The following is a 72,089-nucleotide window of genomic DNA, read 5'->3' as shown; positions in this document are numbered from 1 at the left end:
CTGTTTAGCTGGGTGAAGCACTATTAAACTATGGGCAACTATGTTTAACTGGATAAAGCGCTAGTAAACTATGGGCACCTCTGTTTAGATGGGTATAGCGCTATTAAACTATGGGCACCTCTGTTTAGCTGTGTAAAATGTTGCTTAATGTTAGGCTATTATATATCTGGGTCTTTTAAAAATATATATTTTGTTCGCTGATACATTGGCCATGTCACTGCTTTTAATAACATTTTAATCATATTTGTCTGGTATTATTTCAAATACTGATTTAAAACATAAATAAGAAAGGGTGTGCTGGGACTCGAACTGTGAATGCCTTCTCTTTGTGCATACACTCTACCATTACACTATTGCTATTTGGATTAATTTGCATAAGTAGTTCTTATATGCTCTTCAATGTCACAATTGCTAACTGTGGTTAAGCAATGGGCACACCCACGCAAACAAGTGCAAATACGGGCAGCTATATCATGGATTTAAAAAAAATAATAATTGTTTCCATTTTATAACTCTGATGGGGGTTTACAATGTCAGGGAGTGTGGTGTTGGGTGCATGTACATTTGAGCGGACTCGCTCTTGTCTGTTGACATTATGCTTTTTAAAACCTTGCAGGGGCGTGGACTTTTAGACTGCTCAGCAGTCGGACATGCCCCCTGCTTGCCTACTCAGTCCATGTAAGAGTTACGGATGAGTCAGCGTGCCCTCATGAATATTCATGGCACGGTGACGTCATACCGTTCAACTGCAGCCTCCGAGTAAGACATATTACGTCTTACATGGAGGTTTCATGAATCCAGCCCACTAATGCAATGAATGACCTGATTCTCAATTAAGAAACTTTTAAACTACTTGATGAGAGAAATATAAATAGTATTATTAGTAGAATCAATATGTGTATCTATGACTTACAGCTTATGAATGATATTGATATTGTAAAATTCAATTATTTTACTGTCCTATGTCCTATTTATTCCTGTGCTATATTGTCTTCCCAAAATTCATAAGTCAATACACAAACCACCTATGAGACAGATAGTTTCTGGAAGGGGTTGGGCTTCTCAGCCCATATCTGTATACCTACAAGATATTTTGAATGTTTTTTTAATTTTATTCCCCGTTATATAAAGGATACTGGTGATTTTCTCAGGAAACTCTTTTAATGGTCTAGTTCTAACAATATGAAGGACTTTTTATTAGTCACACTTGATATAAAATCTCTATTCACTGTGATCCCTAACACTTATGGTGTTGAAAAAGTGCGGGAAGTTATACGTGAATATGGGCATTATAATGCAAGACAAATTGAGATGTTTTGTGAGCTTTTAGAACACGTTAGAAAATAATATATTTTTCTTTAATAAGCAAGTTTACCATCAATTATCTGGCGCTGCTATGGGCACTGCAATTGCAAGTACATATGCAAATTTGACATTGGGAAAGTGGGAAGAAATTAATGTGTTTGGTACTAACAACCTTTTTTCATCCAAGATTCTTTTCTACAAACATTTTGTAGATAATGGTTTTTTGATTTTGGCATGGTGACCATACTGAATTGGATGAATTTCTTGTGTATTTAAATCAGACTACACATTTTTTTGAAATTTGAAATGTGTACTTCTCCTAATGAAATACAATTCTTGGACATTAGGTTACAATATGATGGGGAAGGGTTTAGCACTAGTTTATTTTTAAGAAGGATGTCCATGTTAATAAGCATTTACATAAGAGAAGTATGCATGCGAGACGTACATTTAAGAATATTACTAAAGGTCAGTACCTCTGAGTTAATAGATTGAATACGGATCATATGTGCATTAATCAAATGGCACAAATGACAGAGGATTTCTTAGCAAGGGGATACAATGTGAATGAATTACAGGAAGTTAGAAGTAATGTATTGGATTTAAGGCATGATCAGGCTAAACCGTAGTTTTCATATTGGGATGATAGAAATTCATGTAATGGATCTGAACATGAATCAAAACCTCTAAGATATCTAATAGCCCATAGTAGGGCAAGTAACCCAATAGAAAATATTATTAGACAGAACTGGGATATATTAAAAGCTATGAGAGGTGGCTAGGTGATAGACCCTCTTTTACATATAAAAATTGTAGCAATTTGAAGCAGCATTTGTGCTATAAGGATTTCACTTTAAATCAAAGGAAGCGTCTTACTTTTAATAAGAAAGGAACTTTGCCATGTCACAATTGTTCATGTTATGGTGATATATGTACATCTAATGTATGTAGACATCCGGTTAGTAACAAGGAATATAGTTTTAAAGTTGATGCAACTTGTAATACTGCTTCAATTGTTTATTTAGCCACTTGTTGTCAATGTTCAGGGTTCTATATAGGCAAGTCAAGTAGAAGGATGAGCGATAAAATCATAGGACATAAATTGGATATATGTAGGAAAGTGGAAACAAACTCCTTGGCACAGCACATACAGGAGTATGATAATACACATACGTTTTTATTTAGAGTTATAGAATTGGTATATCCAAGTACCAGATGTGGTGATATAAATAATAGGTTGGGTACCAAAGAATATTAATGGATAATACGTCCTCAGGCAGACATGTATCCTGGTCTAAATAAACAGGTTACTTTGAAACCCATTTTAAAACAGAAAGAACAATATGTTAAATAAGATTATAAAGTTTAGTAGTAATATATCTATATATGAAAAAAAAATACTCCCAATGTACACAGGACTTAGCTTTAATAAAAAATAAAAGAAAAAGGTTTTTTTTTATTAAAGCTAAGTCCTGTGTTCATTGAGAGTATTTTGTTTTTTCAATTTTTCTCTTCTGCTCCCAATCTTACCCTCAAGTTATTTTTATCTGTTACCATATATCTATATATATCTATATATATACATATATATATTATATCTATATATATCTATATATATATATATATACATATATATATATATATATATATATATATATATATATATATATATATATATATATATATATATATATATATATATATATATATATTTATTTATGCAATCCTTTGCACATATTCTTTGCATATATATGTTATGTGCTTTATATATATATGATGAAAGTGTTCTATCTTTTTAAACGTTGAGCAGTGCTGATTAATCTTAATTGCATTGTAGTTCTGATAGGTTTGGTTGTGTCATGTGCTTTATTTTGAATTTAATTAAATTGTATATATGGAATGTGTTGTGTTTTAAACTTGTATCACACTGATGAAGGATTTTTGAATCCGAAAACTTTGTTTTATTATATGTCACCTAGATACCTCAGATCAAAGAGCTTTTCTTCCAAAGGAAAAATAAATTTTTATCTAGATCTAATTCTAAGGTTTTTCCACTCAGACTTAGGTCACTGTAAGGGAATACCTCAGAATTTTGGGTCTTATGGCATCTGTGATTCTCATGACACCCCTGGCAAGACTCCACAAAAAAAAACATACAGTGGTATCTGAAATCTCTTTGGTCCTAGCATCAGCACTCTCTCCCCGGGATTCATGAAGCTTGCGCCAGGCGTAGGCGTAGCGTCGGTGATCTAACACCAAATATGGCCGCCAAGTGATTCAGGTATGATCTGTGTCCACATGCACTACCTGCGTATGCCACACCCGCATAGCTCCTGGTGCATGTATGCTAATTACCCCATGCACAGCAGCATAGCATGCAAATGAAGGTATATAGAGATTCAAGAAGTGGTGCAGGCGTAGTGTAAGCATGCAGAAATGTAAACTGATAAAAACGGTTTACATTTTTCAAACATAAAATTGGAGCTATGACAGTGGACCAAACTCACGTATTATACTGTTAATATATGCCAATGGCTAAATATATAGCCATTGGCATAAAAAAACATACATAACATATAAAAAAGAACATTTAATGTCATGCCCACACTAAAGCAAAGTTAAATCGCAGGGCATCAGTGCGCAAACGGGATCACAATGAAAATATAATTATATGGAATAAAACTGCAATGTAACACATTTCATGAATTCCCCATAATAGTCAATGGCACGAATGCTACACCACACCATGGCGCAAGGGTTGCTAAGGGGCTGTGACAGTGTTCTGCGCAGTAACTAGGAATTAGTAGGCAATGCCATGCAAATGAGAGGAGTAATACTGAATCACAAAATCCCCGCTGGCATAAGGATGTACCTCACAGCGTAGCAGTACAACACCAAGGTGTGGCCTGGAGATAAAGATGACATCAAGAGAGGGGTGTACCACCTTAGCTGTAAGCACATTGGAGCATTGCTAATCTGGTTTGCCTGTTGCTAAGCAAAGCTGCAGGATAGGGGTGTGTTAAAGTAGCCATAGCTTTGCTTAGCTGAGAGCACAGAAGGTAACTGAATGTGCATGTGAACGTAGATGAAAACACGCTCGAAACCCGATAAACGGCTGTGCGAGGCGCGCACCAGAGCTGAAACAGGCAGGATACAGGAAAAAAATAAGGAAATGCTGTAGCATGGTAATTGGAGTACAAATGAGTAATTAACACCTAGGAACCCAGAGTGGGCCATTGACAACAGCTAACAAGGCTGCTAGCAGCTACCTGCAGAACAGGAAAGGGGAGGTGCCGTACTGCAAAGAAAAGAGAACTGTCACAGCAGAACAAAGCAAACTTGCAGTAGATCAGATACATAACACATTTTGCAACACAATCCTGGGTTTGGAAAGTACAAAACAAGAAAGCCGGCAGCTGGATGCATGCCTGACAATGGGAGGGGAATCAGGTTGAAAAGTGTAGTAAAGGGCAATAGATGAATCACAGCAGCCAAGCATAATTCAACACCAAAGGCCCCACAATGGCAATACCTGCTGTAAAACCCATAATTAAGATACCCTGCAGCTGGAATTGCACATACACACCCAATTACACCAGCAGCATCCATAGCACAATAGTATAAAGTGTGAAAGCACCTCACACACACTTGTGTATTCCCAGACACTCTGCACCATTGGTGTATACAGACGGGGAACTTTTAATATGTACATATTAGGGGCTGCCATAGCTTTGATTCACCAGCATGTATTGGAGACTGAAGGTGGTGTGGAGGATGATGCTGACAACCATCTCAGGCACCGGAGGAGAAGAGTGTTCAGACCCAGGGTAACCTGCCAGGCGCTACAGGATCTGGAGATAGTAGAGCTTTACAGTGTGGACAGGGACACCATACAGCAACTTGTTGAGCTGTGCCGGCCACACCTCAGAGCCAGAAATAACAGAGGGGAACCCATCCCAGTGGACATGAAAGTATGTGTAAGCTTGAGAATACTAGCCACAGGTACCTTTCAAAGACCATCTGGGGATATCATGGGGATCTCACAGGCATCAGCCTCCAGGGTACTCCACCAGTTCCTGGATGCCATGTTACCACATGCCAATGAGAACATATACTTCCGACAAATGCAGGAGGAGTTGGCCAGCAATATGTGTCTCTTCCACCATGTGGCAGACTACCCCGAGGTACTGGGTGCAATAGACTGCATGCACATACACATCAAGTCACCACCCGGTGAGCAGGGTAGGCGATGCACAAACCGCAAGGGATACCCCTCCATCAACTGTCAGGTCATGTGCCATGCCCAGGGCATTATCATGGAAGCTATCATGACTCCCACATCTGGCATGCCTCACAGCTGTATCAGGTATTTGCCAGGGAGGACATCCCATATGTCCACCTGGTGGGGGATGCTGGCTATGCACTGGAACCGTGGATGATGATTCCCATCAGAAATGCACACACACCCATGCAAGAACGCCATAATGAGGCACACACACAAACCAGTATCATCATAGAGTGTGTGTTTGGGATGCTGAAATCATGGTTCTGTTGCTTGGACATATCTGGTGGAGCCTTGCAGTACTCTCCAAGCATGTGTGCCCACATCTTCATAGTATGTGCCATGCTACACAATATGATCCTGCAGAAACAGCTGCAGCAGGGACAGATTGGTGAAGGCCCTCACAGCCCACCACCACTGCCAAGGGCCCAACAGGCACAGAGGGACACAGACCATGAACACCCAGTGCCAGCCCCAGTAGGCAGACAGAGGCTTGGCCATTATGCCCATGCCTTGACAAAGAGGGAACGTATAGCACACACACTGACAGTGTAGGGACCTACGGACTGACACCCTTCTCCACCTGCACACACAGTAAACATGGATGGCACACACACAACCACCTGTAAATTGTCATGTATAGGCGGTCTACTGTGTGCATCCTACATAGGCAGACCTCAACTATTGTACACTGCCATTGGCACAAGGTAAGTCAATACCTGAACAGTAAATTAAGCTATCATCACACGTCGATACTGTATGTATAGGTTCATAGGTACATAGGTAGGTACTTGGCTAACTGCCTGAAGCCATTCATAAGTCTAGCCAGAATATGCCTGCTGTTGCCACCCCATTGATTAACTACCTGTCCCTCTGTGGAGCAGAGCCAATTGCGGGATCCCTGGGGTGTATCCACTGTTCCCCACCCACTCTGCAAGGATTTCCTAGAGTGTTAGTGAGGGGCTCCATATCATATAATCAGGGATGTAGTTCCAAAGCATGGGGAGTACCTGTGACAGGAATCTGTCACTCCAGCATCTTCCAGTTATGGTTGTGGCAAGGTGTAGCTCATTACAGTGTGTGGCTCACTGTGACATGGATTCCCATAGGTGGAGCATATCCATTAAGCCTGACTTGGACACGGCTTTGTTGGCCAGCAAATATCATCTCTGAGTAAATGAGATGCCACTGAGTAATGCAAGAGTTCATGCAGTTTGGCAGCATAGGACACGTCTAAGGCCATTAATCCTCTTGGCGAGGTACGTTCATGGCCCTTCCAGCTGTTGGATGTGTCTTCTGAGGTACATCCAGAATGGGTTATCATACTCGATGATGGGATTGATGAGTGATGAGTAAAGGGGCACAATAACCTCAGTCTGTCTAGATGCAAACCCTTAAGTAATCAGATGGCCTACATAGACGGATGTCTTAACTACTTCGCAAATATGATTGCCAAAGGAAAGATCACTATCTAATGTAGTCCCCACATACCCATTACGTCATCTGAATTATAATGTCTGCCACTCATGTGTTAATATGTGTGTGTGTAGTTTCCCAAAATGGAATAACCATGCAGTATGTGGCCTTTAGCTGGAGGTCATGACTCTGACACCCTGTGTTGATCTATGTGAGGCCCCTTGAAGGACGTCTTTGACTGCTGGACTGTCAGTTATGTCTCCCAGTTTGCAGTAATCGCCAACCACTGTCTGCTGTAGTCCACCTGTGTTAGCCCATACCTCTGAGAAGTATATGGCAAACAGTAGGGGTCCCAGGACTGAGTCTTGTGGGACACCAGTTGTGACTGGTCAAGAGTTGGACCTGGAGGCTGCTAGGCTTACCATGTGGGTTCTGTGTGTAAGCCTGTTTGCAAAACAACCTGTGATGTATGGGTGTATGTACTGGCTGGTGAGTTTAGAAATAATACCTGAGTGGGGAATGGTGTCAAAACCCTTGGCGAGGTCCAGGTAGTATGTATGAACTACCACACCCCACACCTAAAGTCTAGGTGACTGTAAGATGTCAAACAGGTTCAGTAGGCATGATCTGCACTCAATCAAGCTGATCTGGGTTGGGTCAAGTGTCTGGAGGTTACCATTGTCTATGTTAATGAGTGCCATGAGGATGCGCTCAATAGCCGTGCAGATCAAGCTACTCAGGCTTATGGGGTGGTAGTTACCATGGTCAGTTGGTGGAGTGGAATAGCTGTTGCCATGTGCCATTGAATGGGCATGTAGCCTGTGTAGAGGCTGATGTTGAATTGCTATATTAGGTGGGAGGCACTTTGTCTTGTAGTGTCTGCAGGATGCAGTCTGGGACACCATCTGCCTCCATTGACACTCTGTCATGCCGTTTGAAAGGGCCATTACCACCTGTATGTCTCTGATGTCTGGTATACTGTACATTTTAGGTATTGCTGTGGGCCCTGTAGGGGGTGAAGCTTGCACCGAATGTATCAAGTGTGTTGGTAATATCAGTAGGGTCAGTATATTCAGTGCAATATTGCACCAGCACAGTGCAAATCTGTGTATTACTGCTTAGATCCTTGACATAGCCAAAAAAGCCTTTGTGGTCATCTCCCGAATCCATGCCTATTTACCTGTGGATGTCAGCCTTGGATGATTTCATGAGTAACATAAGTGTCTTACTAATACTGGTTACGGATGTCTGCATGTCTTGGGATTTGCTGTTGTTCTGGACTACTGTCCTACTTCTGTTGCATAGCCTGTATATTGCAGGGGTCCAGTAGACTGGTGTCCTTGTGTAGGAGTAGCGAGTCCTGGTTTACCATTGATGGCATGACCCATACATCTTTGTAGGTGCTTATAGAGTGCATTTGTAATTCTGTCTGTATCTTGAGCAGTGTCATCCCTGAGCGTGGGGGCTGTGAACCCTCCCACCTCTGTCATTAGTACTGCGAATTTAGCTGTAGGAAAGGTATTCACTGTGTGTTCCTTGGGTGGGAGTGATGGTTGGGAGTGGAAAACATCAGTGAATAGTTCATGATCAGATCTAAACAGTGACCAGTTTACCTCCGCTGTAGTGCACCTGTTGCACATGTCGGTGATTACCACTTCTAGTATGTTTTCACCTCTCGTTAGTCCGTCTACCAACTGATACAGGCCATATGAGGTGATAAATCCCAGGAAGTGCTGGGCCTGGAAGTGAATACTCAAGTAGGTTATCCAGTTAAGTGTAGGGTAGCCGACATTGACCAATAACAGGGTGTCTGGTAGGACTGTCATGTTTACCACTGTCTCCAGATAGTTGTAATGGTGCACCTGGGTCATGGAGGGTTATCTGTAGCAGCCCACAGTTTGCATTGCAGTCGTGGCTGATATTAGCTGCACATGGATGATCACAGAGGTATCATGCTGCCCCACTAACTTGGAGGTGTAGGTATCCCCGATGAAAATGGATACACCCCCTCCACATCTGTGCCAGTCCATGTTCAGTGGTTGAAATGTGTGTTATGGGTTGTACAGGTTCCAGTCACAAACAGATGTTGATGTTGTCCATACTGAGGGGTGCTGTGAGTGCGTGCATGTTGTGAGTACTATCCCTGGTGTTGAGTAGCCTAACCCTCATTGATTCCGCTATTGTGCAGTTCATGGAGTTGAAATTCACCTCCGAGACTTGCGTAAAAATGGCACCATGGGGGCATCAATAGCCTTGCCCAGCATTCCAAAGCCTTAGGCTGACACATGCAAGTTGGTATGGCATTGTTGCAGGCATGTTTCCCATCTGTGCTTGTGTCCCATCTTTCCTGTAGGTAACCTATTGGTAAGCAATACAAAGCCTGAAACCTATACAAGTCTACTAGCTTCCAAGATAGGCTTTTGGAGTGATTAAGTATTAGTAGTCTGTATGCTCTTGCTGTACTTAATTGTTGTCTGACTACATGGTGATTTTACACTGTATATTGTGATCAGAAAACTCTGTATAATCACATATGATGTTGGAGATGGCCTGCACTATAGAGGTTCACAGATAGGTAGTAGGCTATCTGCCCAAGGGCATTTAGAAGCATAGCTACAGTGTGGTGGCTTTATCTGCACCATTGATGAAGTAACTGAGCCTCTGTCAAGCATAGCCAATGAAGTGATTCCAGGCAGAGTTGCTGGAAGCTGTTGAAGACTGCTGTGCTGTAGGGTGATAGGGGCACATAGTGATCTCAAAAGGATATGTTAACATGACAAACCAACAGCATTCAATTTCCCCAACAGGTCTTGCAGCTATAAAACTGGAGTGGCTCCCCCACACCCTGGCTGTATGTGTCTGGGACACATGATCCCAGGGGTGTATATACTGTTGGTCAGTCACACATCAAGGTTTCCCCTGAAGTGTGTCAGTGAGTGGCTATGCCAAATGTAGTTAGGATGTTAATGTATAGTCTCTCAATTCATGTGTCATGTCAGTATTTCAAGAAGCTCACTGGGTCTGGGTGGCTCCGCCTGTTGTGTAGCCAATCTTACACATAGGATTCATGGACATAGGAAATAGGCAGAAGGAACATTAATGTCAATAGTGCAATGGCAACAGCATTTGCATAATATCTGTGCATTTGTGGTTCAAATCCCAATAAAGTCAGAGATGTTTTACATGTTACATATTATACCTTAACCACAACTTTCATATATAGGTAGTATTCCTCAGAATAATAAACATTTGGAACACACATAAACCCATGTGTGCTGGAGAGTACAGTTAACAGACAACATAATGTTATATAAGCACATAGTGAGATGTTACGTCACTGAAATGTATACATCCTGAGTAGTTAGCAGAAGTGGCCATATTTGCGTGCACAGGTTGTAGGATGTAAAGTTTGTTTAACTGTGTACAACCGCTGGTATAATGTCTCACAAACACCTTTAAACCTGCTTACAACTGCTTAAATTAGCCTTATTCTGTAGTAAAACATGTATAATACATCGCAGGTGTTGAATCCTGGACCATGCACACCATTGTTGGGACCTACCACTAAGCCATCTAATCTGTATACATGTTTAGTGGTCGTTAGACTACACCTTATACTACAGGCATTTCACAGTACTGACCATAAATGGGACAGTCACTTTGTGTACATATGTACAGTACATTGTAATGTACTGTAATGTGTGAATCAACATATACAAGTCTACATATGTATAAGTGTTACAAATTAATACTAAATATATCTATCTATCTATCTATCTATATATATATATATATATATATATATATATATATATATATATATTTATCCATATATATATATCTATATATATACACATGTCACTGATGTGTGCACATAGATAGAAATATGTATACATATATATATATATAAACATCTATGAACACACTTTGTGACACAGAAGCATCCCAAATGGATAGAAGTGTACACAAAACACATGAGCTCTGGTATTATAACTATTAATATTAACCTAATTCCTCATAGAAGCAATGGTTGCTGTGTATGTGGAGATTGGTGTGGGGGAGGACCGCTGGCTAACGTAATATGCATCAAGGAGGGCCTGTGTCAGATGTTCAATACGTAAACTGGAGGGGTACACATGGAGTATGAGGAGAATGTAAAAAGGACACAAAACAAGAACCATTCTCATCCATAATACACCCTGTCAGGTCACATTGCAACACTGACTTCAACAAACATATGAACATTATTAACAGGTATCATACATATGTACACCAACTGACTTACACATTTGTTTGCAGTAGTGAGGAATGGCTGTAGTACACTGTATATACTAAACACCATAAAGTTGTACATATCTCAGATGCCTCAGTGGTAAAGCCAGTGACTGTGGTGTTCATGGTCCTGGTTTCAAGGGCTGTTACGTAATTTTGAGGTCCCAAATAAGGGATTTTGGAGGCAGGGTGATTAAAGCACTTTTAAGCAGTCGTTAGTGGGTTATTGTGCCGGTAAGTGGCGCTTAAACATGACTACGAGGATAAGCGCCACACGGGTTTAACCTTTGCTGAACATCACACAGATCACGGGCAAAGTCACTCACAACCACTGAAATGTGCATTAATCACCCTTGCGCTACCAGTGCCTGCTCTGAGAGGTAAAATGACCACTGCCAGGATTAGAACACACAACCATGTACACAATCTTCACAGTAACCTACCACTAAGCTACCTGAGATGTAGCAACGGCAGTTGTGTATTCAGACAGGTTAAAACACAAAAGGGAGGATTGTGTGGAAATAGGACAAAATATTGATCGCCCCTTGCCGACACCACTAACGCGAACTCCGAACTGCAATTGTTGATAATGACGAACACCAATATTCCAAAATGCATAATCTCGCCCCCCTTTTGACCCATGGAAGCACTTGTTTTGTGGTGTAGCGGTCGGAAATGTCGATGTTCAGTGTTTTATGTCGATATCTTGAGGAATTTGCATTCTGGCTTTCGCATAAAGGAGTCGACAGTATGTACATTCGACGATGGGCGATCGACATTTTGATAGTAAAATATATATATATATATATATATATATATATATATATATATATATATATATATAAATCAACATATATATAGAGAGAGAGGGATATATGCCGATATATAGAGATATACATATATATGTAGATGTATAGATAGGTTAACAACATCTACACAACCATGGAGGTACATATAAATGGGATACCTACCAAATACCGAATGCTTGACATACAGATGCGTGTAATCCTGAGACTTAAAGACCGAAAAACCACAGTACTGAAACACCAGAAACGCGAGTTTTAAAATCCCAATGTTAAGGGACTTTGAGTTAGTGCTTCTGGTGTTGCAGTTCAGGTAGGTTACTGTGTGTAAGTGTGTTTCTGAGGGCTTTAGTGTGTGTAAGCGTGTGTTCTGAGTGTGTTGTGTGTTTGTGTGGGACTGTAATGTGTGGGTGTGGGTTTGCCTCGTGTGTCTGTGCGATCTCGGAGGTAGAATAGTAAAGTAGGGGGTGTGGGGGGCACAGCCACCCACATGAGGGGTGTAGGGGGGCTTGCCCCCCCTGCTCATGCGTAGTGTAGGATGGTTTGTTTGGATGTGGTGGTTAGCAGTGTGCCTGTGTGTGCGTGTTCTGTGTTTGTGTTACTTTCATGAGTTTGACTGTCGCGAGTTTGAGTGTTCGGTAATGTGGGGTTTGGGAGTCTGGGCCTGGTACTGTGGCCGTCAGGATTGTGTGCATTCGGGATTCTGTAGGTATCCCGTATACAGTGGCTGAAGTGTTCATATATAAGTATAACATGGACCATAGCGATCACACATTCCGCCATGACCAAACTATATGAACAAAGGATATGGAGAGTATATGCCTATACACTATTACAAATATGTGCTATGGACATGAGTCAAAGAGGGTCAGTCACCAACACATCTCCAATGATTGCAAATACCTATTCGAGGACTAACATCACCTGCATGCTATACAGGAACCATTTAACAGTGCCTTAAGGAATCAGCCTGCAAATACCATAGTATTAGTCCACTAAAGGATAGGTGTTCAAATAGGGAAGGAACCCTCACACACATACCGAATATGTATAAAAGCAGTTCCTACACACCTGCATCTGCTATGTACACCCACCATCTCCCCCACACCCAAACCAATTGCAATACATACTGTAATAACATTACAAATTATTCGCTCACTGTACGACATCTGCTGAAGCCTTAACATACCTTGTTAGAAACACACTAACATGGCCCTATGTTAAAGTGTTGCTGTAATACAATGGAACAGCTGCTGATGTTACAGGGTTTGTTTGCACTAATCCTGTTTCAGAGGGTTGTATATACACCAGGAAGTGTTACCAATTACTGATTATCAGCTACATAGATATCTATATATATCCATAGATATCCATATATGTCTGTATATATCCATATATATCTCTATATATGTATATATCTCTATATATGTATATATCTATATATCTACATATCTATATATCTATATATATCTTTTTTTTTTTCAAAAATAATTTTTATTTTTTGTAATAAAACCATGCATACTTATGATGGTACACGCATGAGAAATACACAAATATTACACACATAGTGGTTTGCAACAACATTAGTACAAAAAAGAAAAAAAAAAAAAGGGGGACAAAGGGCATGTTTAAAATGAACGTAGAAAAAGTACAATATCTTGCAGTATGCATAGTACACAAACTAACAGCCAAAACCAAACTAAACAATATTTACAAAGCTACCAATACTGAACAAGGGTGAAAGCAACAGTGCAACTATTTGTACAATTGGATAATAACAGCCCTACTTATGGCTTGTCTTAGGAGGGAGAAACCCTCAGAACAAGGGGTGCAGTATGTAGGGAGAGAAAAAAGAACAGGGATAAAGGGATATTTGTAGGTTAGCCATAGCTTAGTCACATAGGATTACTTCAAACAGGCTTTTCCAAAGTTTACTGAAGTAGGCTCTCTTCTTAGGTCCATTTATGATAAACTTCTGGGCCGAGATATATTTAATGGCCATATTTTTAAATCCCCGCCAACATAATTTGGTGCGATCCAACCAGTTATGGGTGATGTAGAGTTTTATGAGGAAACAAAACGTTATTAGGATATGGATATGAAATTTAGGCAGGCCATGAGGGGGGATATTTAGAATAGCCGTTTCCCATGAAAGAGTGGAGCTATAATAACCCATTTTTTTGAGACGCACTTTGAGAGAACACCAAAGTTTATGGGAGTTATTGCAGTGCCACATAATATGTAAAAGGTCAGCTCTCGCACCTGAACAGCATGTACATAACGGAGAGCTATTAGAGTTAAATTTGTTAATTCTTGCAGGGGTAAGGTAGGCGTTGTTATTCAACATCAGTTGAGTGTATAAGAATTTCTTGAAGGGGGATAATTCAATGCTAGTTTTTATGGCTAGTATTTTTTGATCCTCTGTAATAAGGGGATTTTGATTGTCCCAGTATTTGGAAAATAGACAGTTTCCTTTGTAAAGTAATGGGTGTAGTAATTTGTATGACGAAGAGATTGTTTTATTATTACTAGCAATTGTATTAATAATTAGGTTTAGTTTATCCATTAGCTGTATATCAGGGACTGTATTATTGGTTTGTGAAGAAATAAGTTCCCTGAGTTGACGTAGGATAACTGAATACTTGTTATTAACCTTGAGGGTTAATCGTAGTTCGGCAAGAGACAGAGATTTATGTTTAAGAATATCCCATACTTTAAGGTCTTTGATGAGAGGGAAATCAGCAAGATCTATCATCTTGTTGTTGATTTTAAGATTTGGGTTGAGGTGTATTGGTTGAAAAAAGGGTAAAATAAGTTGAAGATTAATGTCCTTAATCAGTTTTTGGAAACGTTTTATTTGGTGTTTCAGTAGAGAGGATAGTTTTAGGCTGTTCAAGGAAGTAGGTGATAAGAAGGGAGTGGCCTTAGGATTAATTTTGTTAGATAGAATATGTCTGTGCCATATCTTTAGCCACATATCTATATATATCTATATATGTATATATGCATATATCTATATATATATACATATATATATATATATATATATATATATATATATATATATATATATATATATATCACATATATATATATATATATATATATATATATATATATATATATATATATATATATATATATATATATATATATATATATATATATATATATATATATATATATATAGATATAGATATATATATATATATATATATATATATATATATATATATATATATATATATATATACACACACATACTTGTAAACAGCCACTGCTGTACATATACATGCACATATATGCAGATATACTGGCCACCTTTCATGGTGGGAATATCAATTATGGAACAGTTGTGAGACATACGATTATGTAATAATATTGCATAGTGTTGTGCAGAATGCGTTTCGCTGTCCTCAGGCTGTATAGCCGTAGCAGACCTCACTGGCTGTAACTCAGTCCCACAGCATTTAACCACCACATGACATATACCTGCACTGCTTTCTGTTTTCAATGCCAAACACTACAACCTACATAGATATGTGCACATAGCAACCTTCAAATACATATACATGTCCAGCCTTCACTAACAGTTGCAGTATGTCCCTTGCCCTATGCACATCTGCATATACATATAGATACGGACTGCTACCACATAAGGAGTGTTCACAGAATGTAGAGTACTTTTCAGACACATCATTCGGATGCCAGCAAATACATCTGTGTTACATACCTTACCTTTGTATTTCTCACCTCAGTCTGTTGTACCTGTTGATGTTTTTTTTATTTTTATTTGTTTAGGTTGGTGTCCTCCACTGCCTCTGTATGTTTTATTTTTTGTTTTGGTTGGTCGGTGTCTCCAACTGCCTCTGTTTTTTTGTTTGTTTGTTTGGTCTCTCCAACTGTTTGTCTGTCTGTCTGTCTCTCTCACTCTCTCTCTCACTCTCCAGTTGCTGCAGTGATATTATTGCATGTGTGGACAGCAAGTACAGGCTGCTTTTTTAGGTATCTGCACATGTGCATGTGATGGCCTCTGCACCAATTGGTGCCCACCATTTAGTAATTGCATGCAGCCTGCTGTGTGGTAACTGCAGTTCTCACTGTGATTTCAGGACACTGCTATAAAATGATAGGTTAGGTAGGCATAGGCCTTTCAGTTTTGCAAGGTGGGAACCATGCTTGTTTGCTGTGGACACTGTTGTGTCAGTCAGAAGGTTGGTATATGTCTCATATCTGAAGCTGGGTTGTAGCCAGTGAAATGCATGTTGTACTAAAACTGACTGTTTCTTCAAGTACACTCTTCTCAGTGTGTAAGCTAACACTGGATACATGGGAGTATGTACTTTCTTTTGGAATTAGGGAATTAACTGGCATACAACAGTAGTTATTGCAATGTATTCCTATGGCTTTCCTATTTTCCCTTTACATTCAGTCCTTGTAATGCATGTTATATTTCTTTATTGCAATGTATTCCTATGGCTTTCCTATTTTCCCTTTACATGCACTCCTTGTAATGCATGTTATATTTCTTTCAGCACCAAGTTATTGTATATATGCTGCGGCTTAGTGGTACATCATGCAGACTGGTGAGTCCAAGGTGTGGGGTTTGAGACTGACAAGGATGCTTTATTTTGCTGCTGAGCAATACAAGGGCCTTGTCATACCGAGTGACAAAGGCACTTTTAAGCAGTTGTAAGCGAGTTGGCGTGGGTTTGCGGACGCTTAGCAATGCTAAGCAATGCTTAGCTTAGCTTATTGTATTTTAGCAATACTAAGCTAAGCTTAGCTCATTTTATGTTAGCAATAGTAAGCTAAGCTTGGCGGAGCTTATCATATCTTAGCAATGCTAAGCTAGGCACACACATGCGCACACTGGTGCAAACCCGCTTACTACTGTTTACAAGTGCTCACTCCCGCTAACCCCAGCGCTCATGTCTTTGACAGAAAAGTAAATGGGGAGATAGGAATGTGGTGATAAAGGGTGCTCAAAGAGGGGAAGACAGTAGAGAAACTAGCTTGGGATGTACACGATGGGTGTGGAGAAGGTCCGTAGCTGCCCATTTGTTTACCAGCAACAGCTGTGCATATGCAATACATTAGGTGGGATATTTGAAACCTTCCACCCCTGAGAGAGTGGTGAGGACATCTAAGTATGTTGCACTACCAATTATGAATATCAGGCACATGCACTGTTTGTGAACAGCTATACTGTCATTAGTACGTTACTCACATCTGAACAGTTTGGGGTTTGTGTTGGCATTAGCACAGTCTGCTCAGGATGACTGGACATATTTCTGTACTGTGTATGCCTACCTACACCCTTAGTTGTGCCTGACTACGCAGGTTTATAGTACCTTTGGGTAGGGGTGCAGAACTGCAGTGTGCATTATTTATTATCGTGTGATGTTTATCTTGCTGAACATGCAGAGTTGCTGTGTACCTGTAAGTCTATGAAGGCTTGTAGTCTGTCTGAGTAGCTCCCACCTGTGGACATATCCATATGGTAGACAGAGGTCAGCCTAGTATTCTTTGACTGTGCGCCACAGCAGTCTTTTCAGCACCTGAACAATGTCATTGTCACAGGTGGTTGCTAGCAGTACATGGCTACATCTTTTGCTATTTCTGTGTTGTACTTCTACATAAGGGCATGCTTGTGGAATTCATTCTACAGCTATTTGCAGAGTGTGTAACAGCAGACAAGCTGATATGTCTGTGTGTTTCTGACTCTTTCAGGCCTCAGATACTCTCACGTATATATTTGAACAGCCTCAGGGAAAGGTACATATAACTGGGATACACCTGTGATATAGTTGTGACATTTTTCAGTTCAGACTTTGGGTGATTCAGAGCATTTCTATTACTACACCTTTTCTGATGTGCAAGCGGTGTCTACTCTCACTTATTGACATTTGTTATGAAGTGAGATTCAACACCTTTCTGTCTACTGTTAGTACATTTCACAGGGAGTCAGAGGGGCACAGCTAACGTTTGTTTACTAATCAGGGTCATCACTGTAGAGCAGTCACTGTTGGGAGGTCTAGCCTGTGACCTATGCTAATATGCCAGTGTGTATCCTGCTCTGATGCTGTGTGAGGTTTGTAAGCTGCTACTGTAACCTTATTCCCTACTAGCATGGCTGATTCTCTTTTCATAGTCATGTCATGCAATTCAACAACACCTGCTGGTTAAGGCCCACAGTACAAGATTTGTGTTATGGCATTCCTATTTTCCCTTTACATTCCCTCATAGTAATGCATGATATATTTATTACAGCACCAAGTTATTGTATATCTGCTGTGGCTCAGTGGTAATTCATGCAGTCGAGTGTTTCCGGGTTTCGAGACTGACAGGGGTATTTTATTTTGCTGATGAGCAGACTGCAGGCCTTTTCATACAGAGTGACTAAGGCACTTTTAAGCAGTTGTAAACAGGTTTGCGTGAGTTTGCGGGACGTTTAGCTATGCTTAGCTAAGGGCACACAAGCGCATACCCGCTGACTACTGCTTAAAAGTGCTTACTCCCGCTAACACCCGCGCTAATTTCTTTTAAAGTAAAGAAAATGGGGAAATAGGAAAGTGGTAAAAAAGGGGGCACAAAGAGGGTAGGACAGTAGGAAAACAAGCTCGGGATGTGCAGGAAGGATGTAGGGAAGGCCCATAGCTGCCCAATTCTTTACCAGCAACAGCTGTGCATATGTTAGAAATTTAGAGTGAGATTTGAAACCTTCCACCCCTGAGAGAGGAGTGAGGACAACAAAGTATGTTGTACAGCCAATTGTAATTATCAGTTTACATGTCCAGCAGACATGTGTGCGAAATGGGCAGCTATGTATGGGGCGTAATTTTTTTGCGGGTACAGATTGCCCTTTTTATTTTTTTTTTCAGGTAAGAGTGGAATGTGAGGTAAAGGAAGTAGGAATATTGAGGGAGGTGGGTTGGGGAGGTTAAAAGACAAGACAAACAAGACGCATACAGGGGCAGAGTATGACACATGTGGTGGGTACACACAATTGACGGGGACGGATATTTGGATATCGCAAGCCCATGAGCCCACAGATGCAACAGTGGAACTGAGATCCTCACCCATGGGCAGTTACCACTGTGCCTTCACAGCCCAGGCTGAGGCTGTGCTGGGGGTTGGATAGGAGGGGCAGACACACCCGTGAGTTGTGCCACTCTCACCTCAAGCTGGCATAGGGGATCAGTCATGGAATGCCTGATCTCACTACGCACCACAGACCGGACCCTTTGGAGGGTAAGTGGAGGCTCTCCTCTGGCCACGCTTGCAGAGGGGGGGCAAGCCCCATCCCCTGCAGTGCTTCCACCTGAAGGTGGCACAGGGCCACCGGAGGAGGAGGTCCCGGGCTGGGCACTGGTGCCAGGTGCAATCGCCAGCTGAGGTGGGAGAGGTGGGTCCGCTGGGACCCGCCTTCCCAGTTGTCCTATGTTTAGCAGTATTTAATGGCATTTTGAGTTAGTAACAAACAACACCATTCCAAATTAGTTGTAACAGCATGCATTAGTATTCCCATTAACCAAACACACATGAATTCCAAACGTTGATCAGCAAGCATAACACATGCATATTTAGAACAACAGTGGACATTCCAACAGCATGCAGGGTTGATTGGTGGCAACAGGCCATCAGGTTTGGATATGTGAAGAGGGCACATGCATCAACATACATGCAGATATGTATAAACTAACAGGACAAATGTCCATAGGAATTAATTGTGAATACACATACCCAGTTTGGTGTGGAATGGCATCATTTGTGAACATAACATAGGGTGGTAAAATATTACATTAACAACTTAAAATACCTATACGTATACTGTACATCCCTACTAGATGCAGATATATATCCCCTACATGTATTAGTACAGTTCCCTGTATGTAACCTTAGAAATGTTGCTGATGGAGATGTTACTGCTACATTAATATACATTCCATTTGTATTCCTATATGTTCATATCTGGCTGTGTTCAGGTAAAGTATCCTGCTACATTTGAGCAGTTATGTACAGTTCTAGCAACACACTGACATTTGTGGGATCACAAGCACAAGCTGCTCATGTACCGGATTAACATGTACATACTATACATGAAACAGTTGAGGACTATAAATATTCTTCTGAGATACTGGCATTCCCATCAGCCAGTTTATATGGGTCTAGACAACTGTGGATGTTCAGCATTTCATACAACCATACTATCTCCATAATGCAAGGGTACAACAACATATCCAAAATGTGGGATAGACACAGTCCAGGTATTGTACTTTATTAAAACATTTCACTCTTTGGTTGTGGCTGTCTCATTCATTTCATTATGTAGTGCATGCAGTATACCTTTATTCTAGACTTCTTACACCTTTATTGGTAGCTTCAAACTATTTCTCACACTCTCACTTATTTTATATTTACATTTCAGGATGGTACTTAATTCCAGGCTTTATTAACATTTATTACTGGGTTACAACAATCCTTTCCAGCTGACTCACTTATTTCATATGACAGTATATACAAGGATGTATTCAAGACTTGTCTGTCCTTTATTGATGGATTAGAACACTCATTTCAGGCTGAAGCAGTTATCTGATATCACAATACAGGTGGAAACTCTATTTGAGACTTGTTTACTCTTTATTAATGGATTACAATACTGTTTTTCAGGCTGCATCACTTATCTGATCTTAGAATACTAACAGAAGCTTTATTCTAGGCTTATTTGACCTTTATTACTGGGTTACAACACTGAACTCTTTTACAGGCTGTCTCACTTATATTCTATAATAATACCAGCTGAATAATTACTAACCTGCCTGGTGGCACAGCCTTAACAGTCTATCAGCATAGGCTTGCCGATTCGCGGAATGAACACCTGCAGCTGTAATATAAATGAAGGGATATTGGAACATACCTATCCATACTATAGGCTAGGATAGCATTTCTTACATACTTAATTACATGGATACTTACTCAGTAGTGGGGCATTGGGCATATGACGGGCCTCCTGGATCCATCGGTTCAGTTGGTCCTCCTTTCGATGCTTCAGGTCCGCATGGTGGTGACGGACCTGCTCACCAGTCCTGGGAATGCCTGTGGCACTGGTAAGATCATGTGCCAACTGGTTCCACGCCTCTGCCTTGTATGCTCCCCATTGAACCTGGCCCTGCATGAGTCGGCCTTCATGTTGGTGGACTAGGAGCCAACCATATATTTAGACTCCTCAATGCCCACCTTTGCGCTCTAAAGTGATTACCCTCTCCGATGCCTGCCATCCTGACTGCAAGTGGGTACCACAATCAGTTATGGTGAGTATTCCCACCTATGGGGCTTAAATATGTCACATTTCCCGCACTTTTTTGTGATTGGCCATTTTTGAGAATTCTAAGCTGACTGCAGACCTGCTTAGTAATGGTTAATCTACCATTTCTATGTATATGTATGCTAATAGTGGCTGTTTCTCCTAAGCTGCCATGGCTTAGTGGTTCTGTGGTTTGATTATGATGCACAGGGTCCTGGGCTCGAACCTCGTCACTCTTTTATTTTAATACTGTCTAGACAGGCTAGGGGGTGTGGCTGCGTTTAAGCAACCTAGCTCTATGTTGCTCCCCGATGCCCTACGGTGCCCTGGTTGGCGCGGTGCGCACGTCCTCACAAACACATTGCACTGGGTAAAGTGCTTTTAACCTTTGGGGAACTCTATTGCACTGGGTAAAGTGCTATTACACTATAAGCAACTCTGTTTAGCTGGGTGAAGCACTATTAAACTATGGGCAACTCTGTTTAACTGGATAAAGCACTAGTAAACTATGGGCACCTCTGTTTAGATGGGTATAGCGCTATTAAACTATGGGCACCTCTGTTTAGCTGTGTAAAATGTTGCTTAATGTTAGGCTATTATATATCTGGGTCTTTTAAAAATATATATTTTGTTCGCTGATACATTGGCCATGTCACTGCTTTTAATAACATTTTAATCATATTTGTCTGGTATTATTTCAAATACTGATTTAAAACATAAATAAGAAGGGGAGTGCTGGGACTCAAACTGTGAATGCCTTCTCTTTGTGCATACACTCTACCATTACACTATTGCTATTTGGATTAATTTGCATAAGTAGTTCTTATATGCTCTTCAATGTCACAATTGCTAACTGTGGTTAAGCAATGGGCACACCCGCGCAAACAAGTGCAAATACGGGCAGCTATATCGTGGATTTAAAAAAAATAATAATTGTTTCCATTTTATAACTCTGATGGGGGTTTACAATGTCAGGGAGTGTGGTGTTGGGTGCATGTACATTTGAGCGGACTCGCTCTTGTCTGTTGACATTATGCTTTTTAAAACCTTGCAGGGGCGTGGACTTTTAGACTGCTCAGCAGTCGGACATGCCCCCTGCTTGCCTACTCAGTCCATGTAAGAGTTACGGATGAGTCAGCGTGCCCTCATGAATATTCATGGCATGGTGACGTCATACCGTTCAACTGCAGCCGCCGAGTAAGACATATTACGTCTTACATGGAGGTTTCATGAATCCAGCCCACTAATGCAATGAATGACCTGATTCTCAATTAAGAAACTTTTAAACTACTTGATGAGAGAAATATAAATAGTATTATTAGTAGAATCAATATGTGTATCTATGACTTACAGCTTATGAATGATATTGATATTGTAAAATTCAATTATTTTACTGTCCTATGTCCTATTTATTCCTGTGCTATATTGTCTTCCCAAAATTCATAAGTCAATACACAAACCACCTATGAGACAGATAGTTTCTGGAAGGGGTTGGGCTACTGAGCCCATATCTGTATACCTACAAGATATTTTGAAAGGTTTTTTAAATTTTATTCCCCGTTATATAAAGGATACTGGTGATTTTCTCAGGAAACTCTTTTAATGGTCTAGTTCTAACAATATGAAGGACTTTTTATTAGTCACACTTGATATAAAATCTCTATTCACTGTGATCCCTAACACTTATGGTGTTGAAAAAGTGAGGGAAGTTATACGTGAATATGGGCATTATAATGCAAGACAAATTGAGATGTTTTGTGAGCTTTTAGAACACGTTAGAAAATAATATATTTTTCTTTAATAAGCAAGTTTACCATCAATTATCTGGCGCTGCTATGGGCACTGCAATTGCAAGTACATATGCAAATTTGACATTGGGAAAGTGGGAAGAAATGAATGTGTTTGGTACTAACAACCTTTTTTCATCCAAGATTCTTTTCTACAAACATTTTGTAGATAATGGTTTTTTGATGTGGCATGGTGACCATACTGAATTGGATGAATTTCTTGTGTATTTAAATCAGACTACACATTTTTTTGAAATTTGAAATGTGTACTTCTCCTAATGAAATACAATTCTTGGACATTAGGTTACAATATGATGGGGAAGGGTTTAGCACTAGCTTATTTTTAAGAAGGATGTCCATGTTAATAAGCATTTACATAAGAGAAGTATGCATGCGAGACGTACATTTAAGAATATTACTAAAGGTCAGTACCTCTGAGTTAATAGATTGAATACGGATCATATGTGCATTAATCAAATGGCACAAATGACAGAGGATTTCCTAGCAAGGGGATACAATGCGAATGAATTACAGGAAGTTAGAAGTAATGTATTGGATTTAAGGCATGATCAGGCTAAACCGTATTTTTCATATTGGGATGATAGAAATTCATGTAATGGATCTGAACATGAATCACAACCTCTAAGATATCTAATAGCCCATAGTAGGGCAAGTAACCCAATAGAAAATATTATTAGACAGAACTGGGATATATTAAAAGCTATGAGAGGTGGCTAGGTGATAGACCCTCTTTTACATATAAAAATTGTAGCAATTTGAAGCAGCATTTGTGCTATAAGGATTTCACTTTAAATCAAAGGAAGCGTCTTACTTTTAATAAGAAAGGAACTTTGCCATGTCACAATTGTTCATGTTATGGTGATATATGTACATCTAATGTATGTAGACATCCGGTTAGTAACAAGGAATATAGTTTTAAAGTTGATGCAACTTGTAATACTGCTTCAATTGTTTATTTAGCCACTTGTTGTCAATGTTCAGGGTTCTATATAGGCAAGTCAAGTAGAAGGATGAGCAATAAAATCATAGGACATAAATTGGATATATGTAGGAAAGTGGAAACAAACTCCTTGGCACAACACATACAGGAGTATGATAATACACATACGTTTTTATTTAGAGTTATAGAATTGGTATATCCAAGTACCAGATGTGGTGATATAAATAATAGGTTGGGTACCAAAGAATATTAATGGATAATACGTCCTCAGGCAGACATGTATCCTGGACTAAATAAACAGGTTACTTTGAAACCCATTTTAAAACAGAAAGAACAATATGTTAAATAAGATTATAAAGTTTAGTAGTAATATATCTATATATGAAAAAAAAATACTCCCAATGTACACAGGACTTAGCTTTAATAAAAAAAATAAAAGAAAAAGTTTTTTTTTTTATTAAAGCTAAGTCCTGTGTTCATTGAGAGTATTTTGTTTTTTCAATTTTTCTCTTCTGCTCCCAATCTTACCCTCGAGTTATTTTTATCTGTTACCATATATCTATATATATCTATATATATACATATATATATTATATCTATATATATCTATATATATATATATATATATATATATATATATATATATATATATATGTATATATTTTTATTCAATCCTTTGCACATATTCTTTGCATATATATGTTATGTGCTTTATATATATGATGAAAGTGTTCTATCTTTTTAAATGTTGAGCAGTGCTGATTAATCTTAATTGCATTGTAGTTCTGATAGGTTTGGTTGTGTTATGTGCTTTATTTTGAATTTAATTAAACTGTGTATATGGAATGTGTTGTGTTTTAAACTTGTATCACACTGATGAAGGATTTTTGAATCCGAAAACTTTGTTTTATTATATGTCACCTAGATACCTCAGATCAAAGAGCTTTTCTTCCAAAGGAAAAATACATTTTTATCTAGATCTAATTCTAAGGTTTTTCCACTCAGACTTAGGTCACTGCAAGGGAATACCTCAGAATTTTGGGTCTTATGGCATCTGTGATTCTCATGACACCCCTGGCAAGACTCCACAAAAAAAAACATACAGTGGTATCTGAAATCTCTTTGGTCCTAGCATCAGCACTCTCTCCCCGGGATTCATGAAGCTTGCGCCAGGAGTAGGCGTAGCGTCGGTGATCTAACACCAAATATGGCCGCCAAGTGATTCAGGTATGATCTGTGTCCACATGCACTACCTGCGTATGCCACACCCACACAGCTCCTGGCGCATGTATGCTAATTACCCCATGCACAGCAGCGTAGCATGCAAATGAAGGTATATAGAGATTCAAGAAGTGGTGCAGGCGTAGTGTAAGCATGCAGAAATGTAAACTGAAAAAAACGGTTTACATTTTTCAAACATAAAATCGGAGCTATGACAGTGGACCAAACTCACGTATTATACTGTTAATATATGCCAATGGCTAAATATATAGCCATTGGCATAAAAAAAACATACATAACATATAAAAAAGAACATTTAATGTCATGCCCACACTAAAGCGAAGTTAAATCGCAGGGCATCAGTGCGCAAACAGGATCACAATGAAAATATAATTATATGGAATAAAACTGCAATGTAACACATTTCATGAATTCCCCATAATAGTCAATGGCACGAATGCTACACCACACCATGGCGCAAGGGTTGCTAAGGGGCTGTGACAGTGTTCTGCGCGGTAACTAGGAATTAGTAGGCAATGCCATGCAAATGAGAGGAGTAATACTGAATCACAAAATCCCCGCTGGCATAAGGATGTACCTCACAGCATAGCAGTACAACACCAAGGTGTGGCCTGGAGATAAAGATGACATCAAGAGAGGGGTGTACCACCTTAGCTGTAAGCACATTGGAGCATTGCTAATCTGGTTTGCCTGTTGCTAAGCAAAGCTGCAGGATAGGGGCGTGTTAAAGTAGCCATAGCTTTACTTAGCTGAGAGCACAGAAGGTAACTGAATGTGCATGTGAACGTAGATGAAAACACGCTCGAAACCCGGTAAACGGCTGTGCGAGGCGCGCACCAGAGCTGAAACAGGCAGGATACAGGAAAAAAATAAGGAAATGCTGTAGCATGGTAATTGGAGTACAAATGAGTAATTAACACCTAGGAACCCAGAGTGGGCCATTGACAACAGCTAACAAGGCTGCTAGCAGCTACCTGCAGAACAGGAAAGGGGAGGTGCCGTACTGCAAAGAAAAGAGAACTGTCACAGCAGAACAAAGCAAACTTGCAGTAGATCAGATACATAACACATTTTGCAACACAATCCTGGGTTTGGAAAGTACAAAACAAGAAAGCCGGCAGCTGGATGCATGCCTGACAATGGGAGGGGAATCGGGTTGAAAAGTGTAGTAAAGGGCAATAGATGAATCACAGCAGCCAAGCATAATTCAACACCAAAGGCCCCACAATGGCAGTACCTGCTGTAAAACCCATAATTAAGATACCCTGCAGCTGGAATTGCACATACACACCCAATTACACCAGCAGCATCCATAGCACAATAGTATAAAGTGTGAAAGCACCTCACACACACTTGTGTATTCCCAGACACTCTACACCATTGGTGTATACAGACGGGGAACTTTTAATATGTACATATTAGGGGCTGCCATAGCTTTGATTCACCAGCATGTATTGGAGACTGAAGGTGGTGTGGAGGATGATGCTGACAACCATCTCAGGCACCGGAGGAGAAGAGTGTTCAGACCCAGGGTAACCTGCCAGGCGCTACAGGATCTGGAGATAGTAGAGCTTTACAGTGTGGACAGGGACACCATACAGCAACTTGTTGAGCTGTGCCGGCCACAGCTCAGAGCCAGAAATAACAGAGGGGAACCCATCCCAGTAGACATGAAAGTATGTGTAAGCTTGAGAATACTAGCCACAGGTACCTTTCAAAGACCATCTGGGGATATCATGGGGATCTCACAGGCATCAGCCACCAGGGTACTCCACCAGTTCCTGGATGCCATGTTACCACATGCCAATGAGAACATATACTTCCGACAAATGCAGGAGGAGTTGGCCAGCAATATGTGTCTCTTCCACCATGTGGCAGACTACCCCGAGGTACTTGGTGCAATAGACTGCATGCACATACACATCAAGTCACCACCCGGTGAGCAGGGTAGGCGATGCGCAAACCGCAAGGGATACCCCTCCATCAACTGCCAGGTCATGTGCCATGCCCAGGGCATTATCATGGAAGCTATCATGACTCCCACATCTGGCATGCCTCACAGCTGTATCAGGTATTTGCCAGGGGGGACATCCCATATGTCCACCTGTTGGGGGATGCTGGCTATGCACTGGAACCATGGATGATGATTCCCATCAGAAATGCACACACACCCATGCAAGAATGCCATAATGAGGCACACGTACAAACCAGTATCATCATAGAGTGTGTGTTTGGGATGCTGAAATCATGGTTCTGTTGCTTGGACATATCTGGTGGAGCCTTGCAGTACTCTCCAAGCACGTGTGCCCACATCTTCATAGTATGTGCCATGCTACACAATATGATCCTGCAGAAACAGCTGCAGCAGGGACAGATTGGTGAAGGCCCTCATAGCCCACCACCACTGCCAAGGGCCCAACAGGCACAGAGGGACACAGACCATGAACACCCAGTGCCAGCCCCAGTAGGCAGACAGAGGCTTGGCCATTATGCCCATGCCTTGACAAAGAGGGAACGTATAGCACACACACTGACAGTGTAGGGACCTACGGACTGACACCCTTCTCCACCTGCACACACAGTAAACATGGATGGCACACACACAACCACCTGTAAATTGTCATGTATAGGCGGTCTACTGTGTGCATCCTACATAGGCAGACCTCAACTATTGTACACTGCCATTGGCACAAGGTAAGTCAATACCTGAACAGTAAATTAAGCTATCATCATGCGTTGATACTGTATGTATAGGTTCATAGGTACATAGGTAGGTACTTGGCTAACTGCCTGAAGCCATTCATAAGCCTAGCCAAAATGTGTCTGCTGTTGCCACCCCATTGATTAACTACCTGTCCCTCTGTGGAGCAGAGCCAATTGCGGAATCCCTGGGGTGTATCCACTGTTCCCCACCCACTCTGCAAGGATTCCCTAGAGTGTTAGTGAGGGGCTCCATATCATATAATCAGGGATGTAGTTCCAAAGCATGGGGAGTACCTGTGACAGGAATCTGTCACTCCAGCATCTTTCAGTTATGGTTGTGGCAAGGTGTAGCTCATTACAGTGTGTGGCTCACTGTGACATGGATTCCCATAGGTGGAGCATATCCATTAAGCCTGACTTGGACACGGCTTTGTTGGCCAGCAAATATCATCTCTGAGTAAACGAGATGCCACTGAGTAATGCAAGAGTTCATGCAGTTTGGCAGCATAGGACACGTCTGAGGCCATTAATCCTCTTGGCGAGGTATGTTCATGGCCCTTCCAGCTGTTGGATGTGTCTTCTGAGGTACATCCAGAATGGGTTATCATACTCGATGATGGGACTTGATGAGTGATGAGTAAAGGGGCACAATAACCTCAGTCTGTCTAGATGCAAACCCTTAAGTAATCAGATGGCCTACATAGACGGATGTCTTAACTACTTCGCAGATATGATTGCCAAAGGAAAGATCACTATCTAATGTAGTCCCCACATACCCATTACGTCATCTGAATTATAGTGTCTGCCACTCATGTGTTAATATGTGTGTGTGTAGTTTCCCAAAATGGAATAACCATGCAGTATGTGGCCTTTAGCTGGAGGTCATGACTCTGACACCCTGTGTTGGTCTATGTGAGGCCCCTTGAAGGACGTCTTTGACTGCTGGACTGTCAGTTATGTCTCCCAGTTTGCAGTAATCGCCAAACACTGTCTGCTGTAGTCCACCTGTGTTAGCCCATACCTCTGAGAAGTATATGGCAAACAGTAGGGGTCCCAGGACTGAGTCCTGTGGGACACCAGTTGTGACTGGTCAAGAGTTGGACCTGGAGGCTGCTAGGCTTACCATGTGGGTTCTGTGTGTAAGCCTGTTTGCAAAACAACCTGTGATGTATGGGTGTATGTACTGGCTGGTGAGTTTAGAAATAATACCTGAGTGGGGAATGGTGTCAAAACCCTTGGCGAGGTCCAGGTAGTATGTATGAACTACCACACCCCACACCTAAAGTCTAGGTGACTGTAAGATGTTAAACAGGTTCAGTAGGCATGATCTGCACTCAATCAAGCTGATCTGGGTTGGGTCAAGTGTCTGGAGGTTACCATTGTCTATGTTAATGAGTGCCATGAGGATGCTCTCAATAGCCGTGCAGATCAAGCTACTCAGGCTTATGGGGTGGTAGTTACCATGGTCAGTTGTGTCACCACCTTGGTGGAATGGAATAGCTGTTGCCATGTGCCATTGAATGGGCATGTAGCCTGTGTAGAGGCTGATGTTGAATTGCTATATTAGGTGGGAGGCACTTTGTCTTGTAGTGTCTGCAGGATGCAGTCTGGGACACCATCTGCCTCCATTGACACTCTGTCATGCCATTTGAAAGGGCCATTACCACCTGTATGTCTCTGATGTCTGGTATACTGTACATTTTGGGTATTGCTGTGGGCCCTGTAGGGGGTGAAGCTTGCACCGAATGTATCAAGTGTGCTGGTGATATCAGTAGGGTCAGTATATTCAGTGCAATATTGCACCAGCACAGTGCAAATCTGTGTATTACTGCTTAGATCCTTGACATAGCCAAAAAAGCCTTTGTGGTCATCTCCCGAATCCATGCCTATTTACCTGTGGATGTCAGCCTTGGATGATTTCATGAGTAACATAAGTGTCTTACTAATACTGGGTACGGATGTCTGCATGTTTTGGGATTTGCTGTTGTTCTGGACTACTGTCCAACTTCTGTTGCATAGCCTGTATATTGCAGGGGTCCAGTAGACTGGTGTCCTTGTGTAGGAGTAGCGAGTCCTGGTTTACCATTGATAGCATGACCCATACATCTTTGTAGGTGCTTATAGAGTGCATTTGTAATTCTGTCTGTATCTTGAGCAGTGTCATCCCTGAGCGTGGGGGCTGTGAACCCTCCCACCTCTGTCATTAGTACTGCGAATTTAGCTGTAGGATAGGTATTCACTGTGTGTTCCTTGGGTGGGGGTGATGGTTGGGAGTGGAAAACATCAGTGAATAGTTCATGTTCAGATCTAAACAGTGACCAGTTTACCTCCGCTGTAGTGCACCTGTTGCACATGTCGGTGATTACCACTTCTAGTATGTTTTCACCTCTCGTTAGTCCGTCTACCAACTGATACAGGCCATATGAGGAGATAAATCCCAGGAAGTGCTGGGCCTGGAAGTGAATACTTGAGTAGGTTATCCAGTTAAGTGTAGGGTAGCCGACATTGACCAATATCAGGGTGTCTGGTAGGACTGTCATGTTTACCACTGACTCCAGATAGTTGTAGTGGTGCACCTGGGTCATGGAGGGTTATCTGTAGCAGCCCACAGTTTGCATTGCAGTCGTGGCTGATGTTAGCTGCACATGGATGATCACAGAGGTATCATGCTGCCCCACTAACTTGGAGGTGTAGGTATCCCCGATGAAAATGGATACACCCCCTCCACATCTGTGCCAGTCCATGTTCAGTGGTTGAAATGTGTGTTATGGGTTGTACAGGTCCCAGTCACAAACAGATGTTGATGTTGTCCATACTGAGGGGTGCTGTGAGTGCGTGCATGTTGTGAGTACTATCCCTGGTGTTGAGTAGCCTAACCCTCATTGATTCCGGTATTGTGCAGTTCATGGAGTTGAGATTCACCTCTGAGACTTGCGTAAAAACGGCACTATGGGGGCATCAGTAGCCTTGCCCAGCATTCCAAAGCCTTAGGCTGACACATGCAAGTTGGTATGGCATTGTTGCAGGCATGTTTCCCATATGTGCTTGTGTCCCATCTTTCCTGTAGGTAACCTATTGGTAAGCAATACAAAGCCTGAAACCTATACAAGTCTACTAGCTTCCAAGATAGGCTTTTGGAGTGATTAATTATCAGTAGTCTGTATGCTCTTGCTGTACTTAACTGTTGTCTGACTACATGGTGATTTTACACTGTATATTGTGATCAGAAAACTCTGTATAATCACATATGATGTTGGAGATGGCCTGCACTATAGAGGTTCACAGATAGGTAGTAGGTTATCTGCCCAAGGGCATTTAGAAGCATAGCTACAGTGTGATGGCTTTATCTGCACCATTGATGAAGTAACTGAGCCTCTGTCAAACATAGCCAATGAAGAGATTCCAAGCAGAGTTGCTGGAAGCTGTTGAAGACTGGGGTGGTGTAGGGTGATAGGGGCACATAGTGATCTCAAAAGGGCATGTTAACATGACAACCCAATAGCATTCAATTTCCCCAACAGGTCTTGCAGCTATAAAACTGGAGTGGCTCCCCCTCACCCTGGCTGTATGTTTCTGGGACACATGATCCCAGGGGTGTATATAATGTTGCCCAGTCACACATCGAGGTTTCCCCTGAAGTGTGTCAGTGAGGGGCTATGCCAAATGTAGTTAGGATGTTAATGTATAGTCTCTCAATTCATGTGTCATGTCAGTATTTCGGGAAGCTCACTGGGTGTGGGTGGCTCCGCCTGTTGTGTTGCCAAGCTTACATTCATGGACATAGGAAATAGGCAGAATGAACGTTAATGTCAATAGTGTAATGGCAACAGCGTTTGCATAATATCTGTGCATTCGTGGTTCAAATCCCAATAAAGTCAGAGATGTTTTACATGTTACATATTATACCTTAACCACAGCTTTCATATATAGGTAGTATTCCTCAGAATAATAAACATTTGGAACACACATAAACCCATGTGTGCTGGAGAGTACAGTTAACAGACAACATAATGTTATATAAGCACATAGTGAGATGTTACGTCACTGAAATGTATACATCCTGAGTAGTTAGCAGAAGTGGCCATATTTGCATGCACAGGTTGTAGGATGTAAAGTTTGTTTAACTGTGTACAACCGCTGGTATAATGTCTCACAAACACCTTTAAACCTGCTTACAACTGCTTAAATTAGCCTTATTATGTAGTAAAACATGTCTAATACATCGCAGGTGTTGAATCCTGGACCTTGCACACCATAGTTGGGACCTACCACTAAGCCATCTAATCTGTATACATGTTTAGTGGTCGTTAGACTACACCTTATACTACAGGCATTTCACAGTACTGACCATAAATGGAACAGTCACTTTGTGTACATATGTACAGTACATTGTAATGTACTGTAATGTGTGAATCAACATATACAAGTCTACATATGTATAAGTGTTACAAATTAATACTAAATATATCTATATATATATATATATATATATATATATATATATATATATATATCCATATATATATATATATATATATATATATATATATATATATATACACATGTCACTGATGTGTGCACATAGATAGAAATATGTATACATATATATATATATATATATATATATATATATATATATATAAACATCTATGAACACACTTTGTGACACAGAAGCATTCCAAATGGATAGAAGTGTACACAAAACACATGAGCTCTGGTATTATAACTATTAATATTAACCTAATTCCTCATAGAAGCAATGGTTTCTGTGTATGTGGAGATTGGTGTGGGGGAGGACCGCTGGCTAACGTAATATGCATCAAGAAGGGCCTGTGTCGGATGTTCAATACGTAAACTGGAGGGGTACACATGGAGTATGAGGAGAATGTAAAAAGGACACAAAACAAGAACCATTCTCATCTATAATACACCCTGTCAGGTCACATTGCAACACTGACTTCAACAAACATATGAACAATATTAACAGGTATCATACATATGTACACCAACTGACTTACACATTTGTTTGCAGTAGTGAGGAACGGCTGTAGTACACTGTATATACTAAACACCATAAAGTTGTACATATCTCAGATGCCTCAGTGGTAAAGCCAGTGACTGTGGTGTTCATGGTCCTGGTTTCAAGGGCTGTTACGTAATTTTGAGGTCCCAAATAAGGAATGTTGGAGGCAGGGTGATTAAAGCACTTTTAAGCAGTCGTTAGTGGGTTATTGTGCCGGTAAGTGGCGCTTAAACATGACTATATGGATAAGCGCCAGACAGGTTTAACCTTTGCTGAACATCACGCAGATCACGGGCAAAGCCGCTCACAACCACTGAAATGTGCATTAATCACCCTTGCGCTACCAGTGCCTGCTCTGAGAGGTAAAATGACCACTGCCAGGATTAGAGCACACAACCATGTACACAATCTTCACAGTAACCTACCACTAAGCTACCTGAGATGTAGCAACGGCAGTTGTGTATTCAGACAGGTTAAAACACAAAAGGGAGGATTGTGTGGAAATAGGACAAAATATTGATCGCCCCTTGCCGACACCACTAACGCGAACTCCGAACTGCAATTGTTGATAATGACGAACACCAATATTCCGAAATGCATAATCTCGCCCCCCTTTTGACCCATGGTGGCACTTGTTTTGTGGTGTAGTAGTCGGAAATGTCGATGTTCGGTGTTTTATGTCGATATCTTGAGGAATCTGCATTACGGCTTTAAGCCAAAGGAGACAGTATGTACATTCGACGATGGGCGATCGACATTTTGATAGTAAACCATATATATATATATATATATATATATATATATATATATATATGTATATATAAATCAACATATATATAGAGAGAGAGGGATATATGCCGATATATAGAGATATACATATATATGTAGATGTATAGATAGGTTAACAACATCTACACAACCATGGAGGTACATATAAATGGGATACCTACCAAATACCGAATGCTTGACATACAGATGCGTGTAATCCTGAGGCTTAAAGACCGAAAAACCACAGTATTGAAACACCAGAAACGTGAGTTTTAAAATCCCAATGTTAAGGGACTGTGAGTTAGTGCTTCTGGTGTTGCAGTTCAGGTAGGTTACTGTGTGTAAGTGTGTTTCTGAGGGCTTTAGTGTGTGTAAGCATGTGTTCTGAGTGTGTTGTGTGTTTGTGTGGGACTGTAATGTGTGGGTGTGGCTTTGCCTCGTGTGTCTGTGCGATCTCGGAGGTAGAATAGTAAAGTAGGAGGGTGTGGGGGGCACAGCCACCCACATGAGGGGTGTAGGGGGGCTTGCCCCCCCTGCTCATGCGTAGTGTAGGATGGTTTGTTTGGATGTGGTGGGTAGCAGTGTGTCTGTGTGTGCGTGTTCTGTGTTTGTGTTACTTTCATGAGTTTGACTGTCGCGAGTTTGAGTGTTCGGTAATGTGGGGTTTGGGAGTCTGGGCCTGGTACTGTGGCCGTCAGGATTGTGTGCATTCGGGATTCTGTAGGTATCCCATATACAGTGGTTGAAGTGTTCATATATAAGTATAACATGGACCATAGCAATCACACATTCCGCCATGACCAAACTATATGAACAAAGGATATGGAGAGTATATGCCTATACACTATTACAAATATGTGCTATGGACATGAGTCAAAGAGGGTCAGTCACCAACACATCTCCAATGATTGCAAATACCTATGAGAGAAATACACAGACAACTTTAATGTAGCCACACTTTATTACATTCTGATGTATTGCCGAAAGGATTCGAGGACTAACATCACCTGCATGCTATACAGGAACCATTTAACAGTGCCTTAAGGAATCAGCCTGCAACTACCACAGTATTAGTCCACTAAAGGATAGGTGTTCAAATAGGGAAGGAACCATCACACATACCGAATATGTATAAAAGCAGTTCCTACACACCTGCATCTGCTATGTACACCCACCATCTCCCCCACACCCAAACCAATTACAATACATACTGTAATAACATTACAAATTATTCGCTCACTGTACGACATCTGCTGAAGCCTTAACATACCTTGTTAGAGACACACTAACATGGCCCTATGTGAAATTGTTGCTGTAATACAATGGAACAGCTGCTGATGTTACAGGGTTTGTTTGCACTAATCCCATTTCAGAGGGTTGTATGTACACCAGGAAGTGTTACCAATTACTGATTATCAGCGCAGTATGATACTCATTTACACCAAACCAAAGATGTCTGGTAATCACACTGTAAACCTCCTAACATTATATGCATAGCCATACAGCCTTACACTGCTCAAACATCCTTGCCAGACTGAAACATCTGCAGAAGTATCAGGTACAAACAAACCCTGCATAAGTAGCAATGTTCAGAAAAATAACAGCTGTACTCACATGTAGAACAACATCTTCTAGGCATTACACACAATCCACGAGAGTCATGAAGCTAATATATCTCTGTTTGTCTCCATATAGCTGTTGCAATGCATCACAAAAAACACATCCAGGCCATCTTCCTCACAAGTACGGCAAAGGGACAACGCCCAAGTGGAGTACTCAATTATTCACCACTGTTGCCATGGTATTGGCTAATGGAGTAGCTGTACAGCTGATGTGCATGTAATTAACTACTTTGGGACACCAATTGGTGATCAGGATAGCACATGTTACTGATCTCTAACTATAAAAGGACGGCTTGTCACACATTCAAGCCATCTGTATATACCAGCAGAACATTACAAAGAAGATTGAAACACAAACTGAAAAAGATTGAAATAACAGTCAACAACACCTCGAGTTAATAATAAGGTATGTAGAACACTCAGTATGTCTGTGTATGTAGTACCTGTTCTGTAATAATTAAAGTGTACGCAATGCATATAGTGGAAACAGTTATCTTGTAGTGATGTATTGTTGAGCATAGTAATGCTTGTAGTATTTATGTGCGTTACTGCTGTAGGTCACAAGGCAAACTCCTCATACACCACAAAAGATGCTATATAAGGGCTTTGAACCCAACAATTCCTCTCCAGCCGCTGTCAGTGGCAGGGTTGGTCCAACAGGTATGTGCTATATGTTGATATATTGTAACAGTAGGCATATGTATGGGTTATTACTGAGAATAACATGTCGAAGGTGGGCCTACTGTGCAATTATGATTTGCATTGTGGGATATTGTGCCAATAACTGTGTAATGTACAGTATTATAGGCAGATATGTATTACATTTTACATAGCATTACTGTTATGTTAGGCAAACTTTAGTTATGTCTATTGGCATTTACAATACACAATAACAGGATACATATGACTTGTAGTCATCCGACAGTTTATCAGCATGATAGCAAAGTAAAATGGAAGGGCTAGTTAACTATCCATGCACATAAGACATGTAATAGGTGCATAGGTTCATAGGTAGGTATTAGGCTGTCTACCCAAGGGCATTTATAAGCCTAGCTAGAGTGTGTTGGCTTCCACCACCTCCTTAGGTTAGTTTCCTGTGCTTCTGAACAGCAGAGCCATTAGTTCCCTGTGCCTCTGTCCAGCAGAGCCACTGCAGTGATCCCCGGGATACATTTCTGTCTGCCATCCACCCGTCAATGTTTCTCTTGAAGAGTGCTAGTGATGGGCCCTGCCTGATGTACATTGGAATCATGTTCCAAAGCATGGGGAGTCTCTGGTTCAGGAATCTATCCCTCCAGCATGTCCTAGTTATCATTTTGGTAAGGTTTATACCCCTAGAGCAAGTGGCTCTCAGGGGTTTTTGTTTAGGTGGAGCATATCCATCAATACTGGGTTGGACATGGGCCTTGTATGTCAAGCAGAGATCACCTCTGAGTACGCGGTATGCAACTGAGTACAGCTGGAGTTTCTTTAGTCGGTTTGCATAGGTCATCTGTTTGAGGTCAGTAATCCTCTTGGTGAGGTACTATTGTGGTCTTTCAAGCTGTTGCAGTTGTCTTTTAAGGTACATCACAAATGGGGTGTTGTATTCTTTAATGGGTCTAATAAGTGATGAGTAAAGAGTCACAATGACCTCCTTTGTTCTGGATGCAAACCCATTTGAGATTAGGGGGGCCACATAGAAGGATATTCTGACCACCTTGGCAATATGGTTATCAAAGGAGAGATTGCTATCTACTTGGATTCCCAGATCCCTTATTACTTTTTCTGTATGTAGGGGACGTCCCCGAGTAATTTGTTTTTTCCAAAGGGGATGACTATGCACTTTTTGGCATTCAGCTTGAGGCCATGATATTGACACCAGGTATCCGTCTCAGTGAGACTGTTCTGGAGGGTGTCTGTATCAGCTGGGGATTCATTTATGGTCCCTAGTTTGCAGTTGTCTGCAAACGTTTTCAGCCAAAATCCTCCTGTGCTTGCCTGTACCTCAGAGAAGTATATACCGAACATGAGGGGTCCTAGGACTGAGCCCTGGGGGACACCACTTGTAACTGGTTTACAATCGGACCTAGGGTCTGCAACTCTCACTGTGTGGGTTCTGTCCATGAGCCAATTTGCAAACCATCTCGTGACGTAGGGGTTAATGTTCAGGTTGATGGGTATGTCTATAATACCAGAATGGGGAATGGTGTTGAAAGCCTTTGCGAGGTCAAGGTAGGATGTGTGGACCTCCTTACCCTCATCTGATGCCTTGGTAACTGTCTCAAAGAAGTTCACCAGGTTTAGGAGGCATGATCTGCCCTTAACAAAGCCAAACTGGGTGGGGTCAAAGGTTTGGAGGTTCCCAATGTCTCTGTGAATGAGATCCATGATGATGTGCTCCATAGCCTTGCAGACAAGGCTAGTCAGGCTTATAGGGCAATAGTTCCCGAGGTCCATTGTTGCGCCACCTTTGTGGAGTGTGATAACTGTTGCGGTGCACCACTCTGTGGGTACGTAGTCTGTAGAGAGGCTGTGTTTAAACAGTGTGTTTAGATGAGGGGTTAGTTCATTTTGGAGCTCTTGTAAGACACAGCCTGGGACACTGTCTGGTCCCATTGAGGCTGTGTTCTTGGCTTTGGATAGGGCTGTTTTAACCTGTGTGTCGGTGACTGCTGGGGTCATACATTCTTCTGGTATGGTTATGGGCCTTTTGGGGGGTGAGAGGGGTGTAAAGTTTGCACTGAACCTGTCTGCCAAAATGTTGGCAATATCAGTCAGTTCAGTGTATTGTCTGCCAGTCTGCACCAACTCAGAGCAGATCTGAGAGTTTCCACTTAGGTGCTTGACATAGCTAAAGAATGCTTTGTGGTCATCTTTAGCGTCCTTGGAATTATCTCTTTCAAGCTAGCCTTGAAAGAATTTATGAGGGACCATAGTGTCTTGCTGATACTGATCAGGGATGTCTTTCCTTCTAGGGATTTCGCTCTCATCTGTACTAGTTTCCTCCTTCTATTGTAGAGCCTGTTTATGGTAGGGGTCCACCAGACTGGTTTCTTTTTCTTGGAGATGTGAGTCTTAGTTTGCTTTGGGATAGCAATTTCCATGCATTCCTGCAGATGATAATAGAGTGCCTTTGTATAAGTTTCAGCATCCTGGTCAGCATTTTCCATTGTCGTGGGGGCTGTGAACCTTTTAACCTCGGTCTTAAACAATGTGAAGTTTGCTTTGGAAAAGTATTTCACATTGGTTTTCTTGTTTGGGGTTGTGGGTGGAATATGAATATCCAGAGTGATTAGTCCATGGTCTGATCTATCCAGCAAGGGGTTGATGTCAGGTGTGGAACACTGGTTGCCCATGTTGCTGATGACCAGGTCCAATATGTTGTTCCCTCTGGTGGGGGTGTTGACCAGTTGATCCAGGATGTTTGAGTGTATACATTCGTGGAAGCGCTGGGCAAGTGAGTTAGTACTTGAGTAGTTCTCCCAGTTAATGTTTGGGTAGTTGAAATCACCCAGTATTAGGGTGTTTGGTAGGACCTTCATATGTCCCAGTGTCTCCGGAAATGCAGATTGTGGGTCCTGGGTCTTGGTGGGCGATCTGTAGCAAGCTACAATTTGGAATGCACTATTGGCCATTGTTAGTTGCATTTGGATGATCTGTGATGCATCATGCTGCACCACTAACCTAGAGGTGTGAGTATCCTTGATGAATATGGATACACCCCTGCCATTTGTGTTTCGGTCTGGGTTCTGTGGCCGAAAGGTGTGGTATGAGTTATAGCCCGGTAGTGCTGTGATGTTCTCTGGAGTCTTAAACCAGGTTCCTGTTACTGCACAGATATCAATGTTCTCCATACAGAGGAATGCCTCGAGTGAATGCAATGTGAGGTCCAGACTTCTGGCATTGAGTAGCATTACCCTCAGTTTATGGTTACTTGTGCTATATACGGTGGTGGGTTTGTCTTTTGAGCCTTGCATAAAGGTCCACATTGCCTAATATCCACCTCTCTAGTATTGTTTGCAAGCAATGACAGCTGTACATGTGTACATGTTCTGCAAATGTGTACTGACCCCTGTTACAGGGCTGTGCCAAATGGCTATGTGCACACCTACATAGAGTGGATATTGACAGTAGAGACACACTGGTTGAATGTTTAGGTTTGTGTAGCCTAACCTCTCATTGGCAGACTAACAGCTGCTTGGAAATATGTGAACAGTACTGGTAATGAAATAGGGTGCATATCATCTTTAACTCTAGTGTGACATCTGCTGTAGGAGTGTAAGATGTAGGAAACTGCTGCCCATGTGTAATAGCTGCTTCATAGGTGATGGCTTACATTATCTGATCATATCCTGATCATGTCGATATTGGCAGCAGAGTCTATTGATATTTGACTCTGTGTGGGGAGTGGGTGTCTGTGGCCAACAGAGCTCATGGTTCTGGTGGGTATGTGGGCATATACCCAGACAAGGATACAGCCCTGTTGACACACATCTGTACTCAACTATCAGGATGTGATGTGGCCCTCAGAGGGGGACTGCTACTAAAGGTAGCTACCATGTTCCTGTAATAGCTAGTGTTGCCACGTCCATAACACAGATATGTACCTGTGAGCATCACTGTCTAAAACATCTGCATAAGCAGTAAGTAAACTGAATACAGTACATGGTACTTGTAGTACTGAATACTCATACAGGCATATCCACTAGTCAGCTACTGGTGTTTACTAATGTTAGCTTTGTGTATGTGGTCATCCTGGGGGAATTCAATCTCTAAGACATGTACACTGCCAAACCTGCCTAACACAACACCCCATACATTGTTTGGGATGCAGCTACAGGGGTGAGCTTGGAGGCAGTCCAATCTATATCCATGACTGGACTAGACAGTCAAGAGGTGTAGGTTAACACATGCATCCCATCACCACAACCAACACATACCCTTACCAGAACACAGTAAGGACACACACACATGCCACCAGAATTCACACACATCCACAGAGGCCTCTAAGTTTCTGGCCAAGCAAGAGGCCTCCCAAGTTGGAATAGACAGACAACAGGATACAAAGACTGTATGACATAGCTTGCATAATTGTGTCATTCCTCAGAACACGTGGCCAGAAACATGGCCAACAGTATGCATTTGTGAATGCAAACTCTAGCACTATGTTACACACCAAGTTATATGAGGGCAAACATACTGTCAGCTACCTGTCTGCCATGATTAGCCACATACCCATACACTCAGACCAACTTTTGAACTATACACATGTCTCTGGTATACTCTATGTTGTTGTGCAGGACCTGTGATGCAGTAGCCTTGACTGCATGGAAACACATGTAGGAACTGTCAGGTCTTGTAGCCCATGCAGGTATGTCCCAAGTCCTGGGTAGCATTTTGCCATTGGCCAGAATGATGCAGCAGTACAGGGACAAGGATTGTATTCCACAATCGTGTAATGTACTGGTGTAATTCAAAGAGTATCCAGCATCTCTCTGCCTGGGATAAAATGGTTGACAGATCATGATGATTTGCCAGAAAGGGCCTGCACCTGTCACCCCTGAGAATCTGGATACTAGCAATGGCCTGTGCTTCCCCTATAGTGCCCTCATCATGCCAAGTTCAAGTGAAAGTCCACTGGTGCAACAGGGACAGCCAAGAAATAAATTGTGGGTCTTGATACTCAATGATACAAATCAGGTACTCAATATGGACTCACTTACGGCAATCTGAAACATGGGGAACATATCTGTGCAGTGATAGTTATGGTTCCATGCTCTGGAGAGCACCCCTGCATGACCATGTTATAACATACACCTCACCTCATGGCCATCACCCTTTACTGGAACACATGGCCCACAGGTGTGTCCAACTTCCTGAGGGATATGTACACTCCCACACTAGTTGCACTTGCACAACATAAGATGCATTATGCTGAGCAACTACCTTTGTGCCAAAGTTTAATTCAAAATGCACCTTGTGACAGATCATCCACCATGCCTCAGAATTCCCAACTGTCATTGTGCTGTAATGGGGAATACCAGTTTTGAGACAGGAAACCATAATCATGGCCACTCAGCTATCCCATTATGAACTGGGAAGACTCATCATGTGCCAACACCTGTGCTCAATGCATGTTGGATGTCAGCAACAGCAATGACCTGGATCACCATAGTCACACAAACAGGGCTAACAGCATGCCACACATGGTCAATCTTCAAAGCCAATTTTATGCTCCTTAAGAGTGAAGTAGTGACTGTCATGGCATCCATGCAGATGTACAATGCATATCCAAATGCTGAGTCCTACACAAATGCACTTTAAGCACTCACATATGTGCAGTGATTGTGCCATTGAAACAGGAACAGGATTCTACCAAACACAAACATGAAAGCAAACCGGTGGTACCCTGCCTTAAACTGTACCACAGAAGCAAGTAACTGTTGCAAGAGTCAACACACATGAGTGGAAGATGACCCATGGTCAGCCTCTGTAAGATGCAGATACGCCATATAATGCCACACAAAGCTACTGTGAAACTAATCATCTACATATTATGAGGCCAACCACAGAGGATTCCATAGCTGTGTCATGAAACATAATAGCAACAACAAGACCTACTGTGCTTCACAGCACTATGGCATGAGAAGTACTGCATCTACGGAAATAGCACCTGTTCATCCAGATAGGGTCTTGGATAACATAAACACACTGTCCCCCCCAACAGGTACACATTCATATATCCATGTACACTACAGAGCCCCTGTTACCACAACTATGCAGGTACAAGCCGCACTCAGGCTGCATGGGACCTGTCCACATCCCAGGTCGTATCATACACATATGTCAAAACAATTTGCTCTCCACATAAACATCATATAAAATCAAGCTTCATGTTAGGCTGTGTACACATTGAATGGTGCACACCAACAGTTATCACAACCCACAAAGGGGGAGACACCACTGATAATGGGAATTACTGCACTATTACCCTGCTGAGTCTGGTCTGAAAGGCCATGCACCTTGATCAACTTATTTGATGTCAGCAGTACAGATGCAGATGACAGTAAGGTTGATTTCACACAGCATATCATAACCTTGCCAGGTCATAGGACATTATCACCCATACTGTGTTCCAGCTACACTCAGTATACTAGATGTACATTCCTATGTCACAGGAGTGTTTTGCAACTAGACTGCTAGCAGAACCAACACTACAGAAGTTGTCTGAATAATACATGCACATCACACCAGTGCCAGCTACTGTAAGACAGGGTTAATTCATTGTACTCCCCCTCATTGTAGTCTATACCACACAGACTAACACAGAAGGCATCTGCCTATTGAAGTATGCAAATGACTATGACCTAGGAGCAATAGCTGACTCAATGAGTGTTGTGGTCAACATACAGAAGGGGCTTTGTGGGTGAGGTGTGTGGCATATGGCCACAATCTGACAGCTACATATTGCATTGTCACCCCTATGTTAATAACCCTGTACCCATGAACTACCACCTAGGCAGCGGTCAACATAATGGACACTGTGTGTAAGGGATGCAGCTGGACAGTTGTCTTTCCTGTGATAGTTACGTCACCACACCTGTCAGGTAGTCATAAGTGGCAACCCTAATCATGACAGGGTGCCATCCATGAATATAGAGATCATTGTTCAGCCATACTCAACACTCAAGTGACCCATATCAGATCACATATTTCCTTTAAGAGGTATTGGCCATGTTCAGATGGCCTACACCAGCCTTCCCAATCCCCATCTCCACTGTGTAGCATGATGTCTAACCTGAATAAAGCCATGTCCAACCCAGTGATGTTGGACATGCTACACTTATACATCCTGATCTCAAACACATACTTCATGGACATCCATCTTCCTAGTACAAGGATCACCACATGCTGGACAGATCCTTGTCACATACACTTTACATACTCCTGCCATACTATGCATCCATGTCCAGCAAAGCTGCACATTGCCCCTCTTTCAGACATGGTGTGATAACTGCATGGTAAATATATCATTAACCCTGTGGATCAGTTATGTGGCACTGCTTGACCTGGCCCAAGAAACCCACCTGTTGGCTACAGCTAGGTAACCTTTCATCCTAGGCTCATACATGGCCCAGGGCATATAGCCTACTAGTTGACTTTGACTGTACATGCTATAGTTGATATCCAACCCTGCAAATACCATCAGGCTAGCCAATGTCCCATGTGTATCACATGTGCAACACAGGTGATACATGGCAGGATGTTGAACTGTTGTACAGTGCCATGTAGATGTATATGGCAAAACACATACATGTAAAACCTTCCATGAGCAAGTCTGCAGGGTCACAGGTCATGTCCGTTAAGGCAGTGTAAGTCTTTATATGTGACATATACACAGCATCAAGGTTGACTGCATTAATGTGAACACATCCAGGCATGTGCTGATAGGTAAGAACACCAGTACAGGCAAACAGACATGCCCACATCAAGACAGCATCCACATGGAGTATGAGCAATGTCATCAGGTGACACACACATATATGGTAATAATATCCGATCACCATTGAGTGTCAAATGTGTGTGACACAAACATGTCAGTGGTGTCAGTGACATGTAGATTTGCAGAGACAACTATTTAATCGTAATAAATGTGATACACATGTATGTTCAGCTGTACCTCTGTATGTCTCTGTGAGCTACTGTGACCTCTCCATCATTATGTCTTCCATGTATGCCATGTGCAAGGCTGCCACCTTATACCCACTTGGAGGATGAGGTCCTCATCCCATACCTACTTGATAATCATGTACTGTTCCGCCATGTGCCACAGGATGCACAGCAGTGAGATGTCCTGTGGCAGGAACTTCTCAGGAGGGTTAATGATGTTGGTGGCCACAACCACACTTATCAGCAGGTGCACAGACACTGTACAGACCTAATTAGATGGGCAAAACAGCGTGCAAATTCCATCGCCAGGGAACAAGGTGCAACAGGTGGTGGGCCACCAACCCAGCCCCCACTCACATGTACCGAGGAGCTACTGGCCAACCTGGGGACACCTGCAGAACAACATCTACAAGCCTTAGCTGATATTGTGAAGGTGGGTGTCTCTCAACCACAGAGCCTGGAGTTGCCTGGTAAGTCACTACTGCACATATAACAACTATATTTCATATAGTTACATGTGTCACTGTACAATATGTAATGTAACATCATATGCAAGGCATGTATACACACATGCTGCATACTATAGTATGCTACTCTGTGTATGCACACATGTGCATAATCCATAGTATAGTCTATTGCACTGGCGTATGTGTTAACATGCACATTGCACCCTGTAGCTATCATACAGGCGTGGATAATGATCATACTGCTGTGTCACTCCTATTTCAGTACCTCTGGCATTCCGCTGTGACAGCAGCCCATTGCAGGTGAGACTGTTATTATTTATCAGGCATGTTAATGCATAGATCTATCTGCCATGTGGCCATTTACTACATGTACACATAATGTATGTTCCTGTCACAATATACAGGTCGGACCTGCAATGCATCACAATGGCTACCCATGTGCAATAATTGCAAACTATGTGAAACACCGACATGAAACCTCATAAATTGTCATTGCCAGATGTGTGGACAGCTGTGCATACAATGGTGGAGGTGTTGTTCACTGTAGGGACATGTACTACAGATCAGAACTACACATGTGGGGAATTCAAACAGTACTACACAGTGAGCTGGAGTATGGCCAGTCCATAGGATTCACCGGTGTGGATTATACCCCTGCTATGAATGTTACACAATGTTATGTGCTATCTGACATGTCCATGACATTTAGTGGGCTGGCTGCAACACTGCCTAACTATCCTGAAAAACATATCCCACATCCCAAACATACCACCCTTTGTCTGCATAACCCTGTCGTCAGTGGAGCATATGACATCTATGAGTGTATGTCATATGGGACAACACAGACATGTGAAATGGACGCCCGTCACAACCATTTAACCAACACATGTTCACACTTGGCCATGGAGGATGGCCAGAGACATGAAGCAACACACACAGTAGAAGTGATGTGCATGTGTGTACACCCTGTTGTACATTGGCTCCACATGATCCAGCTATGGCCTTTGTGTAATGGTTATATTGCAGATGTGGAACAGTAGACATCCTACAGGCCTGTGCACATCTTGTGTAGGCGTGACATCAATCCACTTCATAAGATGTATTGAACATCTTGAGTGGGTCACAACATGACAGCAGTCACCTGTACAGTATCCACACACATACACAGACAACTACATCAGGCCACAGATACAGTACATTCCCCTTGCTGATGTCAGACATCACTGCCATCCTTGCTCCTCTTGTGTGTGTGTGTGTGTGTGTGTGTGTGTGTGTGTGTGTGTGTGTGTGTGTGTGTGTGTGTGTGGTACACAGATGTCATGTGGGACATGGTGTACCAACGAGTTTGCCATGTCTGGCCATAGTTGCCAGGCAGCAACAATATGGTTGCAGATGTGCAGGGGTGTCATCCATATACCCTTCAGTAACCTGTGTCACACATTCCACGTTATGGTTTAGTGTGTATACACCTCAGTGATGTGGGTCACATTCCACAGTATAAATGTATTGCATCTGAACACAGTCATGGCTATGAACTGTGTCTGTAGCTCACACTGTATAGCAATAGAGAAGCCACATGATTCCCTGCAATGGCCATGCACATCAGCTAAATGTGCATTATATCTGTAGGGTGGACAGACAACACTGCATCAGCAGAAGGTCCATGTTAGTATAGCATATCCCTGCATCGGGACACCATTACTCCACTGTATATTTAACAGGACACCATTGTGTTAAACATGTATGCATGTCATTGCACACGTCAGCAGATCACATGCCATACTACATGTGATTGTCAAGGTCATATGCCACACATCAGGCAGGTGTACTGTTAACCTGTGCTGGTCTACATGGTGTAACACAGGAATGTATGCTAACTACTACTATAATTGTGTAATGTGCATGCCTTCTGCTATGACACATGCATGCTGTTGTGTGCAATCCAGGGATGTATGATAACTATTACTATTATTCTCTGAGCTGCATGCTGTCTGCCGTATCACATGCATGTTGCATGCCTTTTGTCATATTACATGCATGTTGGGTGACATAGCATTGGTCTGTGTGTGTGTGTGTGTGTGTGTGTGTGTGTGTGTGTGTGTGTGTGCGTGTGTGCGTGTGTGCGTGTGTGTGTGTGTGTGTGTGTGTGTGTGTGTGTGTGTGTGTGTGTGTGTGTGTGTGTCTATTGTATAGATTGTAATGTACAGTTCTTGTCTGCCCCTCACAGGTGTTGATGTAGGTGCGTTCCCCTCCTGCGGTCCTTCTGATGTTAGTGTCCCCACAGACTCTAGCAGTGATGATGAAAGTATGATTGAGGCACAGGCAAGGTTGTTAGTGGCTGAATCTGTGCCATTGGTTGCCATTCCACCTATATCCCCCTCATCCCCTCACACAGTTCTCATATCAACACATACTCCATCACCAGTGGCTATAGGGGAAGGACAGTTGGTGTGTGGTAGCTTGGAAGAGGAAAGTGTGGAGGATATGGAAGGTGTTCCTGCACATCATGGTGTCATCCAACTGAGTGGTAATGCCCCACACAAGCATGTGGCTAATGCTGCTTGTAGGAGGACCTCTGGCCAACATGCCCCTGCAAGATAGAGCACAGTAGCTGTTGTCACCAGATGCATGTTTCAGGCTGTAATGGAGGCACAGGCACGTGCTTAACAGCACAACAGAGAAGGTCAGAGGCTTTAGAGGGCTGCTGTCCATTCTTTAACCAACAACATCTGGGCAATGGCAAATGTTCACCATCATCTTGCTGAAGTTTTGGATAGACGATTGGGTAACATGGTTGGAGTCCTTGACCGTGGCATGTCAATCCGCGAGCCTGAGATGTCTGTGCTGGAACATCTGGTTGGAGTGAGGCATCGAGCATGTGGACATAGGCCAGCTACATCACCTGTTGCAGGTCTACGTGAATGTGCTACCTCACATGCTTGCTCCCATAGTGGTGGTAGCAGCAGCTGGTGCTATGCTGTCCACACCAGGACACAGCAGGCCACGTGCACATGGCCCTGGATGGTCCCAACAGGGACACAGTTCCAGTGGACATGTGTCATCAGACAGTACCCAATCTGCACCTCTGCCTGGTAGTGCCCATGCAACCCCTGGCAGGCGCAGGTCATGTGGCCGTGGCTGGACACCATGAACTGTAAATCCTGGCCTGTACAGTTTGCAGCTGTCAATAATATCCCTGTGTAGGCCAGACACATGCCAAAACTGTGTGCATACATACACGCATACACCGGAAACTTATGTAGGGCACCGCAACACACACATGCATAACATCCACACATGCCCAATGAGATCAAAGACCCTAACCCACACACATGATGTCATCCAATGGTGCAGCCTAGGCCTCTGGAAAACATTATCACCCTGTGCATATGACGATGTCTGTGCCACATCTCTGTCATCCACACCATTGGTGCAGGGACATGCTCATATGGTCTGATGCACAGGGTGAACAGACTAGGAAGATAATTGTAGATTACAATTGTTGTGTACTGTTGACAGGCAGCAGACATCCCATGTACTACAGGTTTAGAATGCATTTTGTACTGTTAACAGTATGTGTCATGTGTAACAACAGTAACTGCATGTTGGTCTTGATGTTCTGCCTTCCTCCTTCAGATCTAATTGCATGTGCTGGTGGATGTCAGTGTTTGCAGTTAGTGTCCCATATGTAAATGTGGACTACTCACAGGTATGTATGAAAATACCAGCATGCACTTTGTAGCTTCCACATCACAGTTAGAAAGTCCAAAGTTCCAAACACGTCTATTGATCTACTGATCCAAGAGCATGATAGCTGTGTATTAAGCTACTGTGCCTAGAGACTTGACATCCATACTGGATGACACCACAGGCATAGTTACATGGAGTGGGGAGGTAAGAGAGCAGTCTAGCTGATGACAAGGGTAGAGGCCAGTGGAAAGAGTGTTGCCTCATTGAGAAGCAGTAATACACATTCCCATGACAGGATGCGAACACACAAATACACCCACACACTCAGGTATTCACACACATATATTCAGAGACACAGTAACACACTCACCCACCCACTCACGGATTCACTGTCACAGTAACACACACACACACACACACACACACACACACACACACACACACACACACACACACACAGTTGCTAGTGTTGAGGTGAGGACCCCTGCCTATGTGCAAATCATCATTACAGTAGTGTGCACTTACACAACGCGCCACAGAAATTACACATGTACAGGTAGTCAGAATGGCCTAAGATCGAGGACATCAACAGGGATACTAGATAGCATTGCCTGGATGTTCACTATGGTAACATACATCCTCACTCCAGGGAACAGACAGCCATACACACACACACACACACACACACACACACACACACACACACACACACACACACACACACACAAACACACACACACAGTGGCATTCACAATTGAATACACCTATGTCACACACATACAGATACCTGACATGTGAGATACACACCCCTGCCTATGTCCTGCTTTCTACATTGCAGTCTGTACAGATGTCTACAACAGTGTACAGGAGAGTGAGTAACAATTGAGATGTATTCCCCACCATACATGACATATATGGGCACACACACAACCACACATGCCAGTACTGTGAATCAAACACCTGCCTATCTCATGATACATATGACAGACTTACAGCAGTATTGCACATGCTACAAAGTGTACTGATGCTTCCTTTGGCAACTGTGCTGATATATGCACAACATATGCACACGGGAGGTCTTAACTGTTACAGGTGTCAAGTGATTTACCTTCAGTGACACCCTGACCACTGTCTAAGTTATGTGTGTTCCCCTTCAATTAACAAAATCATAGCTTAGCAGTTACACAGGTTATTGTAGGAATGGTTGTAATACACCTGTGAGCTGTCCTCAGCAAACATCTATCTGCAAAGATGCCCCACCACTTAGTTATGTCCACACATCTGTCCACACCTGAAATATAGCTTACCGTACTTTCAGCTTATTACCATATACAGTTGGCAATGTTGAGGCTGCAATGCAATTGCATGATGTACTAAGATACACGTCACCTGCAAACATCAGCAACTGCACACGCATGGTATCTGAACGCACACCATTACATGTACATGTGTGTAGGTCCTAAATTCATGTCATTTGGGCATGTTTGTAGGCATTGCATTTGGTGGACATGTGTAATGACATATATGACACATGGAATGTTGTATGATATGATAGGTGTCATGGGTGACCAGTACAGAGGGAATGTTACCTCTGTCAACATTGATATCACACCTTATGTACTGTTAGCATTCAGCAGCCATGACCTACCTTCCATGTGCATGTGTGTAATGGCTGAAGCCACCTGTCTGCACAAAGGACAACAACAGCTATGCTATTTCCATATATGTTACATGTGTGTGGCATGTACATATCCAGGGCAGGTACATGTATGTCATATCCAAACATGAGGGTGTTTACTGGTGTACAGCAGCAGTCATCTTTTGATGGTGTAAATAACCGAAGGACCCTGGTATGTGTACAGCTGACCTGGTTACAAACAGTGGTATCATTGCATTGCATAACACATGATACAACTGTGGCAGTACATGGGTACTCTGCACATTTGATGTAGAGCTAGGTACAGTCCACCGGTCAAAGGTCACATGGTGTTGCACTATTATATATCATACCACATGTATGGATGTGTGTTGGTGGTCCAAGGGCATGGTGGTGTCTGAGGGTTACATCCTAGAATGCAGTTTTTGACAGTGTGACCTGCACCTGACTCATCTGTGATGCCTTTTTGGGAGTATTGGTCAGTACATGTGAGTGGCCTTTATGTATGTGGGGACACCACCACCTGGAGCAGTCCATACCTGTGTTATGGCCCACATGTCTGGTTCTGAGGTATATGGTGGTAGTGCTATTGTGCACTACAGAGCCTTCAGCCAGGTGTTCCTCACTGCATAGACGTTAGTATTCCCCATTGTTGGATCTACAGTGAGCAGCTGTGATTATGAATGCTACACATCTAGCACTGGTTAGCATAAGCATACAATGCAATTGTCCTCTAGGTGTCAGGGTGTTATCCTGTGTTTAGGACATTTGCCTTGGAATGGCATTATATGGGCGAATGTGACCTATGTATTATCCCCACTCCCTTGAATCATGGATGCATGTAATCTGCAACAAAGACCTGTCTTCTTTCAGTCATGTCATCACAGAATAACAAACACTGGACAACCTCATAATTACAGCAGGACATTGGCTCATTGTGTTGGTCAAGCAGTTGCCACTCCTAGCATGACATCACTATGAGTGATAGTATTGTGCTTGGTATAGAATGGCACATCTAAGGTGATGGACAGCAGCAGACGTTGTGTAGATGACCAGTGTCAGATATATGTAGTGCAGCATTCCTACTAACAATGACAACTACTAACCCATTACAATGTGTTTTGTATGTCTAACTGTAATAGCATGGCCACTGTGGCCTTCCATGTTTAGAATTAGAGTGCATCCCAAACAGCCCTGTGTTACTAAGTGTATGAGCATGCCCAGTATAACCTTGTGTAGTTGGAGACATAGTGCATTCCCAACAGCTCTGTGCTACTAAGTGTGTGAGCATGCCCACTGACACCTTGTGCCGGTTATGTGCCTCTATGTGTATGGGCATGACCATTGTAACCCTGTATAGTGATAGTAGTCACCCATTCCACAGATAGGCATACTCTAGTTCAGGATGGATTACTACTTTAAACACACAGGTTCACAGGTATGTACATCTTAACTGCCAGCATCCCTGTTGATGTCCGCATTCCTAGAAGTTCATAATGACAGCCTTGAAATGTGTAGTCTCTGTGGCGTGACTCGTAACTATGTCATACTGTAATAATGATCTGTAGATAGGCAGGTGTACTGATCCCACCACTGGCATGCGTGTGTGTTTTCATCTGCCTGAGGACAGAACAATGATTTTAGACTACTCACACTCTGTACAATTCCTATACCCAACTTTGGCAAGGCTGATGATGTCACCCACCTAGAAATACACCTCTGGGAGTGCAGTGACCCAGTACTCTCGGTAGTGCGTTCTGTAATTGCATAATACTGTAGTGATAAAGTAGCTAGGTCAGTGTTCTAATCCCAGGCTTGCCAACTGTGTGTGTGTGTGTGTGTGTGTGTGTGTGTGTGTGTGTGTGTGTGTGTGTGTGTGTGTGTGTGTGTGTGTGTGTGTCTCCGTCTGCCAGAGGACAGAACAATGCTTTTAGACTACTCACACTCCGTACAATTCCTATACCTAACTTTGGCAAGGCTGATGATGTCACCCACCTAGAAATACACCTCTGGGAGTGCTGTGACCCAGTAATCTTGGCAGCGTGTTCTGTAACTGCGTGATACTGTAGTGTGATAAAGTAATTAGGTCGGTGTTCTAATCCCAGACTTACCAACTGTGTGTGTGTGTGTGTGTGTGTGTGTGTGTGTGTGTGTGTGTGTGTGTGTGTGTGTGTGTGTGTGTGTGTGTGTGTGTGTGTGTGTGTGTGTGTCTCTGTCTGCCTGAGGATAGAACAATGCTTTTAGACTACCACACTCTGTACAATTCCTATACCCAACTTTGGCAAGATTGATGATGTCGCCCACCTAGAAATACACCTCTGGGAGTGCTGTGACCCAGTAATCTAGGTAGTGCATTCTGTAACTGCGTAATGCTGTAGTGTGATAAAGTAATTAGGTTAGTGTTCTAATTCCAGACTTGCCAACTGTGTGTGTGTGTGTGTGTGTGTGTGTGTGTGTGTGTGTGTGTGTGTGTGTGTGTGTGTGTGTGTGTGTGTGAGTGTAAGATAAGTACAATGCTTTGTAGAGTATGCACTCTCTGTACAAATCACATGACCACCTTTGTCAATCCTGTTGATGTCACCCACCTAGGAATACACATCTAGGAGTGCTGTAACCCACTATTCACCGTAACATGTGCCATAAATGCATATTTCTGCAGTGTGATACACTAGGTAGGCTGGGGTTCAAATCCAGGACATGGCAGGTGTGTGTGTTTGGCTGTCAGAGCCTGTGTGGAGGTGGCGATGAATGTCTAATCACTGGACATGTTGGGGAGCAGATTTTGTAGTTTTCCTATACGGTGTCTGTCTTATGACACAATGGCCCACCTCACGAGGAGTACAGATGTCAGTCAGCCACGGGACTGTGTTGGCAAGCCATACCCCTACATCTGGCAAAAGGCCTGGTGAACAAAGTATGCAACCCTACTAGTGCCCAGTATATGTCCTGAACCCATGTGTCATACACAAACACACTTGCCTAGGATATCCCGCCATGTTGTTAGTACCATTCACATTGATGACAGATAGTAGGCATGGTGTGATTGCAGTGGGCTGCAGAGGACATGGCAGCCTGTACAGCAGTACAATAGGCACATAATTGCGGACAATGTGCCTTCACTATGTTCCTCACTGGATGCCTGCAACATATGTGGTGCCATCAAATGTTATCCACAGAGGCCATACACTGCCATACATATGTGTCCTGTATGCACTGATGCCACTAACACCAGGGAATACCTGTATCATGCTATCAATGCAGGTGCAGCGTTGACCTGCTGACTATAAACAGGTTTCATCACACCAGGCCAATATTGGCATATCGGAGCATAACAGTCTGTGTACACAACATGTGCCTGCCAAACCAGGTACACCTGTACATGTCACTGTACAGTATTGTGGGACATGCACATCCCAAGCAATGTCCATGTCAAGGACTATCAAACACAGACATGGCATGCATTGCAAAGCTATGGCCATACACAATGGTAACCAGGATGTCAGGGCAGTTCATGTAGTACCCATCTGTGTGGGACATTGCAGACACTACACCTCTGTACCACACTGCACACCATTTTCAGGTGGCACGATGCCAAGGATTACCCCTCACCCAGCCTTGTACAGCCATCTTGCACAGGAAACCACTACACACCCATGAAGCAATGCATACATGCATGTCAGTACTGGCACCTTGTGTCTGCATGTGGGTTATGATGCTCCCAACCACAGTCACTCCCAGTATAACCCTTATTGGCATACCAACAGATGTCAAACAAGTTCACATGCCCTAGCCCATAGAACCTCCAGATATCCCCTGTGGTGCATTTAGTCCTGTGCATTACTGTAGTTAGGGAGTGTATTTGTGGCCCTGGCAAAGAGTGTCAACACGAGTGCATTATAGAGTGTGGTTGTGGTGACAATGGCATCCATTTATGTGGACAGCCATGTGTGCTATGCCTACTGCATGTCTACTATATCTCTGTTGCAGATGTCTCTCACCAACACACATATATGTTCCTACAGCACAGCAACATGTCGGCTTTGTGGCACATGTAGTAACTGCATGTACATGTAATAGTAATGACTAGTCAGTCAGGGGTTTGACCCCTTTACTGGTAGGTGTGTGACAGATGATGCTTAGGTTTTCGTCTTCAAGCCCTTCTCTGATGTACTTTGTCTGTCCATCCCACACACTCTCTGGTGGATGTGGAGGTGTACACCTGCTCAGCAGCAGCATGTGTATTGTAAATGATGGACATGATCAGGTGATGGCCTCTGCACCAATTGCAGTCCTCCACTAGCTGATTGCATATGGAACATTTGTGATGATGTTCCCATAGCCGTTCGCATGATAAACACAGTACATTATCTAGGAACATCATGTTGGTGTTTGGCCATGACAGTCACTGTGAGTGGTACCTGGATGTGGTGTTTTGAAACGGCATCACAGATGATATTGGGATGTTCCTCAAAGATCATACACAGTGGGAAATAGCCTAAAGATAGGAGAGTGATGTGCCAGACATGACTACAGCATTTAAGTGTAGCTATGCTGCATTGAGACTACTGCCTGTTTAACATGTTGTGTGTGGTAATTGCTATTCTGCATGTTTTAAAACAGACATGACAGTTCTCTGTTCGTGAGGGACCCCCATCTGTAGGGCCATTTGTGGACTGGTTAGTGTGTGGAACCATTTGTTTCCTGTGTTACACACTGAACACACATCTGTGCACAGCAGGGGCATAGTGTGAGGATTGCAGCCAGTACATGGTGATAGGGATGTGTTACTACCATCGCATCCCTGACTGGACATATGTCACATGAAACAGTGGTATGACAGACACTGTCTGGGGTTCCCAGTGACAAGCCAATAATGGGCAACTGTTCATAGCTGCAGTCACACATATTCTACACATTGTACAGATGACATGCAGTATATATGTATGTGTTGTGCTCCCTCTGCAAATGTATACCATCTGTTGTGTTGGGTTGATGATCATATCTATTCATACTGTTGTAAGTAATCCTGAATGCTGTTGTCTATTACTAAGCCATATCTGTGTTTAAACTGCAACACCATAGGCTGTATGGGTTTGGAGGTCCTGGCAGTACCTCCTGTCCCACTTCAGCTGACCATGGGACCGGGCACCAGCACATCTGGGGCCCAGCCTTATAGGTTCATAGGTTCATAGGTTCATACTAGGCTATCTGCCCTAGGGCATTTATAAGCCTAGCCAGAATGTGTTTGCCTTTCGCCACCCATTTTAAATTTATTTTGCTATGCCCTTTTTCGAGGTTAGTATACTGTGCCTCTGTCTAACAGTGACACAGAAGTGATACCCGGGGTAAACCTACCCATCCACTCATCAAGATTCCTCTTGAAGAGAGTCAATGAGGGACTCTGCCTAACCTGGACTGGGATTTTATTCCAGAGTGAAGGGAGCCTCTGGGTTATGAATCTGTCCCTCCAGCATGTCCTATTTATTTCAGTGCTGAGGTTCAAGTCTCTCGAGCGCGTAGCTCGATGGGATTTGGATTTTCTGAGGTGCAGCATGTCCATTAATTCCGGGTTGGACATGGCTTTATACGTCAGGCACAGATCGCCTCTGAACAGGCGGTATGCCACTGAGTAGAGCTGGAGTTTCTTTAACCGGGCAGCATATGGCATCTGTTTGAGCCCTTTGATCCTCTTGGTGAGGTACTTTTGGGGTCTTTCCAGTTGCTGCAGGTGTCTGGTAAGGTACATCCCAAAAGGGGCATTGTACTCAATTATGGGCTTGATGAGGGATGAGTAAAGAGGCACGATGACCCCCCTGATCTAGATGTGAATCTCTTCATGATTAGGTGGGCTATATAAAATGTTTTCTAACCACTTTGGCCACGTGGTTGTCAAATGAGAGATTGCTATCAACTTGGGTCCCCAGGTCCCTAATTACTTCTTCTGTACTTAATGGATTACCACCTATGTGAATATTTGTGAGCACTTTGTTTTTGCCAAAGGGGATGACTATACACTTTTTGGCATTTAGCTTGAGGCCATGGCTCTGGCACCAGTTGTCTGTTTCTATGAAGCCCTTTTGGAGGATGCTTGTGTCGGCTGGAGAGTCGATTATGGCGCCCAGTTTGCAGTCATCTGCGAACTTGGTCAGCCAGAGTCCTTCCGTGCTGGCCTGTACCTCCGAGTAATATATACCGAACAAGAGAGGTCCCAGGACTGAGCCTTGTGGGACCCCAATTGTAACTGGTTTGGAGTCTGACATGGCTCCAGCAATTCTAACCATGTGGGTTCTGTCCTTGGGCCAGTTTGCAATCCATCTAGTGACATAGGGGTTTATATTTAAGCTGGTGAGCTTATCTATAATGCCTGAGTAGGGTATTTTATCGAAGGCTTTTGTGAGGTCCTGGTAGGCTGTGTGGACCACCTTCCCCTCATCAATGGCCTTGGTGACTGTTTCAAAGAAATCAACCAGGTTTAAGAGGCAGAATCTGCCCTTAACAAAGCCGAACTGGGTAGGATCCAGTGTTTGTAGGTTCCCAATATCTTTATTTATGAGGTCCATGATGATCCTTTCCATAGCTTTGCAGACCAAGCTAGTCAGGCTTATGGGGTGATAGTTTCCAGGATCCGTTGAGGCACCACGTTTATGGAGAGGGACCACTGTTGCTGTACGCCACTCTTTGGGCACATATCCTGTAGTAAGGCTGAGATTGAGCAGTAGTTTTATCTTTGGGTTTAGCTCTTCTTGGAGTTCATGTAGGATGCAGCCCGGGACACCATCTGGTCCCATTGATGCTGTGTTTTTTGCTTTGGAGAGGGCAGCTCTTACCTGAGCATCTGAGATGTCAGGGGGGCAGCACTCTGCTGGGACAGATATCTGCCCTTTTGGTGGGGGGGGAGAAGTTTGCGCTGAACCTGTCAGCTAGGATGTTGGCAATGTCTGTGGGTTTGGTGTATTTTTTGTCATTTTGGACTAATTCTGAGCATATCTTGGAATTACCACCCAGGTTCCTAACATAACTAAAGAAAGCCTTGTGATTATCCTTAGTGTCCTGTGCAATTTTTCTCTCGAAGCTGGCCTTAGACAATTTTATGTGTGCCCGTAGTTTTTTGCTAATACTGATCAGTGATGCCTTCCCTTTTTGGGATTTTGCTCTATCATTTAGTAGCTTCCTCCTTCTATTGTATAGTTTGTTTATGGCTGGGGTCCACCAGACAGGACGTCTGCCTTTGGAGGATTGGGTCATGGTTTTATTTGGGATCATGATCCATGCATTCCTGAAGGTGTTCATAGAATGCGTTTATAAAGGATTCTGCTCTGGGCAGATTTTCCACAGGCCCGGGGCTTTGAAGGATTCCACCTCAGTTTTGAGGAGTGTGAAATTTGCTTTAGAGAAGTTTTTCACTGTGGTTTCTGGGCAGGGGTGGGGTCGGATGTGAATATCCAGTGAGATTAGTTTATGGTCTGATCTTGCCAGTGAGGGATACACTTCTGGTCTGGAGCATAGAGTCCCCATGTTGGTGATGATCAGGTCCAGTATGTTTTCTCCTCTTGTGGGAGTGGTAACAAGTTGTTCCATAGCATTTGAGTTTATAAATTCTAGGAACCTTTGGGCTAGGGTGTTGGAGCTAGAGTAATGCTCCCAGTCTATGTTTGGGTAGTTGAAGTCACCCAATATAATGTTGTTTGGAGAGACCTTCATATTTTCCAGTGTTCTCAGGAAGGCCGAGTGGGGTTCCTGGGTTTGGGAGGGTGGTCTGTAGCAGGCTATAAATTGGAAGGCAGTTTTACCCACTGTTAGTTGCACATGGATGGTCTCTGATGCTTCGTGCTTTGCCACCAATCTGGAGGTGTGGGTATCTTTGATGAATATCGATACTCCCCCTCCTTTTGTGGTTCGGTCCAAGTTTTGGGGCTGAAAAGCATGGTATGAGGTATAACCTGGTAGTGCTGGGGTGCTCTAGGGAGCCCTGAACCAGGTCTCTGTTACTGCACATATATCGATGTTCTCCATGCTAAGGAGAGTTTCGAGTGCGTGCATCTTGAGGTTTAGACTTCTGGCTTTGAGTAGCATTACTCTTAGTTTCTTATCCCTTGTGATACCTATGGAGGTGGGTTTGTTTTTTGAGCCTTGCCTAAAAAAGGCACTATGGGGGTAGCAAGAGCCTTTGCCAATATCTGAAAGCCCAGGGGTGACAGGTGCAAGCTGTCCCTAGCGAAGCATCGTGGCTTGTCGAGCATATCATCCCAAGCTGACAGGCATTGGATCCCCTTTGAATGACACCAGTACTTAAGCCAATTGTTGAAATTGATCATCTTGTCTTCATATTGTGGCATCATTCTTGGTGAGGGTAAGATGCTACTCAAGGTCAGGGTCATACCGGCCTGGGCTACATGCTTAGAGAGCTCCTTTATGTCTCTTTTCATGTAGTCCAGGGAGGTACTTCTCAGGTCATTCACACCAGCATGGACAATGACTGAGTCATATTTGTACTTGCCTTGGAGTGACCTGAGCGCTTGTGTTATGTGGCGGATCCTAGCGCCCGACAGCCTGCTCACCGTGACCCTCTGCTTGTTCAGCCTGGTGAGTGGGACGTCAGTGTGCCTGATGATAGAGTCACCTATTACAAGTGTATCAGGTGTGTTGTTTAGTCTTAAGGGCTGTGACTGTTTGGCACACTGGCTTTGTGAGATATGTGTTGCACGTGTTTTGTTTTGGGGTAGCGGCTGCTTGGGTGTCTGCTTTGGAGGTCTCTGCTGCTTCGGCAGATCTTTATTTAGAGCCTCCAAGTATGTTTTTGTGTGATTATGTGTTTGGTTTGCTGTCGTGGTAGGTCTATGTGAGACTGGAATTGTAGTGAGTGTGGTTTCCTTCTCCTCCTGACTGGTTATGCCAGTACTGAGTTGAGAGAGCTTAGCCTCCAGTTTGGCTATATGGTTGCATCTCTCACATGTGTTGGAATTTGTTGGGAGGAGGAGAGGGTTGTCTGTGTACATGAGGCAGTTGTAACATTGCCTCAAGATTCCCAGATTCACCAGCTGGACCAGAGAGGAGATTGACAACTGACCTTTGGACATTCTAGAATAATATTGGGAATTCCTTAATAATTGAAAACCAGGGCCAGTGGGGAGTGAGGGTGTAGTGCTTTTAATTTTTAGTGCTGACTTATATAATTGCTTTAGTGAGCAAGTGCCAGGTAACTTATGTGCAATGTGTTACATGTAAGTTAAATGCAAAAACAACAAACAGCAACTTTCTTTCAAGTGAAACAAGGAAATAAGTACAGTAAGCAATGCAGATATCACTAGTGATCAACAGAAGTGCTGAGAAACCGCATATTAGGTGGAATTAGCGTTCCAGGGAAATAACAAGCAAACAAACAACAAGCATATAAACAAAGCTAGATTCAGCAGGCCTGGATCTAGTCTATGCTACAGCAAACAAGGTGTACCAATTTCAGTAAGATACAGTTCAAATATTCAGGCACTATAAACCTTTAACCAGAAATTCCCAGCTCAGAAGGGCAGAGTCCAGCCTCTTCTCCCACAAGAGTGCAGACCACAAACCTTCTTAATGTAAAATAACTGGCCTGAAGCCCACGTGCTTAAACCAGAACTAATACACTTTAAGAATAACAGACACTGGGCTCTCAATCAGCAGTTCCCAACTTAGAAGGATGAAAGCTTCCTGTCCTGCCACCACGGTGCATGCCTCAAACCTTCCTAATGTAAAACAACTGGTCTGAAGCCCAAGTGCTTAATCCAAAAGACTTAGAATGATAGCTACACTTTAATCAAGTTACTACCAAGCAGTAATAAATACAATTGAATACTTTAGAGAATGCCTGGATTAGTGCTCAAGTTACACAAACAAAGCTAGATCCAGCAGGCTCGAATCCAGTCTATGCCACAGCAAACAAGGCGCACCAACTTCAGTAAGAAGCAGTTCAGATATGCATGCACTATAAGCCTTCAACCAGAAATTCCCAGCTCAGAAGGGCAGAGTCCAGCCCTCTCCTCCCACAAGAGTGCAGACCACGAACCCTCTTAATGTAAAATAACTGGTCTGAAAGCCCAAGTGCTTAAACCAGAATTAATACACTTTTAGAATAACAGACACTGAGCCCTCAATCAGCAGTTCCCAACCTAGAAGGATGTAAGCTACCTGTTCTGCCACTACAGTGCAGACCACAAACCCTCTCAGTGCAAAACAACTGGTCCGAAGCCCAAGTGTTTAAACCAAAAGGCTTAGAATGAGTTACACCAAGCAGTAATAAATACAATTGAGTACTTTTAAGATGATGCAAAAGTAAAAAAAAGTAGGTAGAAACACAAGTACAGTAAAAGCAGATGAAAATTTTTTTTTTTTTTTTCTGAACAAGTGCTGAGATCAAAGGAACAGATTTGAGTGCTGAACTAGAAAACTGGCTAGTTATAAGAAAAAAAAAAACTAACCTAGAAGGCTTCCCTCCAACACAGAAGGACTTGGGGGCTCAGAAGCCTACAAATAGTCTATACCACTTAACAGGAAAGGCAGGAAACAAGCTTGCATTTTTCTTTTGGACCTCAACCTCTGTTGGCTCTGCACCACCTTCTGGTGGCGGCACCACCACTGAGGATGGGGCATGTCCCCCCTGGGAGGAGGGCCAGACAGGAACATGTCTGCTGTCATGTGGTCCCGGACGTGGTGCGTTGGGGGCTCAATAAGGGGTTCTAAAGCCAGATACGCAAGCTCAAGGGTGGAGTGTCACATTTACAGGGTGAGGCTGCCCCTCCTGGACAGCCCCCAACACTGCCTCCTTTGCAGCTGTTTTGGTGCAGTGGTGGCTGTCCATGGCTGAGGACCTCCATCCCACTGTTCCCATGGGTTTGTGAATGCTGAACACCCATCCCCGTCTGAGGTGTATCCCCCCACATGTGTCATATACCAACCCTGTATGCTGTCTTGTCTGTGATCCTACCCTACCTATTCTCCATGGGCATAACTATTCTTCCCCCACATCCCACTCCCACCCTACGGAAACATAAGGCCAATTGGTTCCTAGGACAACATTTGCCCCATACAAAGCTGTCCATTTCACACACATGCCCACTGGACACATGTAACCCTTGTAATATGCATCACAACATACACCTGTTATCCTCACCCCTGTCCCTCAGTTGCACGATCCTGGTATGCACATCACTCCTAAATGGTCCAGGTATACGTGATGCGGACAACCCCATTGTACACACAATACTATGGTTACCCCATTTACCTTTATCATGATGATGATGTTGCACTCAGCACCTTGCAAGTGTACTGTTCTCACATAATGACTAGACAGGTACTGTTGTGTTAATGTAAATAAAATGCACAGAGTGATGTATTTGGCCGGTGTACAACTGTTTGCGTGTATGAATGGCACATGTCTGTCTTAGGAGTCATGATATTACATAGGACAACACCACTACATAATACAGACATTGCTGGTGTTTCCCTTTTCATTCGTTTGTAATGCTTTGTTGCCACATGGTATGTTCCTGATATATCTCTATATATGTCTGTACCTATATGCTGGACATAAACACTCACACATACATCTACATGATGGGATACATTCCTATACTGTTGAATGACTGCGCTATATGATATGTTTGTGGTAATGTCCGATGTCTGTATATCTGCCATGGCGTATTGGTAATCACGTTAGCTGTGTGTGCAGGGTCCTGGTTCTGAGCCTTGCAGAGGCCATTTATTTTGTTGCAGGGCAGAACAAGGCCATTGGATATGGAGGGATTAAGGCACATTAAAACAGTTGTGAGCAGGTGTGCATGGGTTTGCACAGTGTTAAGCAATGCTAACCTCTGGTTACAGCTTCTTACACTCAGTTAGCCTCTACATTGCTTTACCAGTGTAATACTCGCATACTGGCAGCCAAACAGGCTTACACCCACTTGCTCCCACACTTGCAAATGCACTGACATTGGTGCTTGCATCTGACACTCACACCCCTGGGTGGGAGCGAGGACCACAATATTACCTTTTGATGCCTATTACATCAGATCACATGCCTACAATACCGGGAATGGCTGCCCATTAGGCAACAGCATGCTGTTCAACTGTACAGAATCAGCGGCCTGTCCAGTGTTTTATTCATTTTATTTGTGTCTTCCTTATACAATCTGCACCCATCTCGCTGATATATGGGAACTGAGACTCTTCAATACAGACAAGTAATTGTGTTTTGGGACCCACATCTGTCAGCCAAGTCATGCTACTGCATATCTATTATTCTATCATCTTTCTAAGGTAGTCAGCTGAATATGTGCTTTCTGTCCCTAACAGACCTCTCATATGATTGGGGAAAAATGAAGACTAAATCAGGGACACTGCATAACAACATCAGGGACACATTTAAATTATTGGTGCTATTAACCTGATGCATTGACAGACTCAGAGCATATGCATTCATACACATTGTCTGAGGTACATGCTATTTATGACTCTTAATTGTTGTCGTTATTCATTACGTGTAATCCACCACCTTTCCTCCTAATATCACTAGTTTTTTTTTTTTTTTTTTTTTTAATCATTTGTTGACCGGGAATGTCCGACTAGGTTCCACAGAGCCTGTTTTCAGCGGAGGCCTGGGGAGAAATGCTCCAGATGCATGTCTTTGGAATGTGGGAGAAAACCGGAGTACCCGGATGAAACCCACGCGAACACAGGGAGAACATGCAAACTCCACACAGAAGGCACCCCAGCCGAGAATCGAACCAGTGAACCTCTTGCTGTGAGGTGACAATGTTAACCACTGCACCACTGTGCCGCCCAGTTCTAGGAGTTCTAGGAGGGTTTAGGTGGGACAGAGAATCTGAGTTGAAATCAGGGATGTCCCTGGTAATTGGGGACAGTCCAATGGTGTGGTCCCTATGTGTTCCCTCAGTGGTTTACGGCCTATCCAGTGGATGTGCTTTTAGGGGTTGGAAGTTATGGGTGTCAGCTATGCCCATATCGGAATATTACTTACATCCCTGGGGCAGTCCTAATATGGCTCTGCCAGCCAACACCTGCATGCCTAGGCCCATAATCGCATACCCATAGTTCCCCCACCTGCCACTCCTCTACAGCACTCATCCTTACTGTGGGTGCAGGTGGGGTATTAACACACCACTACACACTGCCTACACTTCCCATGTCAGGACACGTCATACATTGTGTCGACCCATGGGTTATCAGGCTTGCACAACATACTGGTCTGTGTACATCTACAGCCTGGTTTGATAAGTCATTACCGGGATTGACTCCGATCATAAATTTTTGGTGTCCCACAAGGGACATCGATGTCTATGTTTCAAGATTAGACCTTGCAGGTCTCTCCCACTGGTAGTATCCTGCCAGTGGTCTGGGAAGCAGTGGTGTGTTTACGTTTACTGTGTGTCTGTATGTCTCACCGACCTAGCTGGGGGGGTGGGGGGTAATGTTATATGTTACATGTTTGTTTAGTGGACCTCCCACCACCATATGCACAGCCTGTGAACATATGTTACTCGTAACTGCTGTTTCATATCCTAGCTATACACATGTGTATATTTACTGTAACATATATGTCTCTATTTACATTAATATATACAGATATATCTGCATATGTATGCATACATGTATATTTATATCTTGCTGTCTCTCTCTCTCTCTAAAGATATACATATATATATATATATATATATATATATATATATATAAAATCTAACCACATATGGGTCTATGGTTGTCTGCATATGTATATATTTATATGTGGGTATGTATCTGTATTCTTTCTCTGTATGTATACATTCATACTGTGGTGAGGGAGAGGCATATCTCTATGTCGCTGTGGGTAGATATACACACACATAACTCTACATATATATGTCTACATCTGGTTATTCCGCTCCTTGCCATATACCTTACACTTTGCTTTAGTGGGTCTCGCAGTGGGTGTGGCTGCTCATTGGGTGATGCCTCTGCCCATTGAACACATTCACTTGCACCCCTAGGGCTGTCCATATAGGCCCACATCAGCCAACACCTGCCTACCTAGACCCATAAGTAGCTACCCATAGTTCCCCCACCCTTGCTTCCTCAACAGCACCAATCCTTATTCTGGGACCTGGTCTGTTCTGGACACATCACTACACGCTGCCCACTCTCCACTTCACGGGACCCATTTCATACAATTGTCTCGACCCATGGGTCATCAGGGTTACCCACCCTTGTATTCCAAGTCTGTATACACCACAGACAAAATGTCAGGCCTATCACCTTTATTTGGTTTGGCAAATTTTGGGGTGTCCCGCAAGGGATGCTCCAGTCTGTGTTCCATGATTAGAATCCACGGGTGCACTGTGTACCCCCCCGGTTGTATCCTGCCTGTGGTCTGGGGAGCAGTGGACACTTTACATTGATTTTCTGTATGTTTCCCGTGTCCGGCTGTGGGGGGGGGGGGGCAAGCTGCGTGTTTCATGTTTCTTGCCTGGGCTCCTCACTTCCATTGGCATAGCCTGTGAACATATGTCATTCCTGTGTGCTGTTTCCTATCATAGCTTTATATCTCTGTATATCTATGCACAGACACACACACACACACACACACACACACACACACATATATAGCTATATATATGTATTTATGTATGTATATATGTATATATATATATATATATGTGTGTGTGTGTGTGTGTGTGTGTGTGTGTGTGTGTGTGTGTATATATATATATATATATATATATATATATACACATATATGTATGTTTGCAACTATATATATATATATATATATATATATATATATATATATCTGCAACTATATATATATATATATATATATATATATATATATATATATATATAGATATATATGTATATATATTTATATATATATATATATATATATATATATATATATATATATATATATATGTATGTGTGTGTGTCTGTAAACCAATACATACCCCGCGCATACGCACTTACACATGCATAATGGTGTTTATATATGCTTCACCTGCTAACTAGTGCCTTATTCATTAGGACACTGACACTTCACTCCAATTATCGTGTAATTGATATTTAGCAGGTTATACAGCGGACAGATGTCGCAATATGTTCATGTACGGATTACCGATGGTAATTGGAATGTGATACAGTGTGATTCGGTACGAGAATGTGTGCTCATTGGGGGGTTGCTTTAACGAATGCACTATTGCTGTGCTGCTCCATTTGCATATATACCCATATACCCATGGCTCCTGGTTCCCCAAACACACACCCCAATGCCTCCCTAACACTGCTGTCATCCATTCTCCTGTCGGATTCGCAGTGTATCGACACCACTACACACTGGCCACTCCCTAGTCCTATAGAGCCATCCCATCAGTTTACTCACTCCATGTATCCTCCGAACTCCCATAAGTTTAGTCCACAAATATTGGTGATGTGAGTGACCAAAGGAATACTATTCACAATTATTGGGTTGCCCCACATGGAACATGCATGTGTTTATGGCAAGATTAGACTCTATACTTCATTGCATCCTTACTCCCGTTAACATGACACTACAATTTATTAATATGCATGACTATGTGGTATTGCACACATTACATATGGGAGCCTAATTATGTACGTCTTCAGCGTATTTCTTTTACAATTAGACCGGTTTAGTACTTGGTGTTGCCGTAGCAGGCAGGTCACAGGAATGATTTCATGTGTGGGGAAGCCCTCACATTTGATTATCGTCAGCACAGCACTGACTTTGGGCACTGTACACACCTTTGCATTTTAGCAGTTTCGTCCTGTCCCACTTCTGCACAGCCTATTATTCCATCTACTTTCGATGTTTGTATGTGCACATTGCTATTATTTATGTCTACAAATGGAATGCATGTGTTACAGAGAATGTACTTCTACATATTGCATGTAGAATGATTGCATGTGTGTATGCATATATACCTATTACAAACTCACTGACTCACAGGGTGGTCCAATTAGAACCAGACCATCCAACCCTGGCATGCCTGGATCCATAATTTCATACCCATAGTTCCTCCCACCCAACCCGTGTTCAACTTACATGCGTAACTTCCATTATCCACTTGGTATCACAGCCATGACACACCTCCAAACATTGCCCTCTCCAGAGCAAAAGGGGCCCTACACATATGTTGTCCCACCTCATGCATTCTCATGCTCTCCCACCATTTAGTCTTTGAACATACCTGCCCTTGCTTGTGTAATGGTCAGAAGCCTAAACGCTCTATATAATTTTGGGTAGTCCCAGCAGGGACTACCCTCTGTCTGTGTGTAAAGTAGACTTAGCAATTCAACTATGTTACTCTAACTGGTAACATCCTGCCTGTGGTGTGTGAGTAGCAGTGCTTTGCTCACTCTTGGCCAGCGTGATAAGGCATACGCTGACAGCACTCTATGATACTGTAGTTGCTGTTGATTCCCTTCTCATCCCTTGTCTATGCTTTATTGTTACAACGTTCATTCGTCATATACATATATATATATATGTGTGTGTGTGTGTGTGTGTGTGTATATACATATATATATATATATATATATATACACATATATATATATATATATATATTACATCTGTACATACTCATATACAGTTCCTATGCTGGGTGCTGCTTACACCCGCGTAAGCACACTCGCATATGCTTACTGTTTGTTATATATGTTTACTGCCGCTTATTTGTGCTTACTTGTGCCTTATTCATTATGACAGTACCACTTTGATTGAAAGGATCTGGTTAAAAATCCCATGTGATACTCAAGTTCACTTTTACATGTTATTATGTCAGTTTTACAGCAGAACGATATTCATTCCACACGGAAAATGATATGTGCTATAGTCAAACTTGAGCCATGAATGCCTGTTCGTTAGACGGATGCTCTAACCACTACACTATTGGTATGCTGCTTCATTTACTTGTATACCCATGGTTCATAGTTATCCAAACACACGCCTCAACACTTCACTAACACAGCAGGCATCCATTCTCTAGTTAGGAAAACTGCACCACTACACATGCACCATTCCCTACTGCTGTGTACCTGTCCAGCATGTTGACTCACTCCAAGTATATTCAGACTTCCCAAGTCTATAGTCCTGGCACATACATTCATATGATAGTCAGGGTGTTTATATGGTTATCTGGTTTTAGGCTTGGCCAACTAGGGAACAGGATTGCTCTGTACCCGTTTGGAAGTCAGACTTAACTCGTGGACAAAGTTAGTTCCACTTTTAGCATCCTACCTGTGGTTAGAGACGCAGAGGGTTTGCTCACCTCTGGCCAGCTTGATATGTCAAGCACTGAATAATATGGGTGTTCTGCTGTTGTTTTTCTTTGCATTCATTATGAATGCTTTCTTGTGCCCATGTTCATTCTGTGTATATATATATATATATATATATATATATATATATATATATATATATATATATATCTGTCTCTGTACGTATGCATGCATATACATCTACATGATTAATTACTTTGATCATACTGTTGAATGACTGTGCTGTCTGCTATGTTTGTGATAACATCAGAGTTAGATATAACTACCATGGCTTAGTGGTAAATCACATTGATTGTGATGTATAGGGTCCTGGTGTCGAGCCTGGCCGAGGCGGTATATTGTGTTGCTGGGCAGAACAAGGGCTGTTGGACAAAGGATGAGTAAAATACTTTTCAGCAGTGGTTTTCCGTTTAACCATCGTTTTCCATCATGCAAACACCTTTTGCATTATTACTGTGACACGTCACCCCAGTTCACATTTCAATGGTGTTATATTATTATACAGCATAAAATTAGCAGTTTATGCTCGTATACAGATTACATGTCATAAATGATGTGTGCTGCAGTCAAACTGGCAACGTCTGCTCGATAGGCGGATGCTCTAACCACTACACTATTGCTGCGCTGCTTCATTTCCATGTATACCCATGGTTAATAGTTACCAGAACAAACACAGCAAAACATCACTAATACAGCAGTCATCCATTCTCTGGTCGGAAATAAACCACACAACTAAACATGCGCCACTCCCTACTGCGCTAGACATGTCCCGTATGTTGGCTCACTCAAAGTATATTCAGACGTCCCAAGCTTATAGTCCTGGGACATACTGTACCTGTTTGAAAGTCAGACTTAGCACATGGACAAAGTTAGTTCCACTGTTAGCATCCTAGCTGTGGTTGGAGATGCAAGAGATTTGCTCACCTCTGGCCAGCTTGATATGACAGCATTAAATAATACGGGGGGTTTTGCTGCTGTTTCCCTTCACATTTGTTATGACTGCTCTGTTGTGATCATGTTCATTCGTCATGTATATATATAAAATCTGTCTGTACATGCACATGCATAAACACCTACATGCTTATTTACATTTCCCATACTTTTGAATGGCCACCAGTTACCGTCATACATACCCACTTACGTTTACTTGAAAGTGCTTTAATCACCCTATATCCAACTGCCATTATTCTGGACATCATATACAATTAGCAGCCCTTGCATGACTTGGACCCGGGAACAGAAACACCATAGTCACTGGTTTTACCACTAAACCATCCGTGATACATTCTGTATGGATGGTAGTTAGGATATATGACTTTACTACAGGCATTCCACACCACTGGCAACAAATGTGGCAGTCGTTTGGTGTACATATGTATAGTACATGTTAATGTTCATATGTTTCTGAGAGGCATATGTATACATTTGCAAGTATACATATTTATGAATAGGACACATACTTGACAACTACTTATATGCATGTATGTGTGATGTGTAGCTATGCGAATATAAGTATGTACATTTATAGATATATGACTACATATCTGGAGTTATACATGGCCATATATATGAACAACCACAAATGGGAGGGACCTGTACCATTTGTATACAGGGGTTGTGTACATCATTACGATGAGGAACCTGGACAGGATATACAATTTGTGGACATGTACTATTTGGAAAATGGCTATGGTGAAGCTTCTTGGGAACATGTGAAAGGTATATATTCTCGATAATGCACGTGGGGAGACGTGCATCATGGTCAGGTGTTTAATCCTGGGTCATAGGTTCTGCAGGACCGGGTGGAGGCTGAGCAGGGTTGTGGACAAGTACTGCTAATCTTTCTTGTGCCTGGATGTCAACAGGGGTAGACATCATGTTATGCCACAAAGCCTAATCTTGAGAACAGACACTTATCCCATGATGGATGTCCAAAAATTCTGGACGATGAACCCCGTTCTTCTGGTTTTATGAAAATAAGGGAGGGTTATGCATGCATGGGATACCTAGTTTGCAAACCTGAGACTGCCTAGGGTGAGACTGCCTACTAGATGTGGGTAGGGGGCACTATGTGCAGATATGGTTGCGCCAAGCTAGCAGCCTGAGTATGGGTGGTTTTGGTGGACGTTCAGCAAGGGGGGAGTGGTGTGCTGTGGAGGGGATGATGGGTATTCAATTATGTATCGAGGTGTGTTGGAGTTGGATGGCTCAGTTCAGGCCAGACCATTATGTGGGTGTAAGCCGGTAATGTTTCTGTACATGTGTATTGCACATTTTAAAATTTTCATATGTTTGTGGGATTGTGTTCTGCAGTATGGCCTGTCAGGGTGTATTGGGGATGTGAATGTATGTTCTTTGGTTTCCTTTCTGATTCACCCACTGCTCCCTCATACACCTCCAGTTCACTTATTGTACATCCCACCCAGTCTCCCATTGGTGAATTATTGCATTAACTGTCACCCCCCCCAATTTCCACAAACACACCCTCCATCCCTTCTCTGGTTGCTGTCCCATTGCACAGACAGCAGTACACATTGCGTACTCTACATATCTCTGGTACCAATATGGTTGTGAGGACAACCCTAGCATATTTGGTCTTCCACATGCTGTACTTAATGCGCATAGGTACATGCAAATACGTATCGTTCATGACATGGTAGGTAGACCTGGGTAATACCCATTCATCTTTAGGCCATCCAGACAAGGACGACACGGACCACGTATGGGCATATATTGAGCGACTGCTTGGGCTATGCTTAGCAAAGGGCAGCGGAGCGCAAACATGCAACGTTTTGCTTCCACTTGGTATGGCAATCAACACTACAATGAAATACGGACACAGAGTTTTAAATGTCATTGTTCGAGGGATGGGGGCTCAAAATTCAGCTACATGCTTTTGTGTTTACTTTTATTTTGGTGTTCACGGAACTCTCTTGTATGCTTTGCATACATTTCAGTATCCACAGACACTGACAGGAGTGATTACTATTAGATGCAGGCTGTACTAGTCAGCATTTTAGGTTGCGCGACTGTAGCCGACATGTTCACGCCTCCGTGCAGTGCTTAAACACACCCCCTACACTCACGCACATTTCCTGTGCACGTGGATGGTGCGGCAGTGTGCCTGCATTAATATGCATATGGTGCTGCTGCGCCATCTCTATGCTGCACAGTTGGTGCAAGGCTAACGCCATCCTTGCACCAAGCTTCATGCATCCCGGAGCAAGTCTTTTCAGATCCCAGTACTGGGGTTTGTTAGAAGATAAATATTTTGGTGGAAACAACAGATATCCTTAAATCCATGTCTGCCATTCTCCATCCTTGCTTCAAAGTAGTCAGTCAGCATAGAAACCTTGGGCTTTGGGGGTGTGGGACACCAAGGACAGATGAATTTCAAATAGATGCTTGCCCTGATTAAGGAACTCAACTCTCTGAGTCATCTTTGTTCCCAGGACCTCTTCAAGTAGTTACAGACAACACCACAGTCATGTGATACATCAACAAACAAGGGTGAACTAGGTCATATCCCCTTTGCAGACTACCCATGTTAGCTTCAGATATAGCTTTACAGCACAACCTCATTCTACAGGCATCCTACATTTTGCCAGAGCAAAATTGTGTGACAGAGAAGCTGAGCAGGACCAGGGCAGACCCTCTCTAATGGAAACTATGTCAGGGGGTCTAAGATTTGATCTATCTGTGGAGTGTTCCTCAAATTGAGCTCTTTTCCCTCTCTCTTAACAATTAACTCCATGCAAGAAGGCCTGGAAAACAGATGCCTTTTCTTTAGACAGGAATGTTCTCGTATGCCTTTCCATCCTTTCCCCTAAATTCCACAGTACCTCTAAAGATTCAGAAGGAATCCCCTAAGATCATTGTGGTGACTACCTTCTGGTCCAGGCCACCATGGTTCTCCCTTTTTTGGAAATGGCCAGGGGCAATTACCACAAGATTTCTCACAGAATGATCTACTTAGAAAAGAACAGGGGTGTTTGATACACCGTGATCAATCATTTTCAATTAACTGTCTGAATGATAGGGTCTTAATTTCTTTTGGCACTTGATTTCTGAGGATGTACAGCAGGTACCAATGGAGATAAGAAAGCCTTCTACTAGAAAATCATACATTAGCAAACAGAAAAGGTTTTTTAGTTGTTGCCAAGAACCACGACTGTGTCAGCAGAACAACAGATGTAGCCCCACACCTCAGTAGAGTCCAGTACTCGAGACAAGGTTCAGGACAAACGTATTTATTCCAAGACAAACAGTTCTCCAAACATTAACGCCTTAGTTAAAAACAACACATTGCATTTTCGTTCCCAATAGACTTCATCAGCTGATTGGAATAAATACGTTTGTCCTGAACCTTGTCTCGAGTACTGGACTCTACTGAGGTGTGGGGCTACATCTGTTGTTCTGCTGACACAGTCGTGGTTTGAGTCTTTTTAGCAGTTCCTTTGATTGGTTTTCTTGGAGTTGTTGCCAAGAACATAACCAGCACTGATTCAGGGCTAGTTGTTCTCTGGTTTTACAATATTTGTGTGACTTACTATCCTATGGCCTTTCTTATTCCTCTGTTAAGGTTTGTTTATCAGCCATTTCAGTATGTCTGCCCATGGAGCCTCCTCTTTCAAGGTAGTATCATGACAAAATGCTCTTGAAAGGGATTATGTGTAAGAGGCCTCCAAGTAAACCTGTGGTCCATCCTTGGGATCATAATTTTATGTTAGAGAAGCTAACACTTGCTTCATTTGAACCAGCCAATCTGTCTGACTTGAGGTTCTTAATATGAAAAGCAGTTTTACTG

Source organism: Protopterus annectens, chromosome 4.part0, assembly GCF_019279795.1.
Source record: "Protopterus annectens isolate FY-2018-M chromosome 4.part0, PAN1.0, whole genome shotgun sequence".
NCBI lineage: Eukaryota > Metazoa > Chordata > Ceratodontiformes > Protopteridae > Protopterus > Protopterus annectens.
Note: the sequence above shows the minus strand (reverse complement) of the source record.